The 72,089-nt window shown below is 41.5% G+C and overlaps 1 protein-coding gene across 1 annotated transcript; it reads left to right on the forward strand.

Moving 5' to 3' along the window:
* Positions 1-4,553: 4,553 nt before the first annotated feature.
* On the forward strand, positions 4,554-57,488 carry col9a1b (collagen, type IX, alpha 1b; the record flags this gene model as incomplete). Its single annotated transcript, XM_080739997.1, has 34 exons — positions 4,554-4,647; positions 8,743-8,826; positions 8,913-9,045; positions 10,699-11,005; positions 12,616-12,642; positions 13,949-14,011; positions 18,058-18,111; positions 19,912-19,947; positions 20,846-20,869; positions 21,304-21,357; positions 23,142-23,195; positions 24,079-24,111; positions 25,520-25,576; positions 26,530-26,583; positions 34,732-34,785; positions 36,173-36,226; positions 38,438-38,491; positions 38,607-38,660; positions 40,801-40,854; positions 40,954-41,007; positions 41,276-41,329; positions 45,184-45,228; positions 45,640-45,693; positions 46,409-46,462; positions 46,588-46,641; positions 48,368-48,439; positions 49,258-49,293; positions 49,498-49,542; positions 51,356-51,388; positions 51,942-52,088; positions 52,798-52,852; positions 56,064-56,252; positions 56,893-56,970; positions 57,298-57,488. 34 exons carry the CDS (start codon positions 4,554-4,556, stop codon positions 57,486-57,488), a joined length of 2,505 nt encoding a protein of 834 aa, XP_080596123.1.
* Between the last annotated feature and the right edge of the window lie 14,601 nt (positions 57,489-72,089).

A 72,089-nucleotide genomic window follows, 5' to 3' on the forward strand; every position in this document is an offset into this window, starting at 1 on the left:
TTTTTACTCACTTTCGTTTTATGGAAATAACAAAAACAAATGTCACCCACATGTTTGAGGGCTGATTGTGTGAAAGTGAAAGGGAGAAACGAGAGTGAGTGAGAGACGGGTTGTTTCTCTTTTCCTTTGCCAATTACCATAGTTAGAATAAAATCTAATAATAACATCACTTTTCACTGTGAACTATGGTTGTGTAAACCTGTGATGTGACAAGTTAATACTGATTCTGAAGCTCTGTTTTATATTGCATATTATTCGAAAATAGCCGATCTAGAAGCTTGTGAGATCAGCTTTTGACCCTAGTGCCCACCTCTTTTTTAGAGCATTTGAGTACTTTTACTTTGACACTCTGTATAATACCTTTTTTTACTATTATTCAAGTAACATTTGTAATACAGGCCTTATCTTTGTAATAGAGTAGTTTTATATTGTGGAATTGCTGCTTTTACTTACATTTGTGTACTTCCTCCACCAGTGGGCAGGATAATGGGTTGTTTTAAACATGCCACTGTGTGTGTGTAGGCAGCAGTACGTAGGCAAAGACAGATCTTTGCTCGCCTTTGATTTTTGCTGGCAAAACTGACTTCTACCAGCTGTTTGAAAACTAAAACCTAGAATTCTACATGTTTTCTCTATCTGGAAAATGTGCATAACCTTAACCATTATCTCTGGGTTTATTTCTGGCTTATAAATAAACAAACAAACAAATGAACTAGAAGCAGTGCTCTTCCGAGCACAGGTCTCCGCCAGGTCAGGAAGGTTATTGTGACCTCTTGGTGGCGCTATAATAGCCAATGTGAAAAGGTTGCCATGTCTTCTTCTGCCTTTTACAGCAATCAGACGCTGCATGCATGATTTTGTTCCAAAAATGTGTTTTGCAAAAGTCAACCTGCTGGTGGCCCTATAACAGGCCAATGTGAAAAGGGTGGCATTTGTTCGTTGACCTAGTGGGAATGTGCGTGCAAAGTTGTCGAGCGTCTGCCCGCGTCTGCTCAGGTTCAGGTGTAAAGACGGGTAAGCTTGGTTATCCGAAGCCTGGGATACGTGCTGCTAGCTGCCTCCCCCACCCTAGTCCCCAGACTCCACCTTTTTTGATCAGTCTGCTGGCATAAGCTCAAATACTTATGATTACGTCTGTTGATTTAAGTTGTCGTGTCTATGTATTGCTATTGTTCTGCTAATGTATCCCTGTGGGGGTCTTGCATTACCTGATTTCACTTAGCAACATTCAGGGAACATCTCCGAACGCGGAGCCCTTTAAAGGACAACTTTAGTTTTTTACAACAAGGGTTCATATTTTAGATTGTAATTAAAGAATATAAAAGATGAGTGTTAAAATTATTTAATTTACTTCTTTCTATTGTTTTAGAGATTCTTATTTCAGTGGTTGGGGCATGCGTACACGTGGCTAAATATGTCATTTTCCACACAATAAGCCCATTCCCAAGATACAACGCAACCTTTCATGGTTGGATGTGACTTATGGGGGCTAGAAGTGTTACTGTAAATAGTAATAAAGAAACTGCTGGCTTATTGTGTCTAAAAAGACATATTTAGCCACTTGTACACATGCCCCAATGCGTACGCATGCCCCACATTTTAGCACGGTAAACGCGATAAAACAATAGAACGAAGCAAATGAAAACATTTTAACACTCACTTTTTCTTTTCTCTAATTACAATCTAAAATATGAACCCTTGTTGTAAAAAAACAAAGTTGTCCTTTAACGCCAAGATTAACTGTATTCCATTTAGGCCATGGCTACACGGAGCTGGATATTTCTGAATCTAGACATTTTTTTGTGCTGTTGGGGCTTGCAGCCACACGAAGCTGGATATTTCGGCCACAAAGCTGGATATTTTTTAAACCGGATAAATAAGTGGAGAGATTGAAAAATATCCGATTCACTGGATCTGTGTAGACAGGGAACCCGGATATCTCTGAAGACTTTACTGTGTGTGTGCTTGTTAGACCGTGTGGACCTACATATTTTTCTTTGTGGATATCAGAAAAAACGGGATATATGAAATATCCAGCTCCGTGTGGACCTAGATATTTTTCTATGTGGATATCTGAAGAACCGGGATATATGAAAAATCCAGCTCCGTGTAGCCATGGCCTTAAGCAATACATGGTTAACTTAAATCTACTTTGACGGGAGTGTTCCTGACGAACATGCATCCTACGGGCTGCGATGGCACCTGTCAGTGGTGAGTGTTGGCCAGAAGGGTTAGATGAAGAAAGATGAAGGTTCTACGGCTCCTCATTGGCCAGTCAGTCAGTAGGATATAGCAGCAGTGCCAGTGACATCACCCAAATGTGTGGTGAGGAATCAATTGGCGTAAGGGACTATATTAGAGAGAAAGGGTGGTAGAAATCAACACAAATATGTATTTGGCTGTGTAGCGGACCCTCATATGAAAATGTTTTTTCTTTTTGCCAGAGACCCCCAGAAGAGAAAACAAATCTAAATTATTGAAAATGTTAACATGTTTGATATTTTTCAAGAACTAAACTTGCATGTCACAAAGTGACGCACTGTGAGCTTGTAGATCTGCTATTTTTGAATAGCCAACATATACATGGATAAAGTTATTAGAATGATTGTGATGCTATGTCCAACCACTTTTATACTGGGGGATGCCCTGCAACCCCTCAAGGACCCCTGGGGGTCCCCAGACCCCACTTCCAGAACCACTGCTCTATATGAAGATGCATTTTTGGCTTGCACTGCTGTACCTTGGAATCTTCAATCTAGAAGTTACTGTAATGTGTGGTTGTTGTTTGGCACAAGGCACTTCTCAGTAGTAACATGTGATGATGCAACATAATTCATGTTCTATGGCCTATACGTGCTAAATTACATTGATTCTGCTCCTTGAATGAGTGAACATGAACTTTCCATTAGTTCAGTGTGACCTCCTGGCTACTTGAGGGGGTTCAAAATGTACATTTTTTACACTCTGAGTGTACAAAAAGTGACACAGGCCATGTGTCACAAGCTGGACGTGTTTCAGACAAGATGTCTTAGGAGAATACTTCAGATATTGTGGCCATGACAGTCTCCTATGAAGATATTTACAGGAGAACAGGCCTGGCCCCACTGCAGGGACGTGCTGGCCATTGGGAAAAGCGGGACAACTCCCGAACGGCCGTTTCATTCCCAGCCGCTCCAGGCCGGCCATTAGGAAAAAAAATTCGGGCATAAACCTCGTATCTCCATCTAACATATAATTTTCCGAATGTCTGTCTGTCTGTCTGTCTGAGTGTCTGTCTGTCTGAAACCGCATTTCTCCTCAGTGGCTGGAGCAATTGATCTGAAATCGCATCACCATCAGCATATGAACACACCTGACATAACTGTGAAGCCCGTTTGTCACTTTCACAAATCGTATGCTGTATAATTGCATTTTTATGGTGTATCTATATCTATTTAGCCTACAGTACCTTTTGTGACCACACATGTTAAGGGAGGGGCGCTGTTGTTCAGGCCATGCACAATCACACACAAACCCACACACACACACACACACACACACACACACACGGGGGGGGGGGGGGGGAGTGTGTGTGTGTGTGTGCAGGCGGGCAGGCGGGCGGGCGGGCGGGGGGGGGTGGTTCTGGCCCTGTTACAGATGTTGTCCAAAATCATGCAGATCGGTACACAGTATCTCTGTAGCCGTTAAATGGAACGGGTATTTCTTACATTGATGCTCCTACATATTAGCATGCAAGCACCAGTTAAAGTTACTTTCCATCCCTCATATACTGTGTGCACAGTGCACATCCCATAATCCACACACTGCACATCATTTCGGAGCTCATATCTTTGAACGGGTATGGGCTAGTGTTTCAAATTTGTACATTTTTTCGCAAAGCAAAGCCCTGCTTCATCATACAAGGTCGTCGCACAAAAGTAGTGAAAACAGCAGATCTAGATCAGCTGTTTTCACTAGTTTAAATCATTTTAAAAATGATAAATACAAAACAAACAGTTTTGGACATACAAGGTTTCCACCCGACAACGACGAAATATAACTCATGTACAGTAATTGGCCCACTGGCTTGTCACTTGTCATGATCTGAAATGGCAAATCTTTAAGTAGCAGCAACGCTAGAGAGAGCGATCTCTCTCTATAGCGCGCAATGAGGGCCTCTCCAACTCTTTTCCCCGGCTGAATCAGGGGCCCAGCACGTCCCTGCCCCACTGTCAAGTGTCATAATGGATTGGCCACGTGTGCAGAATACGGTCGCAGTTACTATCAAAACCTCCACCAGCTGTCCGTCAGTCAGTCAGTCAGTCCATCAGTCCGTCCCTCCGTCTGTCCGTCGCGTCGCATCACACTTTTGGCCCTACTGTTTCTCTGGCACCGTTGCCCCTATCCATGCCAAACTTTGCACACACACACACACACACACACACACACACACACACTCCTTGGCTGGCAAACCACAACCTCTGCCCCTGATTTCTCACAAGCCCCTCTTCTAGAGCCACGATGAGGTTGCCTTTAATGCCACTTACAGGGCAATTTGTGGTAAAGTACAGAAGATGGATGTGGATTGGCCACGTTCTCGTAGCAATGAGATGGACACCACCGGGGAAGAGAAAAAGAGGCAGACCCAAAAAGACCTGGAGAAGATCTGTGAAGAAGGAAATGAAATAAGTTGGATGGACTTGGGGCGCAGGGTGCAGCATCGGCCAGTCGACAGACAGCATTGGCGTCCATTGGTGAAGACCTTATGTGCTACCCAGCACCAAGAGGATTAAGTAAGTAAGTAAGTAAGAGTGTACAAATGGAACCAAATGGACCCACATACACTCTCAGAGTTAGGGGGTGGAGGGATGGGGGTCCTTGAAATAAAAAAAAAGAAAACGATTGAGAACCACTGCATTAATTGGATGGAGGATAGTTGCTGTGGAATGCAAAGTTGACACAAAAGCTGTTGACTCAACCCCCCCCCCCATCTGGGTAACAACAGTCCAGAGTATAAAGAGCCCTGATGGGTGCAGTAAACCTTAGGCTGGCACTCTGCTTAGAGGAGCAACTTATAGCTATACGGTCTCCTTCTTAACCCGAGGCCCGTCTGAAGAAACACTGAAAACTGCTCATTTATCCTGTTCCGGATCAGGCTGCAGTTCAATGGGGGGGATCAAAAGGTAACTCTTTTCTGCATGACGCTGACTGTATCTGTGAATAATGTTGACATGTGTGACTGATATTCTGCAATTGACATGCATGTTGTTTAGTTCTTGCAGAGAAGTTAATGCAAAAAAGAATGTGTTCCTAATTGATTGCAAATATCTGCTCGCATTCCAGACAAATCCTTCTCTACTATTGGTTCTGCTGCCATGTCATCCCACCATATCTCTGCACAGGACTCCTCGGTCACAGTAAGTTCAAACCGATATGTATTAGGCCTTCTGAAAAGATCTTGCACCAGGGGGAATCATAAGGCAACGGTTATGAGCTTGCAGATCTGCTATTGACTGCATGATGTTGATGCCATATTGCTGGGGACCCCTTGGAACACCTTCAATGACCCCTAGGGGTCCCCAGACCCTAACCCTGTGGTCTACACCAGTATTCTCTTTCAGACAGTTAAACTAACACTCCAGATATTACTGTGTGTATAGATCCACTCTGAAGTCTTTTCCACATTAGGTTAGATGGGTGGACAACATGGTACACTGTGTAGCATCTTAGCATTAGGTTAGATGGGTGGACAACATGGTACACTGTGTAGCATCTTAGCATTAGGTTAGATGGGTGGACAGCATGGTACACTGTGTAGCATCTTAGCATTAGGTTAGATGGGTGGACAACATGGTACACTGTGTAGCATCTTAGCATTAGGTTAGATGGGTGGACAACATGGTACACTGTGTAGCATCTTAGCATTAGGTTAGATGGGTGGACAACATGGTACACTGTGTAGCATCTTAGCATTAGGTTAGATGGGTGGACAACATGGTACACTGTGTAGCATCTTAGCATTAGGTTAGATGGGTGGACAACATGGTACACTGTGTAGCATCTTAGCATTAGCATTAACTTCAAGGACCCCCAGTTTGGTATGCATTAGGATGCCCATAAGCTCTGAGAGTGTACTGATGGTTGTACACACTCAGAGTTACAGACCTTAAAGGGGAAGACCACCCATTTTCAATATTGAAATATGTCATTAATATACCTTAGAGGAGTTGTGTGAAAATAGAAAAAAAGTCCCCCCCCCCCCCCCCTTCTGTGTTGCCTAGAACTGGAGGATTGATTTTGGGGTTTGTATTGTAAAGTACAATGTGTGATGTCATCAAGTTGTACTTTACAATACAAACCCCAAAATCAATCCTCCAGTTCTAGGCAACACAGAAGGGGGGGGGGGGGGGGGGGACTTTTTTTCTATTTCCACACAACTCCTCTAAGGTATATTAATGACATATTTCAATATTGAAAATGGGTGGTCTTCCCCTTTAAGCCCCCCCCCCCCCCCCTCCCCCCCTGAGGGTCCCCCAGACTGCACTTTGAAGACTGTAAATGGTTAAAAACAGCATCATCATATGATAGGGTTAGGGGTGTGTTTGCACATCCATAATAAGAACATAATGCACATTGCACTGTATTGAACCAAATGCTGCAGGCAATCAATGAGACATTGTGAAAATGAATAGGAATTATAGTCCTAGATATAGAAGAAAGAAAGAAAGGAGTGCTTTTGGCTGGAGTAGAAATCCAAGGTGCTCTTTGGGTGACAAAATTGATGCAAAAAATAAAAAAATAAAAAGGATGAGACCAAGGCACTAATAACACCTACGCGTTGCGGAAACAATGCCCTCATCAGGGTGACCTCATCCTGGATATAATTCAAGTTATATTGGAGAAATGGGGAGGGGAAAGATATAGGAAGTTATCTAAGCAGTCTATAAGTGGAACATTGTTGTTCAAACTTGATAAATAACTTTGACTTCTGCACAGATGCATAAGAAAAAAGCGTGTCTAGAGCTGGAGTGTTAAACAGGAAACCGCCCACAGCCTCTGACAGGCAGCCTAATATTTATTCAGGGGCAGCAACTGCAGCTTTTCAAACAACAACTAATTTTATCACTCACTCACTTGAGGGTGATGATGAGTTCAATGAGTAGCCTATACAAACACACACTCACTTAACACATACAGGCCGCATAACCGGTGACCTACTGACCTGTCTGTCTCTGTCTGTCTGTCTGTCTGTCTGTCTGTCTGTCTGTCTGTCAGCGGTGGACAGTAGGCTGCTTTGAGATATTTGTACTTTACTTGAGTAAGTAATGAAGTACAGTAGACTACTTTACTTGAGTATTTCCAATTTCCAATACTTACTTGTACTCAACTACATCTCGGAATCCAATTATTAATCCACTATACATTTATTTGGAAACTACTAGTTACTTTGCAGATTTTGATTACAACAAAACATACATGAACCACTTCAGCCATTTGAAAATAGCTGATCAACAAGCTCACAATGCGTTGCGATGTGATGCATTGCGTGTGAGCTTGTAGATCTGCTATTTTCAAATATATTTTTTATACAATTGAAAACCTGAAATGGGACACAAGGTCCCGGGATCGATTCCCGCCGGGGGCACTGTGTGCGCATGGAAGAACTATGCAATTACCTCCCAAGCACGACAACGGTAGGGCCGATACCCTAGTAGCTAGGTGGGGGCCTTTCTATGTGGGGTTTGCATGTTCTCACTGTGTCCCCTAGGGTATTGGTATACCCTCACAAAAACATGCAGTAATCCTGGTCTCTATCCTGCTGTCCTACCAGGGTAACTCACCCCTGTCAGGTGATACGAAGCGGCCTGCTCACTCCTCATGCATTGAAAGAAGCATGAGCTCAGTTCTGGGCTCTCCCCAGGTTGGTAGAGGGAGAGCAGAGCCCAGGATTACAGCTTAGGCATTGGCACTGGGTGAAAAATGGGCAAAAAAATCGTCACGCCATTTCTTGGCCATCTGGCCAGTGAAGTATATTGGACCAGTTACCCATAATTATATGGAGCCCCTGGTACCCAGATATGGAGATCCATGCATGAACTGTATATGGAGATATGCTGTGAGAGCCCAAACATGCTTACTCAGTTATTCATTATGTGAAAGTCCTTTGATGTCTATGACATCTGACATCATACCCTTTTATGCCCATACATGTAGATCCCTTTCTGTAGAACCAGCCGTTAGTGTGGTATGTGGCCGATGTGGCCTCCATATATGGGCATTCCCATATGAAGTCATGTTAGATATGGGCTTAATATTGATGACATCAGGGAACTCCATATATGGGCATAAAAGGGATTCTGTTAGTGTGACATCACAGTTTAGCCAGAGCGTGATGTCAGAGCAGCAAACCCAATCTTTTAAGAGTGGTTCCCCTGTCATCACAGTGACGTCAGAGCGACAAACCCATGGAACCACAGTGTCAGACGTTATAGACAAGAGATACATATACGAACAAGCTGTGACCGTTCACATACTAAACGTGCGACCTACGGTCATAACAACAATGGGATATGTCTGCATGATGAGTAACCTACTTTTACTTTTGGTACTTTAAGTAGGCTACATTTTGATGTCAATAATTTTGTAGGCCTACTTTACTCAATTTTACTTGCACAGTGTTTCTATATTGATAGTCTACTTGAGTATAGTCTACTGTTTCCACCATCTGTAATAGGCCTATATCATCTTCATCATTATTTACAGGGGTGCCATTTTCATCTGGCCTTGGTCTTCAAATCGAGCAATCGCTGTGCCCTCAGGTCAGCGTTGGAGAAGATCGTTTCCCTGGTAAATCAAGACGGCGAATGTGGCACATTTTCCTGTATTTGGTCTAAACGTAACCATGACTTTTTAACCACTTTTTCTGCCGACAGGATTTTATATCATGTCTCAGTTCCGCATCACCGAGCTGGCGAGAAGAGGAACTTTAAAAAAGATGGTTGGGTCAGCTCCCCAGCACGTAGCTTATGAAATAGGACCGACGTTCAACTTCAGGATCAACACAAAGTAAGTATTGGTGGCAGGGCAGGAATTTCATGGAGGCCGTTGGCATTCAGTTTGGCCTTGTGCCCCTCAAACCAATGGCATGACCTGAGGCCACAGTGGCCCCATGCAGCTGACTGAACCACTTCCTCCTCTGTCTCTTCCTTGTCAATACAGTATGTAGACAGTAGACACCGGTGTCTCTTTCTTGTCAATATGTAGACAGTAGACACCAGTGTCTCTTTCTGGTCAATATGTAGACAGTAGACACCAGTGTCTCTTTCTTGTCATGTAGACACAAGTGTCTTTTGTTGAGATTCTGAAATTACCCAGATTTAAACCAATCCAGTGACTTTTGATTGGTGCTGGGCATCTATTTCACTGCAGATTAGGTTATCATCCCTAACCCTTAAAGGAGTAGTTCACCACTTTTCAACCTGTCTTCATATAATAGGTCCTCACTAATGTTCATAATAAAATAGCACAATTTTTTTCTATTCAGTCTGGGTCTCATAGGAGAGCTGTCAAATCCTTCTACCGGTGACATCATCGTTTGACAAAAATGTTTTAAATAATATTTTTGAAAAAAAATATTTAGATTTTTATATACACGAGAACAATGGCTTCCACTTTAACATTGCAACTTTTTCAGGAATAGAAAGCCTGCAGTTTCTATATCTTGCATTTCCCATTGATGATGTCACCGGTAGAAGGATTTGACCCACCCACAGCTCTCCTATGAGACCCAAACTGAGTGGAAAACAATTGTGATATTTTATCATGAACATTAGTGAGGACCTATTATATGAAGATGGTGGAGTGCCCCTTTAAATTCAACAAATTATTTCAATAGACTAAAATCTCGTTTTATTTGATGGCCTTCCTGCCCTGGCATTAGGACTCAGTGCCCTCAAACAATGGACAACACCAAAGGCCAAGTGGTCTTGACTCTTGCCCCTAAAATTCCAGGCCTGATCGGTGGATATGGAAAATAATGCAGTCTTGTGAGTGAACACTGCCACCTTGTGGTCAATGTGTGGTACCTGTAGTTTACCTTGTCCATGGTGCTGAAAAGGAATGCTTCTCATGCAAATGAGCCATTCTTTCAGGTTAACTGAAGTAGGCCTACATGTACTTTAGAACAGAGGGTCCGGGACCCCTAGGGGGTCCTCAGAGTTACTACAGGGGGGTCTCCAAATCTTTGTATGATAGAAACTTTGTTTCTCCTTTTTTATATTAACCACTTGAATCCTAGTGTCCATTTTCTGAGAGATTTAGCCAAAAATAGAAGATCTACAAGCACTGCGAGGCGTTGTGAGCTTGTAGATCTTCTATTTTTGGCAAAGAGTTTTGGTGTATTGGGGGAAAACAGCAGACTAAGTACAGAGTAAAAGGTCAAGTTAAGTATTGACAGTTAAAGTGGTTAAATATCTGAAAACACAAACTGACATGAATCTAAAAAAATACACTGATGATTGTGCAGTCAAACAATGAAACTATATCTATTAACAGGTTGTGGGGGGTCCCTGCTTCATCTCTCTCTCAACTTAGGGGTCCTTGGCCTGAAAACTTTGAAGACCCTTGCTTTAGAACTGTAGGCTACTTATCTACTTCTCCCATCAGACCACTATACTGATGTTCAGGGCTTTTAAGTTTTGTTTTGTTTTTGTGTTGCAGATCATTATATCCTTTGGGACTACCAGAGGAGTTTGCATTTGTGTCAGTGTTTCGCATGAGTGGTAGCACCATCAATCAAAACTGGAATCTCTGGCAAATACAAGACACCAACGGCAAGGAGCAGCTTGCCGTCAGGCTCAACGGAGAGTCCCGGTCTCTGGAATTCACCTTCATTGGACGCGATAATAAGAAAATACAGACGGTCGTGTTCGCTTCACTCGATACGCTCCTCTTCAATTCTCTATGGCATAAAATCATCCTGAACGTCAATAAACGTTCCGTGCGTCTGTTCGTGGATTGCGTCACGGTCGGTTCTCAAAACATACCGCCCCGAGAAGCACTCAATCTGCAAGGCTTCACTTCCATTGGGAAACTGACACTTAAACCTGTGGTAGCAGTTCCGGTAAGATATTATTTTAGACCTGTTTACAAATGGAATCTCTGTTGGAAATCTCTGCAGTGGAAATTGTAGCAAGTGGCAGTGAAGAGCGCGCGCGCGCGCACACACACACACACACACACACACACACACACACACACACACACACACACACACACACACACACACACACACACACACACACACACACACACACACACACACACACACACACACACACACACACACACACACACACACACACACACACACACACACACACACACACACACACACACACACACACAGCTGCCACGGTTCAGGGATCAAATCAAGGCACTTTTCCCAGTGTTGTTACGCGCGATTACGCACGGATAAATCCAAACTCGAGTCCAAATTGTGCCAAAGCGCTTGCGTAATAACGTTGCCTACTATTAAGGCCAACTCCACAAAGTCAAGCTGCCGACATGGGTCATAGGCCTATACTGGTCACAAATAGGAAAACTGGAAAAGGTCCATTAAGCAGCTCAATGGGCTTCCAGTGGAGGTCACTATTGTATTGACATGGTTATAATGGCACTGTCTTCATTTTGTAACACATGGCCTACATTTTAACACAATGTATTTACTCAGGGAATGCTATTTGCTTATTCCTAAGTGAGATAAGCAGTAGGCCTATAGGAGTATAATATGCCTATGTTATTATTGTCCTAATGTCCTGTTTGTATGCAACAGTAACATTATGATTTAATGGCTCCATTTCAGTCTGTTTCTTCTGAGACTTATTTTGATAGCAGAATTATGTTAGTGGTCCTTATGGCCTATAAGCTACACATTTATTTGAGTTTTATTATTTTTCTCCCAGTTTGAGCTCCAAACGATGCTGGTTCACTGCGACATTATGCGACCCCTGGAAGAACTGTGCAATTACCTTCCAAGCACCACAACGGTAAGAAGGAAATAAAACCAAGATACAACAGCATGTTAATGATGACTAATATCAGATTTTTACTTGTAACAGAGTAGCCTATTACTACATTAGGCCTATTGATACTTTTAATCAAGTAGCCTATAACAAATGTGAGTAGATAGGGCTTACTTTTTCCACGACTGAAAAGTGAAAAACAGGCCATTTAAAAGTCCCGCAACCCCACATGCAACTCCTCCCCTTAGTACCCTGCAAGGTCTCTGTTTGACTTTGCCATCATCCAATCAATTCCCTACAAGCAAACTGTGTCATGAATATTCATGATGCTTTGATGGCCACGGTGCCTCTCGGCCGGGGTGAGGTTTGAAGAGGATTCAGTCGGGTGGGTTTTTGTGTCAGGGGGTCCGACTGTCTGTCAAGTCAACACAGCGATCAACCCAGGACAAAAAGGACTATTAAATAATCTAGCCTTTCCCTGACACCGGGGAGACCATGGCTCGGGCCCCGGGCTTTCGGGGGCCTCTTCTGGTGACCCTGCTTCAGATTGTCCTGCTTTGCTCCGCTCAAGTAAGACTCGATAAGAATACGCTTGTGTTTCTCTCCCTTTTAGATTGATGAAGCAGAGTTGCCACCGCAGGTGAGTAGGATTCCTATGGCAAAGAAAGATAATTCACCGTTGCAATTTTATCCTGACAGATTATTTGGCAGCTAACTGTGAGAAACGGGTAAAACAATCCGTGTTCTAATGCTTTAAAATAACTGATGAAATCGGTTATCAATTAGTTTGTCACTGTTTGTGCACTGTCTGTGTCTGTGTTAGCCTATAGTTTCATTATTTTCAAATACAATTAGCTCTATAGCTATAGATAGCCTACACCTGTTCGACTTTTTTCTATAGCCTACATCAGATGTAGATTGGGCCTAGTTTATGCTACGTCAGAGCAGCTAAACGAGGCAAAAAAGGAGGATAATTTTCATCAAGTGAAAGTGAAAAATAATTGATATTATTGTTTTTTTGATCATGTTGTTTACCCAGAGGGGGCAAGGACCAGCTGGTCCCCCGGGACCTGCAGGTGTTCCAGGGATTGACGGTGTCGCTGTAAGTGTTCATATTATATTATATTATATATAACTGTTCATATTATATTTACACTAAGCTGTAAGTGACTGTTCATATTATATTATATTATATTATATATAAGTGTTCATATTATACTGTATTTACACTAAGCTGTAAGTGTTCACATTAGGCCTACACAAAGCTGTAAGTGTTCACATTAGGCCTACACTAAGCCAGCTGGGTGGGCAATTAAGAGAGGAGTTGGCACCCCATATGTTGAAAACAAATAAAAATGCTGTAATTCTTTAGTGCTGGATTTGTGCTGAATTGTGCCGTAAATGTTATAATTTGTGCTGGTATAATTGTTTTGATATTCTACAAACAACCACTACTGCTCCTATCATGTTCTACAAGCAAATACTGTTGCCCTACACCACCCTCTGTAGGGCAACCACTATACTGCTGCTAAATGCTAAATCTGCGAATTCATAACCATATCAATATTTATGTATAAATATATATAAAAACACAATTGATGATTTCAACGGCACAAATTAGAGCCAAAAAATCCTGATTGCATGGAATTGGTATCTTGACCTGAAATGCATTTCTGCAATAGCCCTTGTCTGTTAGCCTCAACAAACACTCAGAAGTTTAGTCTACTATCAGAATACATTTTATTTGAACAAAACACATCAATTACTGTACATTTTTTAACCAATCCAACTTGTCTCGTTACAGGGAGAAAGGGGAGATGGTGGCGGGGAAGGCCTTCCTGTAATTATATTCTAAATTCCTTTCAAGTCCTTCATTTTGAGATCCATAGTCTGTATTATATTTCAAATGTTTGCATAATAACGTGGGTCTTCTGAATCATTTCCAGGGACCCGACGGCGACGGAGGCAGGCCGGGCTCCGCCGGGTTGCCGGGCGAACCTGGGGCTGACGTGAGTTTTGGTTTTTAAACACAACTTTTGAAACTAACTTGCGGTTTGGGCTCTGCTGCATTGTGGTTGATATTACACTGGCAACAGTAAGGTCTAGGACAGGTACTCAGGACTCACCCATGGCTGCGAGGGGCCGTGGAACCTTGCCAGGCCTCATGCCTTCCTCCCCACCATTAATGTGCTCTTATCGGCTTGCTACAGCAGGCCTGGGAAAAGGTCTGCTTCTTTAGCCCCCCAAGCTCTTGTTGCAAATTATACAAAAAGAGAGGAATTTAATAAACACAGTGAACAAAGTTCTAAATTCCTTTGCAAGAGGGTGTAGCGGTCATTTCTTACCCTGAAGTTATTATAAACATGCAGTAGCCTAGTATTGATTTTCACTAGAGAATATTAACAATTAATGGTTAATCTTATTTCAGAATTATAGATTTTTAATGCATTCATAATTTTTTTGTTTGGTCATTTAGAAATAATAACATTGGAGTCACGTGGGTTCTGGGGGACCCTCACTCAGGGGTTCCATTTGTACTCTCTCAGAGTCAAATGAACACTGAGGATTTTAAAGCGTAGATTGTGGGGTCCTTGAAATCACTGATTTAACCCATTATAACCGGGAAAGCATCTGTGTAATTTTTATTTTAGCGTTGGCCATTTAGAAATAGCAGACATACAAGCTCACAGCACGTCATTTCATGCTGCACTGTGAGCTTGTAGGTCTGCTATTTTTGAATGTTTTTAAATAATCTTGAAAGTGTGAGAACTACTGATTTAAGAAGGTATAGTAGAATTGGCCCTCAGGCTCCCTAATGGGTTGAAGTGTACCACTATAGTCCAGTGGTTCTCAAAGTGGATTCCAGGGACTCTGTGGGTTCCTTTAGAGGAGTCTAAATTGACCCATACAAGTCTGTAACTCTGACAGTGTACAAATGGAACCAATTGAACCCTAACGGGTCCATTTGTACACTGTCAGAGTTAAGGGGAGACCTAGATATTTTTAAAGTTTGAGAAACAGTGCACTTTGGTAAAACAATAGCGGTATTGTGTGGGTTTGCTTGTTGTTGGTTGGTGTGTGGGCTGGAGAATCCTCAGCATGGTGTGGAATGGTGTCTGTCAATGGGCCTTGTTTGAGGAGCACCAGAGGAATGTTTGGTCTCCAGCAGTGAGGCAGCTCTCACCTCCGCACCGCTTCTGCTCAGCTAACATCACATCCTTCTGCTCTGCTAACATCACATCCCTGGCTTTCTGCGTAATCCACTGCTTCCCAAGCTGGGGTCTGGGACCCTGGGGGAGGGCAAAGATCACAAGGGGGTGTGAGGCCTTGTTGCTGCAAAATCAACAGTAACTTGCCTTTTTTTGGGGTCATTATATTGGCCAGAATAGTCCAAAAATGTTCTGCATTTTAGCGTAAAATTGTGTTGTAGATCGTCTGTTTTTGATGTTCATTGCACGTGAAGTAGGCCTATACAGTATATAGGGCCAAAGTGGTTAATATGTCTGAAAATCACAAGTGTGTGTGTGTGTGTGTGTGTGTGTGTGTGTGTGTGTGTGTGTGTGTGTGTGTGTGTGTGTGTGTGTGTGTACATGTGGAGGGTTGTCAGCTTTTGTCAGAATGGAAAGACAGTTGGGAACCACTGAGTTAAAGCAGCTATAGTCAACTTTTTCTTTGTAAGGCCGACACTTTGTTTACATCCTAGTCTATAGACTAGAATGTAAACAAAGTGTCGGTCTGACAATGGCCAAAATGATTATTTTATCATTATTTTACGCTTTTTGTGGTCATTTTTGAATAGAAACACATATATGAAGCTTATCTTTTTTATAAAATATTTTCGAAACATTATTTTTATTTTAGCATCCGTTTTTCAAGAAAAAGTTGACTATAGCTCCTTTAATGCATTATTATCTATTTAACCGCCCATTCTACAAAAAAAAAAAAAAAAAGAAAAGAAAAGAAAAAGAAAAAATAATATGTTGCAAGGATCCTCAAAGTTATATGTATTTGGCCGTGGACCCCCATCTCAAAATGTTGTTCCAGGGTCCCCCAGAACCAAAGATTTGAGTTAAAAATGTAGCAGATCTACAAGCTTGTACTGTATATCTGCTACCTTTTTAATAGCAAGCAAGTATAAAATAATGGTTGACGTGGTTAAAATCTAAAACAACACAGATGAATCACTGTGAATAGCCCCAATGTATAAGAGTTCCTATTCATTACACTATTATTATTGTCACATATAGATTTATCAGAAGAAATGTGTTGTTTAGGTCACATTACTAGTGCAGCAATTAAGCAAACAAATCATTTTTAAAGGGCTGAGATTTATTGTGATTATGACGGCTACAGCCTCTGTTGCCTTATACAATACAGCCTTCAATGGTGAGCTCCACTTTGACTGTGTTGTAATTGAATTATAAGCACTGACCGACACAATGAGGCTTCAATTCCTCTTTGCATCAAGTATGACTTGATAAGATGCTCCAGTATTAGTAGGCCTTTATACTGTGAAGCACATTAGTATTAGTAGGCCTATATACTTTGTGCCCGGGTAGCTCAGTCGGTAGAGCTCTCGCCTTTGTACCGCAAGGTCATGGGTTCGATTCCGGGCACCGCCAACTCAGCGTATGAGTAGTACGGTTTGGCAAGTCGTGCGGCAAGTACTGGGAGCTGATGGTAGGTGTGGCGCTCCACCTCAGCAGTCCATCTCCCAGGGGTCTAGCGCATTGTAACGGGGACAGACTCCCGCGTGTTACCGGCTGATACCGACAATAAGCTACTCCCGACCTACTTGTATATACTGTGAAGCACATTAGTATTAGTAGGCCTATATACTGTGAAGCACATTAGGGGAGGGGTGATGGCTAGCGTATCTTTTCACTCGTGAATATACTGCTCCTCCCAAATACAGACACGTGACAATGATACAAGACACTGACATTTTGGCAATAGTATATTGTTAAGCATGAGCGTGGGAGTTAAATATCCAGAAACAGTTGTACAATACAATTTTAGGCATTTAGCAGACACTTTTAATCCAAATCTACTTACAATAAGCAGGTAATACATCAATATAATAAGCAAGATAATATGTCAGTACATCAACAACAATACAACAAATGGATAGGAATATCAATCTAGAAAAACAATAACATAGGTAGACCACGCACCTAATCAGTACAAAAACCTTTCTAAAACCTATAAAAATGCTATCTAGCTTCATGTTTGATCATCAAGGGAAGGGGAGTGTTACATGGAGATATTATACGGGAGCTATGGGAAAATAAACTGCAACAGGAAATGGGTATGCCACCTTCAGAAGGTGCCATAAAACCTTATGCACGGAGCCAATAGGTGTTTCATTGCCGTTTGAGGTAAAAGTAAGTCAACTTGACTTTAGCCCATGATTCTTTCAGCGTTCAAAGAGCACTACTCAGCCCCCTCTGACGCCTGGCCGACGTTGGCCTTTTCTTTTCTAACGACGTAATAATAATAATAATAATAAAACTTTATTTGTATAGCACCTTTCATGACATGAAATGCAGCTCAAAGTGCTTTACAGAGCATAAAATGAAGCACACGTGCTTAACAGAGAAAAAGTAAAATAGAAATAAAAAATACATAAAAAAGAGATAAGTAAAATGATTACAATAAAGCAAGAAAAAATAAAAGCATAGAACATTGAAGAACAATTTCAGAGCCGTGCGGACGTCAATAGCAGCATAGGGATTAAAAAATTTAGCTAAAAGCAAGAGTAAAGAAATAGGTCTTGAGCTGTGCTTTAAAGCTATCCACCGAGGCTGCCTGTCTTAGGTGTAGTGGTAGTTTATTCCAAGCTGTCGGTCCATAGAAGCAGAAAGCTGCTTCACCATATTTTTTATATGTCATTGTTGGCACCTCAAGTAGGTCTGCACTAGAGGACCTGAGTGGGCGGGTTGGAACATATCTATGCAGGCAGTTATAGAGGTACGAAGGTGCCAGACCATTTAGAGCTTTATAAACAAGTAAAAGAAACGTAGGAGTTAAGTCTACTCTGTCTTTGTGTGTGCAGGGTTTGACTGGCCCTGTTGGAGAGGCCGGGCCCGACGGTCCCCTCGGACAGAAGGTGAGTGACTAATGAGCCTTTCATCTTTTCAGCTGCGCCGCCCGTCTCCAAGGGAGAGCCGTGCCAAAGTGCCGTCCACTCCAGCAGGGGCGTCGCACCAAATTCTGGGCCCCGGGTACAAGGATTCACTGTGGGGCCCCTGTGCTTTAAACTATTGAAAAATAGCAGATATACAAGCTCACAGCGCGGCACCGAGTGCCGCACTGCGAGCTTGTAGATCTGCTATTTTTTGAAAAATCATGAAAATCTTTGAATATTTCAAATCCCTCTTTAAGGTTTTTTGAAAAACCTATGTTTCGATGTCAGTGGAGCTCAAACCTTTTCATGTGAAGGACCCCCAAAATGGTATGTATTTGGCCACGGACCCGCATCTCAAAAGATTTAGTTCCAGGGACCCCTCCGGAAGCAAAATTTGAGTTACAGATGTTCGCTTAAAAAATACATATATTCAAAGATTTGCACACATTCTCACGACTTTTCAAAAATAGCAGATCTACAAGCTCGCAGCGCGGCACTCGGTGCCGCGCTGTGAGCTTGTATATCTGCTATTTTTCAATAGCTAAAGTATAAAATAATTAAGGCCCCCTCCACCACCTTGGGGCCCTAGTAACTCAGTCCCACTTTCCTACCCCTTGTGACGCCCCTGCACTGCGCTGCCATGACAGAGGGAATCACTGTGGCGTAAAGCGCTTCCTCGTGATGATGAATGGCTCCTTAATCCTGCAAGTGTTCTGGTGGGAGTCTCTGTGGGGAATGGAAGTCAGAACATCGCTCCTCATTAAACTAAAACATTGCCGGGTCAAGTGTAGCCCCGGACCAGTCATGCGATAAGACCAGAGGAATGTGAACGTGAGGCTCTCTTGTTTTGGAGGTCTCAAGCCCTGCTTCTTTTGACATGAATACAATTATGTGGGTCAGTGTAGAAGTTAGCTGAAGTTATTATACAGTTTTTTTTTTCTTTTTTTTTATATACTTTATTGAATCAGTCGACATGCAACATATCAGTATACATGCAATTTTTTTTGTACATGTCATGTCCTGTAGACATCCTGACTCATCTTTTTTTTTGTGCAAAAACCCACCACCTACATAACAAAATAAAATACTACACAAAGACCAAATAAATACTACACAATCCATGTTCACATACAGACCCATATGTTTGCACAGAAAAGGAAAACAAAATAATTATGAAAAAAGGGGCTGGCTTTGATATGTAGTCTTTGCTATGTCATAATAAAAGAAAAAAATACATAAAATAAAATAAAGAGGCTTTTTTGTTTGATGTTTGTGTCTAAAATACTTTTGGTTGTATTATACAGTTTGTTATAACATACCGAATACATACATGTTTTATAGAGGAAACACTTTGTTGGATTAAAGTCAAAACTTTTTCAAGGATTTGTTTTAGGTTTTTCTGATAGTTTTCAGTGAAGACGGACAGGAAAGGGGGAGAGAGAGACAGGGAGAGACACGCAGCAAAGGTTTTCGGGAATGGGACTCGAACCCACAAGGCACTGTTAGGCTACATTGAGCCTAAGTGCCCGGACCGCTAGGCCAGCGATCGGGGCCCAACACATTTTATTATTGATATAATCTTTAACTGGTATAGTTTTCCACAATAACTGTTCCACATAAATGTTTTCTTGTTCTCCTACAACTGCTCACCATTGAACATACTGTAATTTGTATTCATGAGTGTCGGGCAGTCGGCTGTCGCTAAAACAATGTATCTGTTGGAATCAAATCTATATTTAATTGCAAAATGTCAACATTGTTTCTTTTCATTTTGCTCTGTAGGGAGAACCTGGGAAAGTTGGACCTCGTGGATTAGCTGTAAGTTACATTATTATCCTCTATGAACCCCTAAAACACAACATAATGTTCACTGCTTAAACAGAATGCAATGCACCTGCCACATAATGACATGTGTTTGTGATTGGCTTTATAGATTAATTCTCAAGCAGGTCGCAGTCGCACATTTGTTTGATTTTCATCTTAACTTTGTCTGCCACATTCTTTGTCTCTGTCGGGTGGAAACCTCACATTTTCAAAACCTTTACTTTTCACGATTCAAATTCAGAAACAAACACAGCAAAAGTAGCAGACCTACAAGCCTCAGAACACTTGTGGATCTGCTACTGTTGATGCTCTTGCGTGACGCCGTAGCAGGGACGGACTGGGACTAAAATACAGCCATGGCATCTTGGCCAGACCAGCCCCCACAACCAGCGCGCGCACAGATACTCTACCGACTCGTTGGGTCGAGGGCGGCACATATAAATACACAAGCTTTTAATATCACAACATTTACCGACAACATAAATGATAACTATACAACTACACAATCCATAAATTGTATAAGTTAGCGTACAGTTCTCACCACCAACAAGCAGAGTATGAACATGATTAGTGACAAAATGTGTCAGAACTTTGTCTAGTTAGCTAATGAATGGAAAAGAAGCATATTGATCTGAGAATTGGACAAACAAGTTGTATTTGATTGCTCAATATGCAGTAGACTATAGGCTACTGTATGTTACTCTTTTTTTTTTGTTGGCCACCAGCCCCCCAGCCCCCTAGCCCACCAGCCCACCGGGCAAATGCCCTGTATGCCAGAAGGCCAGACCGCCCCTGCGCCGTAGTATGATCAAGTAGGGCTAATTTATGGAGAAGAAGAAAAACACAAAACAACAATACAGTACTGACTTCTTCTCTTTGTCTCCCTCTGCAGGGCGTTGGGGAGGATGGACCTCCTGTAAGTAAATCAATGAGTGGTGCTATACAGTATTACATTTAATGTGACCATCTTTAAGCCATTTAGGCCTAGATATACAATTGTAGATCTGCTATTTTTGAATATTCAAGTCATAGAATACTTTTGACCCGATTCTATAAATGTCTTCAATTCTAAATCCTTCTTGTAAATCAATATGTTGTTCCAGGGACCACCCAGAAGCAAATATTTGAGTTACACATTTTCGCTTTTAAAAATATATATTCAAAGACTTGCAAAAAAAAATCTAGATAAGAAATAGCAGATCTACAAGCTCGCAGCGCGGCACTCGGTGCCATGCTGTGAGCTTGTATATCTGCTATTTTTCAATAGTTAAAGCATTAAATAATTCTAGGCGTTGACCATCTTTAACATTGTTTTTTCCAAACACAAACTAAACACTTGTCTTTGCACAGGGACCACCAGGGCCAGGAGGACTTCCAGGGGAATTGGGCAAAGGCGGACCCCCTGTGAGTACTGACAGATAATGATGTCAATTAATCCTTCCGTCTATATTTCAATTGATCAATCGAATTGATCCATAAGGGTACAACATGTACCAATAAGGGTGCATCTTTACTCATTCATTTTTAACCACACAGTCCTGGGTGTTTTGAAATGTGATTTGAATCTGATAAAAAAAAATATATAATAATAAAAAAAAGTCTCAGTCTGAGCCGAAGCCTTTGTCGTTTGCCAAAATAGCTGATCAACAAGCTCACAACACATTGGCATGCGACGTGTTCTGACCTTGTACATCAGCTATTACTGGGGATGCCTTTGAAAGTGTGAACACTCAAATCCAGTCTGATCACTTGCAAATAACAGTGTGGACGGTCCCGCCATTGAAATGGATACAGAAGCAACCACTTAGCTTCTAGAATGACTTTGTATTTTATCTGAGACTTTATCCTTCCAGAGACAGTTGACTTTAATCCACACAGTGATGAGCCTCTTGTAGCCAGGCTTACTCATCTGTGAAGAGAAAAGCCTGGTTACGACGTGAGGCTGATACAGCATAGAATTTCCCCGGATGTTATTGTTTTTTTCACAGTGTGGTGTATCCCCCCGCTGGTGAAAAGAAATGTTCTACTTCTACCGACCCTTTGGTTGCGCTTGTAATAAACAATATCCAAACAAAAACATGGATTCTGACAAAGTTACACCTGTTAAGAGTGAGTTACAATCTATTTAGGTTTGTTTCGTTGGTGGATCTAAACAGAACTGCACTGCGTGACGTAACTTCCCACAGCACTTCCGCCACTTCAGTTGGGTGTGGATGTTGTGGCCAGGGTGCACAGTGATGGAAGAAGCTTACTCACATGTTTTACTTAAGTAAAAGTATCAATGCTGCTACGTATGTACAGTAGCGCTTTGGAGGCCGGACGCGACCGGACGCCGTGTGGTCGAAAAATTACCACACGGACGCACGGATGGTACCGAACGGTGCACGACCGTGTAAATGCGTGCAGATGTGTGTGTGTCCTCATACATCGCTCCATTACTGTGGTATTATTATATATAGTGTTTGAAATTCGTTCAAGGCAAACTTTGTTTCTCTAGTCTACTGCAGCGCTGTATTTTCTAAATGAATTAAAAGAAAGTAGAACATATCTTAAGTGACAATGCAAATGTAATTAAGACTAGAAAACTATTGTTTTCCCACCATTAGATCTGCTGACATCCTTTCTATCTAAATAGCTTCTAGAGGCGTGTGCACGCGTGTGCACGTGACGTCAATAAATGACCGTCCGCCCGGAAAAGAAAATCCCAAAGCACCACTGCGTATGTAGCTATAAACTCTGTTACAGGTAGAAGTCCCGTATTCAGAACGTACCTTTGTACACATAGATATTGTTTTTGGCTTTGTCTGCCTTTATTTGGATTGTATTAGTGAAAAGAGACGGGATGCGGGCAATAAGGCCGCCATGATCGGGACTCGAACCGGCAACGCGCTGTCTGGCTACATTGAGCCTAAGTGCCCGGGCCGCTAGGCCAGCGGTCCGGGCCACCATTGCACAATGAAGTTTACTACAAGTAATCAGACTAATAAAAAAAGAATCCATTCCAAATATCCAATCCAAATAGCTTGTGTCGATAGTAAGAAAATAATCTGGGTTATTTGATTAACCTGCATGAGCAAGACGACGTGGGTAACTAACTACGTAGTTCTAAATATGGGTTTTTGGACATATTCTCTGGTTAATTGCCCTGCACTAATGATGTCTCTCTCTCTCTCTCTCTCTCCCTACAGGGTGCCATGGGCGTGCGAGGACCACAGGGACCTCAGGGACCCGCTGGGGCCAGAGTAAGCATCAAAAGTTCCTCTTTTAAAAAGGAGTAGTTCACCCCAGAAACAGGGTGTGCAATCAATAGAGGGGTGAACTACTCCTTTAAACTCCCAGCGGGACTTTTTAATCATAAATGATAATGTGGGGATTTGAACATTTCAGAACACAATATGAGGATGAACAGGATATGGGTATGAAAACGATATGGGTATGAACAGGATAAGGGTATGACCTGAACAGGATATGGGTACAAAAAGGATATGGGTATGAAACTATGAATACGATAGATATGAACAGGATATTGGTGTGAGCAGGATATGGGTATGAATCATAGACTGTAAAAAATATAGACCGTGGGTACCCATTGGTTTCTATGCTGCGAAAATGAAGCTTTTTTTTTTACCCTTGTATGGGTGTCGCCATCATTGTTTTAATGGGCACCATTAAATGCTATTGGCTGCCAACGGTCACGTGCAACCGCAGGGATACTTGGGTAAATGTGTCGAGCCTAAAATAATGCACACAAAGAATCATCATCACAAGCCTATGATCACAAGCCCCCTCCTACAGCATACCCTGCTATAACATCAAATATAACATAAATTGGACCATATTTTCACAAAACGCATATCATGGTGATTGAAACAAGGCTTTAAACTAGCGACAGGAAAGTATTTATGACTATGTTTATTAAGGTAAGAAAATCAAATGTAAAAGTTTGGGTGAAATGAATGGAATCCTATGGAGAACATGTTGCTTCTGGTACCAGAACAGCGCAACTAGCGGTCAATCATAGGAACCTTTAGGAAATGGGTCTCAATGTAATGTAATGAAACCTTTACTTTTACATTTGAATCAAACGTCTTTTCTCTTCTTTTTCTGGTTTCGTGTCAATTCTAGGGTGCATCCGGAATGCTGGGCAGTGCTGAACTGGTAAGGCTCAATTCTTTCTGAAATGTAATTTCATTGCTGTACAGCGGGGGGTAGGCAACCTTGGCACAGAGTCTAACGAACATTATGACAATTATGACATGTATGTTGACATGGCACACTGACTATTTAGAAAATAAAAACATGGCACTTCATTTCAAAACGGTTGCTGATCCCTGCTGTACGATAGGGCATTCACGAATAGTGATTTTTAGTATTCGAATTATTTTACCTCAAAGAATTCGAATAGTCGAATATTCGACAGGACTGACCAAACTGTCAAATATTAAGTAAGCAAGAGGCGAACATTGTGAAAATAGCAGATCTACATGCTCACAACGCCTTGTGAATATTCGACTTCGGTGAACAACGTCGAATAGCGACTTTGATATACGAATATTTGCATATTTGGTGAATGCCCTACTTTACAGTATAGTGTGTTTAGTATGAGTGGCAGGTGTCCCCTCGTCTCTCCACCTCATTAATAATCAGAAAATACACTTTCAGGTGCGTCATCCAATCAGGAGAGAGATCCCATTTATGAGCTTCAGTTTGGTAGTGGTCCTGTTTTAGTTGTGTCTGCTCATTTCTTTATGTCTCCAGTCTTCACTTCCAATTTCACTTGTTTATCCTGTATAAGTTCTCTTTCCTGGTTGGATGAAATTGGTATCCTGATCTTAAAGGACTTTGTTTTTTTTTACAACAAGGGTTCATATTTTAGATTGTAATTAGAGAAAGAAAACATGTGTAAAAATGTTTTTGTTTACTTCTTTCTATTGTTTTAGTGATTTTAATGAATTTTGATTTCAGTGCATGGGTGATGGGGGCATGCGTGCAAGTGCCTAAGTGTGTCTTTTTAGACACAATAAGCGGGCGATTTCTTTATTGCTATTTACAGTAACTCTACTAGCCCCCATAAGTCACACCTGCCTCTTGGGAATGGGCTTGTTGTGTCTAAAAATACATATTTAGCCACTTGTATGCATGCCCCCTGCCACTGAAATCAATGTAATTAAGATCGCTAAAACAATAGAAAGAAGTAAATGAAAATGTTTTAACACCCATCTTGTCTTTTCTCTAATTACAATCTAAAATATGAATCTAAAATATGAAAAAAAAAACACCTTTAAAAGCGGGAAAGCATCTGTGTAATTTTAGATTTTCGCGTTGGCTATTCAAAAATAGCAGATCTACAAGCTCGCAGCACATCACTTTGTGCAGCGCTGCCAGCTTGTAGTGTTTGTATTTTTGAAAAATCTTGAAAGTGTGAGAACAACTGATTTTAGAGGGCATTCGTAGAATGGGCCTCACTGGGGGTTCTGTTTACTAAAGAGCTGCTCCTTCAAAATAAGATGTTTTCCCCCTTTAGCATGATATGACTGACTGTATGACTTGACCTTGTGCTCTCTAGTGTCCAAACTCCTGCCCTCCAGGGACCTCCGGTCATCCAGGCCTTCCAGGCATGAAGGTGAGTAGGATATGTTGGAACACCAGCACATTATGCTAGTACAGGGGGTCAGGGACCACTAGGGGGTCCTCAGAGTTACTATAGGGGGTCCACCAATTCTTTGTGTGACAGGATAATTGTTTTAAATGAATAACTTGAAACCTCACAGCCCTATTATGAGGAGAAATCCGAAAAATAGCCGATCTACAAGCTCTCAACGCCTCGCGCTGCGAGGCGTTGAGAGCTTGTAGATCGGCTATTTTTGGCAAATAGGTTTGAGTGAATGGTCAGGTGATGACAGTGCTGTCAAACAAAGCCTATGAACCTATCTATAAAATGTATGAAAATCTCCAACACAATTTTATACAATCTGTAGAGGGGGTCCCTGCTTCATCTCCCTCTCAACTAAGGGGTCCTTGGCCTGAAAACATTGAAGACCCTGGTGCTAGTAGGACGGTGGAACACAATCACATTATGCTAGAGCAGTGGTTCTCAACCTGTGGGTCAAAATAATCATATTTTATGGGGACCCCCGCACATTGACGAGCACTAAGAGTTGAGGCATTACATTTTGTATAACACGATTCTATTGTGAAAATAGCAGATCTACGTGCTTACAACGCGAGGCATTGTAAGCACGTAGACCAGTTATTTTCACAATGTCTGCCTTTAATATCTGACAATTTGGCCTATGTTTCATTTGTCATTAAAGGTATTAAAAAGTCCTTAAATTGTCACTTTAGAAACGTGCAGATACCCTCTATACACTTTATGCTTGTTTATTTGTTTACTGTTGAATGAGAATGTTGCACATCAAGTTAATCATCTGGGGACCCCCAGGTTGAGAACCACTGCATTAAACCAACAGTGTTAGTGTTGAGTTTCAGTGACGCCTCCTTCATTGTCTCTGTTCAATACTCTTCTATGTTCAATGTCTCTGTTCAATACTCTTCTATGTTCAATGTCTCTTCTAGGGCCACAAAGGAGTGAAAGGAGAAGCAGGAGAGCCAGGGAAACAAGGGCACAAGGTAAGGATGATCGATCGATCGATTGATTGATTGATTGATTAATTGATTGGTTAGTTGGTTGGTTGGTTGCTGGGTTGGTTAATCTAATGAAATCAATAGAAAAATTAAAATATACACAATCATATTGTGCATAACCACTTTCAATAAAGCATTCCTATTTTGGGCATTTTATTGTAGGTGAAATGGTGAAAGTGTTCAAGGTTTTATTTTTGTTATTCATTTTTTTTAACAGTGAAAATAGCCGATCTAAAATTCACAATGGTGCTGCATCACGACAGGTTGTGAGGTTGTAGATCAGTTGTGTGCGCGTGTGAGAAGTTCCTACGAAACAAGGCGGTTGTGTGGTTAATCCATCACATCGCAAAGCACGTTTTTACCACTCAGTTCCATTGCAATCCTGTTCATTTTAGAGAGAGAATCAGAGAGCCCTCTGGGAGACATGGATGCTCATACAGGAAACATTAAGCGGATTCAATTTACCTACAATTTTCTTTTACATACATCGTTGAATATATGACCACAAAAAAGAAATCTACAAAAAAGTACTACCACACACATACACACCACAACATTCCACGTCAGAAAGAAATCCACTGTCGCCGCCGGGCAGAAACCTCGTCTCTACAGTACATGTTTCAACAAACCTTTTTCGTGAATTGATGCCCTACTTTATCGTACAAAAGTGTTGCACAAAAGTAGTGAAAATATAAGGAGCTCTGCGAGCTATTTTCAGTATTTTAAATGATTTATTTTTAACCTATTCAGAATGGGTACACATTATTGTGTATCATTATTTTATGCTTTAACTATTGAAAAATAGCAGATATACAAGCTCACAGCGCGGCACCGAGTGCCGCGCTCGGTGCCGCGCTGCGAGCTTGTAGATCTGCTATTTTTGAAAAATTGTGAAAATTAGAATTTTGACCCGTTTCTATAAGTGTCTTTTGAATCCTTCTAAGATTTTTTGAAAAACCTATGTTTCTATGTCAGCAATCTGGCCAGCCATCGTCAAAGAAAAGGTCCTTTTCACTTAACTGGAGCTCAGTTGGTCTGTTCTTGAGAGACTACTATGTCAGTGGTTCTCAAACCTTTTCATGTGAAGGACCTCCGAAATTATATCTATTTGGCCACGGACCCCCCATCTCAAAATATTTCTTTCCAGGGACCACCCAGAAGCAAAATTTAGTTACAAACGTTCGCTTTGAAAATAGATATAGTCAAAGATTTGCACACATTTTCACAACTTTTTCAAAAATAGCAGATCTACAAGCTCGCAGCGCGGCACTCTGCTATTTCTCACTGGTTAAAGCATTCAATAATTCTAGGCCCTAAATGGGTTAAATAATAATATAAAAAGGAAAGGTTTTGGACATACAAGGTTTCCACCCATACAGCTGCAGCAGCAGCAATGACACATTCATACAACTTAAATGCAAACAAGGGATTCGCGGCACTGTCCTTATTATTATTATTCATGCCCCTATATTTATTTATGCTACCATGTTTATTTATGCCACTATATCTGTGCCACTATATTTCAATGAGGGGAAAATGTACCCTATGAGTAATGACCCTGTACCACCTTGTAACGCATGGAATGTGATTTATATGAAGCGGCGTTCAAACACAAGCACACGTTCCCCGCATAAGGGTGCCGTTAAACTTGGTCGCGCAGCCGGAAACAGCCGATCTGCAAGCTCACAACGCGGCGCGGCACGGCCGCGCTGTGAGCTTGCAGATCGGCTCTTTTCACTCCGCGACACTGGCACGTGACTTAGGTATAAATCAGGCCTAATGGTGCCCATGCAACCATATAAATGGAAATGAGCCAGGGTCTATCTGCCTTCATCACCCTCCTGCCTGGCCCCGTGATTTACTGCCAGGCCCAGCCAGCTCCATGCCCGGGAATCACTTTCTCCAGGGGCGTCACACCAAACTCTGGGCCCTGAGAGTACAAGGATTCACTGTGGGCCCCCCATGAATGTTAACTATTGAAAAATAGCAGATCTACAAGCTCACAGCGCGGCACCGAGTGCGCTGCGAGCTTGTAGAGCTCGTATTTGGCCACGGACCCTCATCTCAAAATATATAGTTCCAGGGACCCCCCCAGAGCCAAAATTTTAGTTATAAACGTTCACTTAAAAACTAAGTACATATATTCAAAGATTTGCACACATTTTCATGACTTTTCAAAAATAGCAGATCTACAAGCTCGCAGCGCGGCACTCGGTACCGCGCTGTGAGCTTGTATATCTGCTATTTTTCAATAGCTAAAGTATAAAATAATTAAGGCCCCTCCACCTTGGGCCCTGGTAACTCAGTCCCACTCCCCCCCCCTTGTGATGCCCCTGCGTTCCTCCCTCAATGAGACTTTTGATGGACCCTTTTTGCACTCGCACGTGCATGTTTTTTTCCCATCCCATTCACAAAATGTATAACGTTGTTTCCTCGCATACTGATTTACAACGCAGATAAATCAAACTGGTAGATGAAACCACATAAAAAAGGAGGTTCTTAAAAAAAAATGTTTTACAATTAAAATGTACAGTTTAAGCATTTATCCAGAGCGATCATCACATAAGTAGACGGCAGAGAGAAAAGTATAAGTGCTTCAAGAAACTAGGACACAATGAACCTCACCTCACATCTAAGTGTGTAGGGCTGTCGCCTCACAGCTAGAAGGTTGCGGGTTTGATTCCTGTTGTGGGCGCTGGGGACGTGTTCTCTCCTCCACGTCATCCGGCCAAAAGGCCTTTCTGTGTGGAGTTTGCATGTTCTCCCCGTGTCCCCTAGGTTTGGTACCCTCATAAAAACATGTACTGTAGGTCTGGTCTGGTCTCTATACTGCCTCCCCCTGGCCAGCTGGGGTGCCTGATGGAGGAGAAAGGAACTGGTTGGAATAACGTGTTCCTTCCACACGCTACATCCGACCAGGGAAACTCCCCCTGTCAGGTGAAAAAAAGTGGCTTGGACTCCTCGTGCATTGAAGGAAGCACAAGCTCAGTCCGTTGCTAGCGCCCAGGATTTGGCACTGGGTGAAAGAAATGGGTTACAAAGATCGTGGGATAATTTTGTATGCCCAAAACTGTTACTACTCAGGATTCAAATTCAAAAGCAGCAGATCTACAAGCTCGTTTCAAGTCGGATCTTACCCGAGTTTCCTTTTAGTTGACCTTGTACCAGTGAACTGTACTGTCATGAAACTGTACCTTTTCCTCTGCAAAAATTCTAATAAATACTCCGATCAACCAAAAGCGTAGGGCATTAATTTACCCCCCCCCCCCCAAAAAAAAACTGAAAAAAAAGAAGAAAAAAAAAATGTTTAAAGGACAACTTTGTTTTTTTTACAACAAGGGTTCAGATTTTAGAGGGTCATTAGAGAAAAGATGAGTGTTAAAATTACTTCATATTTTGATTTGCATGCATGCATGCCCCAGGTTGGGGGCATGCATGCAAGTGGCTAAATATATCCTTTTAGACACAATAAGCCCATTCCCAAGATGCACTGCAATCTTTCATGGGCAGATGTGACTTATGGGGGCTGGTGTAAATAAGAATAAGAACCCCCGAGTATGTATGCAATCACTCTAGTTTTAGTAAAAACACGTTTTAATCAAGATCGCACGGAGAAGAACTGCATTTCCCATACTGCTAAACATGTACATCCGGTGAAATCGACGTCTGTGATTGGTCTAGCTTCTTCTTCTTTCATGTATCTTGCGGTTACCGCGGAAGTAGCTACTGCCCCGTCTTCCCGGCGGATTATTGCACATCAGCAGAACTCCGTGAGCGATCGTCTTTCTTTTACAAATATGATGCACTGTGTTAAAGATGACGATAAGAGAGTCCACAGAGATGACAATCACTACATTTCAGGCCAAATGCTGGCCTGGATAACTAAACTGAGCGTGATTTAAGGGCTTTATTTCAGGAAACAACAACAACATTCGCAATGCATTCTGGGAGTGTAGTTTCCGCGATTTTAAAAATAATTATGTAAGCAGTCTTGTACCCTGCCCTTTTTTTCAGCTTTCTAATTAATCTTTGCATTCAAAAAAATGTGAATATTGACATGATCCCTCTCCAGCCGAGGTGGCTTTGTCCAAGGCTTAAAAACGTTTAAATAAATACTTTATGAAATGTCTATGGAAGAAATGAATGCGGAAAACGCTTCCGACACCAGAGTGAGGACGGGGTGGGGCTTCAACTGCGATGCTCTATACACAACAAGGAACAAAGAATCTAAGTGAGTTGATCCATGGACATACGAAATCCATGTGTATTCATTTGGATAGACAGACAGTTTAAAATAACATCATCCTTCTACTCAGGTAACGAACAAGGGGCAGCCAGATCTTATCAAATTGTGCCTCCCTGTCTCTATTAAGTGAATATCGTATTCTCTCAAGATTAAAGGACAACTTTAGTTTTTTACAACAAGGGTTCATATTTTAGATTGTAATTAAAGAATATAAAATATGAGTGTTCAAATTATTTCATTTACTTCTTTCTATTGTTTTAGAGATTCTTATTTCAGTGGTTGGGGGCATGCGTACAAGTGGCTAAATATGTAATTTTACACAGAATAAGCCCATTCCCAAGATACAACGCAACGTTTCATGGTTGGATGTGACTTATGTGGGCTAGAAGTGTTACTGTAAATAGCAATAAAGAAACTGCTGTCTTATTGTGTCTAAAAATACATATTTAGCCACTTGTACGCATGCCCCCATGCGTACGCATACCCCACATTTTAGCGCGGTAAACGCGATAAAACATTAGAACAAAGCAAATGAAAACATTTTAACACTCACTTTTTCTTTTCTCTAATTACAATCTAAAATATGAACCCTTGTTGTAAAAAAAAAAAAGTTGTCCTTTAAATAAGGAGATAAGAGGTTTCTGCCCGACAGTGAGGAATGAATGTACCGTATGTACGGATCACACCGCCTCCTCCCACCTCCCAGTGCGACCTGCGTGCTTGGTACATCACAACATAAAGTGCAGTGCCGACGCTGCGTTTTTTTGCATCTCCATTTTTCTCGAACCCCCACTGAAGTAACGGATGCAGCGCTAGGGCGATGATGAGACATTTTCCCTGAGTCGTTAATTTCATGATGACTCCAGGAGGACAAAGACCTTTGGATGGGATGCAGGCTTACATTTTTAACCATATTAATCTGATACCGTTTTATTGTTTGTTTGTCTTTTGTCTAGTTTTACCAACGTTTTCGGCCTGATCTCCGTATTTTTGGCATAGTAAAAAAACAAAACACTGATTTTTCCTAAATATCTCATTTCATGAACTATTTTGTGCTTGTACATGAGCTATTCTTGTTTCATTATAGCCTGAGTCTTATGACATGAGTACTTCAGATATACTCCAGATGATATCTGAAGTGTATCTGGAGTAACTTGCTCTACGGAAATCACCAAATGTTTTCAACGACATCTGACTGATATTAGGAGAGCAGAGCACATTCCCATTCTAAAGTTGATCTCCCACTGTTTAGTACGTCACCGTTTCATCATGTGTCATTGTAGCTTAACTTATTTTAACCAATAAGATGTGTTTTTAACCAGTCACAATGGTAGAGTATGTCAATAAAGCAGTAAGCCACTAGAGGTCATAGTGAAGTGAGTATTTTATAAAGGCTGAGGGGCGCACAGCACATCGTACCTCAGACCCGCTCAACCATTAGCCATCATAATCAAGGAATGGTTCTATGGACGTTTTAGAATGCAGTGTAACTAACACATCTGCAGTGGTTGGAGGTGCTCACCCTACTCTTCCATTGAGAACACTAGACCCCATGGTGACGGGTAGGGCACCTATTCGTTGACAATGTTAATAAAGTTATTTGAAGCAGACGGCACACCGGATTGGACACCAAATGGACCGGCATCTTTGCAATTACCTCCCTCCCGTTGGAAGATGTTAATGTTCAACAGACATAAAACCTTCGGACTGTAGTTTTATAAGAAGAGAACCTAACCTTTTCTGTCAAGACGATTGATTTTACACCAAGCCTGACAAAGTACAAGTCATTTGTCATTTGTAATTTATATCTCAATCTGCAATGAAATCCTCAGCTTTACACAAGCCCTGAAAGCACCACAGGCACGCGTCAAGAGATAAAAAGAGCTCTGCTCCAACTGTGCCACAGAACTCTGAGACTGAGAGACGTGACAACAGGTTTTGGTGCGTCTAAAGGCCTGTCCATACTTTGACCGAAAACACCCTTTTCTCCGGTTCAACTACGAAATGACGCCACTTGCGACTTCTGAAAAGCATTAGACCGAATGAGAGTTCGGAAATGTGCACGTCGGAAAGTCCAACTCACCGAACATTTCGGTCAAAGTATGGACAGGCCTTTAATTGGTGCCTCCAGTATGGCTGCAGTGCAGCCGTTGTAAACAATGGGTTTGTTTGACAGCGCACACTTGTAGGCTTTAACATAACTGCAACCTCTCTATTATTATTTTTTTAAAGCGGGATGTTAGTCACTGTACGTGTCACAGAATACTTACAGGTTAATTCGGGGGGTAAACATTATACCAGGTGAACATTCGTGGTTTTGTAACATTGTCCATCCATCTTCAACCGCTTATCCGGAATCGGGTCGCGGGGGTAACAGTTCCAACTGAGACCTCCAGATTTCCTTATCCTGCGCAACTTCCTCCACTCCCTCTGGGAGTATACCGAGACGTTCCCAGGCCAGTCTGGAGATATAATCCTTCCATCTGGTCTTAGGTCTGCCACGGGGTCTCCTCCCAGTGGGACGTGCATCGAGGACCTTCCTAGGAAGGCGCTCGGGGGGCATCCGTACTAGATGCCCGAACCACCTAAGCTGACTCCTTTCCAAGTGAAGGAGCAGCGGTTCTACTCCAAGTCTCTCTCGGGTGATTGAACTTCTCACCCTATCTCTAAGGGAGATACCAGCCACCCTTCTGAGAAAACTCATTTCGGCCGCTTGTACCCGAGACCTTATACTTTCGGTCATGACCCACACTTCATGACCATAGGTGAGAGTGGGAACGAAGATTGCTCGAAAGACAGAGAGCTTTGCCTTCCGGCTCAACTCTTTTTTCTTCACAACAGTGCGATTCAGCGACTGCAAAACCGCTCCTGCTGCTCCGATTCTCCGGCTGATCTCCTTCTCCGTCTTCCCCTTTCTCTCACTTGTGAACAAGACCCCGAGATACTTAAACTCCTTCACCTGGGGTAATGTCTCATTCCCTACTTGGACTGCACAATCCATCGGTTCCCTGCTGAGAACCATGGCCTCAGACTTAGAGATGCTGATCCTCATTCCGGCCGCTGTACACTCGGCTGCGAACCGATCCAGTGAGAGCTGAAGATCTTGGACCGATGGTGCCATCAGGACCAAGTCATCCGCAAAAAGCAGTGACTCAACCTTTAGCTCACCAAGCCTTATACCTTCTCCACCACCACTTCGCCTCGAGATCCTGTCCATGAAAATCACAAACAGGATAGGTGACAAGGCGCAGCCCTGGCGGAGGCCAACCCCCACGGGAAAAGAATCCGACTTATTACCGAGCACACGGACACAGCTCTCGCTTTGGGCATACAGAGATTGGATGGCCCTCAACAAGGTCCCCCTCACTCCATATTCCCGCAACACCTCCCACAGAACCTCCCGGGGGACCCGGTCATATGCCTTCTCCAAATCTACAAAGCACATGTAGACCGGATATGCATACTCCCAGGCCTTCTCCAGGATCCCTGCCAGAGTGAAGAGCTGGTCAGTTGTTCCACGCCCAGGACGGAATCCACATTGTTCCTCTTGTATCTGAGGTTCGACTATTGGCCGGACCCTCCTTTCCAGTACCTTGGCGTAGACTTTCCCGGGGAGGCTGAGCAATGTGATACCTCTGTAATTGGCACACACCCTCTGGTCCCCCTTTTTGAAAAGTGGAACCACCACCCCGGTCTGCCACTCCCTCGGCACTGTCCCAGACTTCCATGCGATGTTGAACAGACGTATCAGCCACGATAGCCCCTCAACACCCAGAGCCTTCAGCATTTCTGGACGAATCTCATCAACCCCCGGGGCTTTGCCACTGTGGAGTTGTTTTGTCTTGTAACATTGTATTAACATTATATTATTTCTCTCATAACTTCAGGGTGAGGAAGGAGAACAGGGAGGAGATGGAGACCTTGGAGCTCAAGGAACAAGAGTGAGTTGTTTTTAGATATTAATTACAGGCTCATTGTTCTATAGTTTGTCCTGTCTAGTGTTAGCATGTCCTTTCTGAGTCACTGAAACGTCATTGTTCTATAGTTTGTACTGTCTAGTGCTAGCATGTCCTTTCTGACTCACTGAAACAACATTGTTCTAGTTTGTTCTGTCTAGTACTAGCATGTCCTTTCTGAGTCACTGAAACATTATTGTTCTAGTTTGTTCTGTCTAGTGTTAGCATGTTCTTTCTGACTCACTGAAACAACATTGTTCTAGTTTGTCCTGTCTAGTTCTAGCATGTCCTTTCTGACTCACTGATACAACATTGTTCTATAGTTTGTACTGTCTAGTGCTAGCATGTCCTTTCTGACTCACTGAAACAACATTGTTCTAGTTTGTTCTGTCTAGTACTAGCATGTCCTTTCTGAGTCACTGAAACATTATTGTTCTAGTTTGTTCTGTCTAGTGTTAGCATGTTCTTTCTGACTCACTGAAACAACATTGTTCTAGTTTGTTCTGTCTAGTGTTAGCATGTTCTTTCTGACTCACTGAAACAACATTGTTCTAGTTTGTTCTGTCTAGTGTTAGCATGTCCTTTCTGACTCACTGAAACAACATTGTTCTAGTTTGTACTGTCTAGTGTTAGCATGTCCTTTCTGACTCACTGAAACAACATTGTTCTAGTTTGTTCTGTCTAGTGTTAGCATGTTCTTTCTGACTCACTGAAACAACATTGTTCTAGTTTGTTCTGTCTAGTGTTAGCATGTCCTTTCTGACTCACTGAAACAACATTGTTCTAGTTTGTCCTGTCTAGTACTAGCATGTCCTTTCTGAGTCACTGAAACATTATTGTTCTAGTTTGTCCTGTCTAGTGTTAGCATGTCCTTTCTGAGTCACTGAAACAACATTGTTCTAGTTTGTTCTGTCTAGTACTAGCATGTCCTTTCTGAGTCACTGAAACATTATTGTTCTAGTTTGTCCTGTCTAGTGTTAGCATGTCCTTTCTGAGTCACTGAAACAACATTGTTCTAGTTTGTTCTGTCTAGTGTTAGCGTGTCCTTTCTGAGTCACTGAAACATCATTGTTCTAGTTTGTCCTGTCTAGTGTTAGCATGTCCTTTCAGACTCACTGAAACAACATTGTTCTAGTTTGTTCTGTCTAGTACTAGCATGTCCTTTCTGAGTCACTGAAACATTATTGTTCTAGTTTGTTCTGTCTAGTGCTAGCATGTCCTTTCAGACTCACTGAAACATTATTGTTCTATAGTTTGTCCTGTCTAGTGCTAGCATGTCCTTTCTGACTCACTGAAACAACATTGTTCTAGTTTGTTCTGTCTAGTACTAGCGTGTCCTTTCTGAGTCACTGAAAGTGTCATGTGATTGCAGGGTGCCCAAGGAATCCGAGGAGCCATGGGGATGCAGGGCTCCAAAGGAGAGACGGTGAGAGACTTAAAAACAAGGAAAAGATGAGCTATTCCACAGTCTATAAACATTAGTGGTGTAAACGATACATTTTTAACGATAGGATACACATGACGATACATGGTTGACGATACGATACATGGACGATATTGGTTCATTCATGGCGATACGATTCGATTAAATGATTTAAAAATCGTAAGTAACTATTTTGCAAAGAAATTTTATCTGTGTGAAATGTGTCAATCGTGCAGTTTTTTTTCTCTAGCAAATACATTGACATTATATTGCATCACATATGGACAAACCTACACCTTGACATGAAAACAGAGATTTATCGATAGACCAAGAATGCAAAGGTAATTAGACCCCTCTTTTCAATTTTTCTTCTTAAAATGTATATATACAAGGCACAAGTACTTAGAATCCATACAATGATTATTTGCATTGCAAAACGATTCGATACCGATTATTTGCATTGTAAAACGATACGCTACAACGCCAATTTAGCTGTTTGCATATCGATATAGTAGATCGTTGCAAATTAAAATCAATTTTTCAATTCAGTTACTATATCGTTACACCTCTAATAAACATGCATAAAGGAGCACTTCACCCATTTTCAACCGTATCTTCATATAACCGGTCCTCACTATTTCTTTATAAGATGGAACTATTTCCGTCTACTCATTCTGTGTGTCATTGGTGGGCTATATATGGACAGTTCAGAAGGCTGCCTACCAATGACATCATCGATGGGGATTCCAAGCTAATAGAAACTGCAGCCTTTCTCTTCCTGCATGGATAGTTAGCTGAAATAGAAGCCATTGTTTTTTTGGAGCTGTGTGAAGCACAGGCTCCCTATACGTGGCTGTGTGGGTCTGTCTGTGTGTGTGTGTGTGTGTGTGTGTGTGTGTGTGTGTGTGTATGTAGCCTGAACTTCCTAAACTTCGGCACGCCACTAGTCCCACAGTTTTGCCACCACACACTCGCGCCATATGTCAAATCGACCGGCTTACTCGGGAATCGTGGGCTATTACTTTTCTAAGAGAAAGGTTCTATAGTTTAATTGATATTAATTTATTAGTGAATTAATTTTCCCCATTGACTTATAATGGGAATCGCAAAAACTCACATTCAATTATTTGTCTCTCGCAAGCCATAGGGGCTAGAGTTTCAAGACTTGGAGAGGAGGTTCATAATGATTTCAAGGATTAAATAAAAAATAATTGTGTCATTTGGCCGCATGGTGGCGCCATAACACCCCACTTTACGTTTTGGCCTGTAACTCTTGAACCGTAGGTCGGAAAATTAAAAATATTTTTTCCCTGGATTCCTTGGGTCATGACGCATCTCCCCATATAGGCCACGCCCATTTGCGCCATGATAGATTTTCCGCCATCTTGAATTTTCTCCAAAACACACTTTTTGCTCCTTTTCCTACATATTTTCTTCAAATGTCACAAAAATCGGTACACATGATCCACACACACACACACACACACACACACACACACACACACACACACACACACACACACACACACACACACACACACACACACACACACACACACACACACACACACACACACACACACACACACACACACACACACACACACACACACACACACACACACACACACACACACACACAGCTCCACTTCACACGGGTGTGATTTTGTTTGAAACAAAGAAGTTTGAAATCTTGTTTGAAATGACAAAACATGTCTACTGGTGTTGTTACTAGTAGACAGGTTTCAGAGCCGTAGTCTCTCAGTCACAAAACCAAGAAGGCAAAAAGACGCCAAGTAAGAAGAATAAGGCCAGATAATAACAGTTAGTTGGAAACAATGTCCCCAGTGTAGAGATGTACCTAAGATAATTGTCTTTCCTTCCGAGACCGATTCAGATAACACATAACTTGCGTATCGGTCGATAGCGAGTACTGATCCGTTACCGGTGTGTAATTTAAACAAATCTGGTTCTCAAAGTGGAGTATAAAGATATGACTGTAAATGCAATATCATCATGTGATAAATTACATAGATTAGATACATAGAATTTCATAATTGGAATGGCATAGACTGGCATACTCAGCAATAGCAGCATTTTAGGCAGTGTCGGCAGCTTTTCCGGTATCGGTATCGGAACTACTCTACAGTGCACACGTTGCGATGAGGACCGATAAACGTTCATCGTTGATCTGTATTATGCTTGTTGTTGCAGGGTGCCAGAGGTCACGATGGAGATCCAGGAACGCAAGGCATTATGGGGGCCACTGTAAGCCTTTTATATTATTGTTGCTGTGCTGTAAATCGTTTTGCCATCATCATCATCGCTGAGGTCCCTGTGCTGTGGAGGTGGTCCTATAATAACATCCTGTCTGTTTTAACAGGGAGACATGGGGCAGAGAGGAGTGATGGGCGAACCGGGGCCTAAAGGTGGAACGGTCAGTATCATCATAAAACACCCTGTCTGTCCTTCGTGTATCTCAAGAACCGGTTTGACTTCAAACTAGCCGTGTGTGTATTGCCAAGGATCCAGGAGAGTGTGTGAAGTTGGTTGGATCGGCGGTTCTCAAAAAAATATCGATGATGATCTTTTAAATAATTGTGGGCTCGCTGAAAGGCGAGACCAGTATGTTATATCAGTATGTTATGCCAAAACTTTAAGGTTATTCTCCTAAAAAAAATGACAGACAGTACAAAGGCAGGGCCCTTAGCCAATGAGGAAGGTAGATCTTTGTGCCCATACATGGTGTTCCATACGAGCCCACGCTGTTTCGTAGGAACAGTATTTCTATTTCTATAGTTTATTCTGTTATACTGTGTATGTACAAATTAATGAATACGTTCAATTAAATTAATTATTAAAATCAGTGTTTTATTTGATAGCCTTCCTGCCCTGGCATTTGCCCTTTGTGAATTTGTGTAAAGAAATTATTACACCATAGGCCATGTGGCCTTGCCCCCAAAATTATGCCTGGTTCCAGATATAGAGCACCGAAATATGACGAAATGTACGCATCCTACCCAGGTTCACGTTTTCTTTCCCCCATTATGAATTCCCATAGGCGTGATTAATATTGCGTGCTATTAAGAACTGTGTTCCAAAAATAAACAAAAGAGCATGGCGGTTTGACTCGTATGGATTATGAAACATCAATTGGCAGTGAGATAACTTTAATGTTACCGCCGCCGAAGAAAGAGAATGTATCAAATATGAGTGACTGACTATCGTACACGACACAGAGACACCTCCCTGACAACAGCGCTGGGACGATTTGTACATTTTTGGACCACAATTCGTATATGAGACGATTCTAGAGATGATCCAATGTTATTATTCTACACAGAGACATTACTTTCAGGGGATGAGCGGACTTCGGTACTTTATTCTGTAAAGCATACATGGGCAACAGGCGGCCCGGGGGCCACATGCGGCCCCCACCTTCACTTAATGCAGCCCACAGGTTGGAGTACTGATATAGGCTAGTATTGATTTCAGCTGTTACAATTCCATTTCCAACCATACAAACATGACTCGCTTTAATTACTTCAGTCTATATTAGTAGACATAGCAGCACTCGTTTTTTTAATGTCCAATATATTCGTATTTAGGTTCACAAAGTTAACATAAGAACATATAAGTGCATTTGACATTAAATAAAATTGTTACTTTTCAGGATTCCAATTCAAAAATATCTAAAATGTATTTCGGATCCCAATTCAAAAATGGCAAAAATAGCAGATGTACAAGCTCAAAACGCGTCGCAGTGCAACGCGTTTTGAGCTTGTAGATCTACTATTTTTGCTATTTCATACTGTATATGCATTGCGGCCCTCTGGAGTGAATGGGAAAATATAGTGGCCCTCTCTATAATCAAAGTTGCTCACCCCTGCTGTAAAGAGTGCTGCGTTGTATAGACCGTTTTAACAAGCGCTCCCCTGTAGAGAGCACCGCCACCATTCCTTGGGAGCGCTCAGGAAAACGGTCTATACTTTAGCTGTGCAGAAACCCGCAAATAAACAACACGTTTTGCCCTTTTATGGGTGTCGCCATCATTGTATTAATGGAACCCAGGGAATGCTATTGGCTGCCAACGGTCACATGCAACCGCAGGGACACTTGGGAGAATGTCTTGAGCTTTCCAAAAATAAATCACACAAAGAAGAAGCGTTGGATCAGAATCATCACAAGATAGCCACGCCCCTCCTACAGCATACCCTGCTATAACATCAATTATACAATTAATGGGAACATATTTTCACAAAACGCATATCATGTTGATTGAAACGAGGCTTTAAACTAGCGACAGGAACCTTACAGTATTTATGACAATGTTTATTAAGGCAAGAAAATCTAATGTAAATTTCTGGTTAAAATGAATGGAGTCCTATGGAGAACATGTTGCTTCTGCTACCAGAACAGCACAACTAGCAGCCAATCATAGGAACACTTAGTTCTGTGTTTGCTTCATGTTAAATCTGGAGAACTGGCCCCCTGGGATGGACTGACATTGTTGTCAATTTAACTGTAATACTTCTATAAATACAATAAACTAAATATCTTTTTCTTTTCTTTACAAGGGTCCTAAAGGACTGAGAGGAATCACAGGACTTCCAGGTCCCAAGGGAGAGGGTGTAAGTGTCCTATCAATAATAATAACAATAGATAGTTTTTATGTACTGTACATATTATGTCTTCTATTATTCATGTGTTGCTGCTTTGGTCACAAACAGGGTTTGCCAGGAGTGGAGGCTCGCGAGGGCATTCCTGGGATGCCAGGGGCAAAGGTAGGACAGTTTGCCACAAGAATATTTATTTATTTATTTATAAAAATAAAAATAAAATCCATCTGACATCTGTTTTCTCTCATCGTTTTACAGTTTGTAAAATAAAAATTACTGTAGGATCATGTATGTCGTTAGGGTTCACGTCGCTATGTCTTTCCCTGCAGTGGAGCACGGGGAAGTACAGTATAATAAATATGTGTGTGCATAATGTTGTACTTTTATTTGACAGTAAAGATGTCAATCAATCAAATAATGTTTTCCTCTGCAGGGGTCCCAAGGGAAGGCAGGCGTTCCTGGGGAGGTGGGGCTTCAGGGACTTCCTGTAAGTATGACCTCTGACCCTGAATTCATATTCTGATCAGATGCGGTTCCTTATAGTGTTTGTTCAGTCTCAATGTTTGTGCATAAATACTTGGTCTATGGGAAGACGTACACACTGACAGTCAGTCCCAGTCAGAGATCAGCTTTGTGGGCACAGAACCTCTAAGAAACAGATAAATCAATGCCACTGGTATTATAAGTTCTCCTTATAAGATAAGGAGAACCTTTATTGATCCCACAAGGGAAATTCAATCGCCAAAGTCAACATAGCAGTTAAGATACCTTAAATCTTCATTTCCCCGACTTTTGTCAACCCACTGAATGACCTACTGCCATCAACACATTGAATGGTGACAATGTAGCTCATTATCTCAGCCACTGTAACTGCACCATTCAATGGACTGAAAAGAAGTGACAAATTCCCATTCAGTGCGTTGATAGCATTCAAAGCTGCTAGGCTAAAAGCCCCCAACGCTTAAAAAGAAAAAAGCTTTCGAGTCTAGTGGTTGTCCTCATGGATAGGATGATTCTATCCTTATCCTGTTAAACCTTCCCACAATCTCCAAGTAAATGGGGTTTGGGTGGCTGTGAATGATATTTTCTGACCACCAAGCAATATCTGATTCTTAAAAAAAAAAAAAAAAAAAAAATCCGGGTTAAAAGTTTAAGAAAACATTTTTCATCCACTACTAAAACACAGTCTTTGTTGAGAATTAGATTGAAGATGTGCATTTTATTTGGAACGAGGCTTTTCCAGTTTATGTTGAAGGCTTTGCGTGCACGGAAATACTTAATCTTTAGAGACCATAAAATAACAATAGAATAGAATAGAATAGAATTCTTACTTGGAGTTGTTTTATCTGATGGCACAGACAATCAGGACACAGGTGAATGCAACACACGATCATCACAGGTGTAACACATGACACAGACGAGGGGCAGACCAAGATAGGATGTCACATGGTGTTAAAGGAGTAGTTCACCCCAAAATGTCATTTTTTCTATTGACCAGTAAGACTCCCTAATCGGGAGATAAGCGACCGTTGGTCGCTTATCTCCACAAATAGGCCAAAAGTTTGTTTTACCAATTATCAAGACATACGGGCAGTTGACAGTTTGCCATGGTTACTCATTGAAGTTGAATCTCCATATATGGAGATAACCTACGCATCACACTAAGTCTGACCTCACCAGCCCATATTTGGGCATGAGCAACTTATGTCTCCATATATGGAGATATGATGACATCACACAGTCCTCAGCCGATGATGTGGCGTGATGTCATACAATACACAAACGAGCCCTACAGTATAAAGGGGCAATTCTTGCCAGGAAAGAAGCATTTCTTCGACTCAGACCTTATCGCCAGGGTTGGCTTATAGCAGCTGTCGGTAGATAATGCCGGTCTTATATAAGGGTCATTTGTGTACGGTGTGATTTGCCATGGTTACTCATTGAAGTTGAATCTCCATATATGGAGATAACCTACGCATCACACTAAGTCTGACCTCACCAGCCCATATTTGGGCATGAGCAACTTATGTCTCCATATATGGAGATATGATGACATCACACAGTCCTCAGCCGATGATGTGGCGTGATGTCATACAATACACAAACGAGCCCTACAGTATAAAGGGGCAATTCTTGCCAGGAAAGAAGCATTTCTTCGACTCAGACTTTATCGCCAGGGTTGGCTTATAGCAGCTGTCGGTAGATAATGCCGGTCTTATATAAGGGTCATTTGTGTACGGTGTGATTTGCCATGGTAACTCATTGAAGTTGAATCTCCATATATGGAGATAACCTACTCATCACACTAAGTCTGACCTCACCAGCCCATATTTGGGCATGAGCAACTTATGTCTCCATATATGGAGATATGATGACATCACACAGTCCTCAGCCGATGATGTGGCGTGATGTACAATACACAAACGAGCCCAGATATGAGCAGGGCAAAGGTGTGACGTGTGACGTGTGACGTGTGACGTGACGGACGTGACGGACGGCCGGTGGAGGTTTTGATACTAAACTGCGACCTTACGGTCGCAATTACTCATGCCATGGAGACTTGAGTTCAATAATATGTTTTTGTATTTGTCGCATTCCTGTATTCCTTTGTATTTTCCACAAGACAAAAAGTATTTTTTTTGCCCCCATTGATTCCGGATGGGGACTCAAAAGCATTTGGGTCCTCATCCAGAATCAATGGTGGTCAATTTATTGTAATCAAAGTATTGTCTTAGGAATGCGACAAAAAACAAAAAATAATATTGAACTCTGAATATTGAAGTCTCCATGGCATGAGTAATCAATAGAACATTTTTCATTTTGGGGGTGAACTACTCCTTTAACAAAAGCACATGGTAAAGGGCCAATATACTGTTGTCCTTATAGTTAGGGATGTTAACAATTAATCTAAAATCGATTAATTGCTGTTAAGAAATTATTCGATTAATTTAAACAATTATCGTTTTTATTAGCGGGGGCTAGTGAATGTTACAGGTATGGTGTGTGTGATATCAAATGTGAGCTTACCATAATCACAGTAATCATATTCCATCATTTTCAAAGGCTTTTGGAGAGAAATGAGACAGACTCCATAGAGCACTGTAGAGGGGAGGTGTGTGTGTCTGGGTCCAGCTGAACCTCCTTGACACTCGTTAATGTTATATACATCAAGGCAATTATGTTTCGGCACAAATTTTTGGTCTTGGACAACAATTTTCCTTTTGCTCCTAAAAAAACAGCTTATCAATTAAACGGTTATCAACTTTCAATTGATGAATTAATCGATAATTTGCATCCCTTGTGTGGACCTTGCCATGCACATAACTTACAACGTTTTTTTTAAATAGATAGCACTACAACTATAAATAAATGTATAGTTGTAGTGCTTGATGTGAATAGCACTTACATGGTGAATTATTATTGTGCCTTTCTCCAAAACACTTGACAATGTGCTTTGGAGAAACTGAACACATGGTGTGTAAACAGTGGTCTCTCAACGTGGTGTCTGGGGACCCCCAAGGCCCCCATGTCCCCAGCTAAATTATGGTTAGGAACCAAATTGACCCCTTACAGGTCTGTAACTCTCAGAGTTATGCACACCTACCCCGGGGGTCCTTAAAATGAAAAGGTTTGAGAACCACTGGTGTAAACCAAACAATGGAGACAGGAAACAACCGAAGGCCAAATGAAATGAACAGTGAAATAACAAAATAACAACACAAGGACATAATGAAATGAACAGTGAAATAACAAAATGACAACACAAGGACATACTGTCAGGGGCGTCACAAGGGGTAGGAAAGTGGGACTGAGTTACCGGGGCCCAAGGTGGAGGGGCCCTAGTAACTTTAGCTATTGAAAAATAGCAGATATACTGCATACATGCGAGCTTGTAGATCTGCTATTTTTGAAAAGTCGTGAAAATGTGTGCAAATCTTTGAATATGTATTTTTTAAGCGAACATTTGTAACTCAAATGTTGCTTCCGGGGTAGTCCCTGGAACTAAATATTTTGAGATGGGGTCCGTGGCCAAATTCATATCATTTTGGGGGTCCTTCACATGAAAAAGTTTGAGCACCACTGACATAGAAACATAGGTTTCTTGGCACACATTTTCACGATTTTTCAAAAATAGCAGATCTACAAGCTTGCAGCGCGGCACTCGGTGCCGCGCTGTGAGCTTGTATATCTGCTATTTTTCAATAGTTAACATTCATGGGGGGCCCACAGTGAATCCTTGTACCCAGGGCCCAGAATTTGGTGTGACGCCCCTGCATACTGTAATCAAGGTCTCAGCAGGTGCATTGTCATCGCTTTAATGTGTTTCTTTGTTTTCTGTAGGGTTTGACTGGTGTGCCTGGACCAAAAGGAACAAGTGGACCAAAGGTTGGACGACATTTTAGATTTTGCTACTTTACTCTTTACTGACATATACAACTTTGTTGTCCGTGTTGCTCAATGAAAATAACATTTTCTAGTAGTGCAAACGCACTGCGAAGCAAGTTGCATATGTTGTTGTTGTCTGCCTTGTGTGTAAATACGGTATTGCAGGTTTTTCTGTAAATTAATGCTACTAATTGGTTAAGTCTATCTGTGGGCTTTATAAGCACTTAACCAATCGTATTAACAAGCACTTGTGACTAAATAACTACATTGGATACACTGCAACACAGGTTATTTTTTCCTGATTTCTTTCCCCCTGACATTCAAGGTTTCCGGCTTTAGTCTATAATGTCCCCCCCCCTCTATAAAACAGTTATTAGTCACACTAACGAGGATGTGGTTGTTTGCACGCAGGGAGATGCAGGTGATGCAGGTCTTCTGGGAACGATGGGGCCTGCAGGCAAAACGGTGAGTCTGAGTCTGAAAGGCACAAATCCCGATTTATACTTTGGTCGCGTGCAGCCAGGGTGTCGCGCTCAGTAAATAGCAGATCTACAAGTAGTTCTGCTTTTTACCGCAGGCAACACCATTGTGCAGTGGTGGAAAAAAGTTGTAAAGTGTTTTACTTAAGTAAAAGTATCAATACTGCAATGAATAATTACTCCGTTAGAAGTACATAATTCAAAATGTACTTGAGGAAGTATGAAAGTGTTGGCATCAATAAGTACTTAAAATACCAAAAGTAAAAGTACAAAACTGTTTGAAAATAGCAGATCTACAACGCGTTGTGAGATTGTGATCTGCTATTTTCAAATAGCCATGGTATAAAATAAGGCTAAAGTGGTTTATGTATGTTTTATAACATTATCATTTATATCTGCAAAGTAACTAGTAACTAAAGTTTTCAAATAATTGTAGCGGAGTAAAAGTACAATGTTTGGATCTAAAATGTTGTGGAGTAGAAGCAAAAGTATTGGAAACTGGAAATACTTAAGTACAAATACCTAAAAATTGTACTAAGTAAATGTACTTCGTTACTGTACACCACTGCCAGTGTGCAACTAAGTATAAATCAGGCTGATTATAGCGACATTATTTCTTACGTTATTTCCTGACATTATTTTGTGTGTGATGTGACGTCGTTGCCATTGTTTATTTATTTATTTTTATTGTCACACAATAGGGAGAGCGAGGAGAACAGGGAGAGCTGGGACCTGTTGGACCTATCGGAGGGCCTGTGAGTATCGCTCTGTTTTGTCATAAATTATACATTCGTTTGTTTTCATTTCACGTTGATGTTCTTGTTGGTTTTGTTTTTTAATTAACCGTCTAATGTTCTTCCGTTTTTTTTGCGTTTCACAGGGCGATGTGGGAGAACGAGGTCCCGACGGGCCTACTGGTAAACTAGGTGCCAGGGTAAGTTGTTAGCGCCACACACTGGTGCACGACGCATAGAACACTTTCACCCTGGTGTAACCACTGTATTTTGGCCATGTCATTATAAGCAATCTAATGATGCAACATATGCGAAAATCTGGAAATCTGAAAAAAAAACACATGACTATGCGAGTATGTTGACTTACTATTTTTGCTATTAGTCATATGAATAAGTTAACACTATTATAAAAGTAAGTAAGAAGCAGCCTTTGGGAACCGGGCCATGTGGCCCATAGGGGGCAGTGTCTTCTGTTTCCTTAGCAGAGGTGCTAGTATGTCACAGGGACATAGGCTACCCCCAATCTAGCCCTTGATGCTGAGTGCCAAGCAGGGAGGCTTTGGGTACCGTTTTTATAGTTGTTTGGTATGACCTAACCACAACGCCACAGAGCTGGTTCATCACTGTTAGGGGCCTTTTCCACTGGCAAAGAACCGGTTCTGGTTCTTTCTCCCGCCTATGGGATGAACCAGGGGTGAGCTTTTCCACAGAGAACTGAAATGGTTCTGAACTGTAAAAGTTGGTTCGGAACGGGAACCACAAAATCCTTGATTCCTCTGGTTCAATCTGGTGGAAACGCAAGCCGGTTCGCGGCAGGTTCGCAAAACCAAGGTTCCAAAAAAGTTGAACGGCACTGGTTCTTGAACCAAGGTTCTTTTGGTTGAAAAGGCCCCTTAGTGATTTACCCCAAATAAAGACAACTGCATAACAACCATATCTTGAAATGGTAAATGGTGCATTCTATATTTCAATGTGCATTACATTCACACATACACACTCTGACAACATGCGAGGCACCAAACTGCTCATCGGGAGTCTCAGTGTCTTGCTCAAGAACACTTGGACACAGCCGGGAATGGGACCGGGAACCTTAATCGTCCGCTCTACCTCCTGAGCCATTCTTAACTGTACACACGTGCTGGAAACACTCGATTCTGACTGTTATAAAGTTAATGGAATGTTTTGTATTTAATGGAATAATGAGCGGAACGGACTGTTGTTTAGACTGGAATGTTCCAGAGAATAGGCCAAGGTAGAATCTCTCATCATGAAGGCTATTTTCACAGTAAGGGGAGACTGTGGTTTACTGACCACCAGGCTGAAAGAGCTCTCTGTTCCTCCAGCATTCCTCTGGCTCACAGACGCTGATCAAAGAGGAAAGACACACACAAACACACCCATGACAGAAAAAACTAAAATTGTGGAAATAGCCAATCTACAAGCTCACAACATGTTCCAAGCTTGTAGATAGGCAATTTTTGCTATTCATTCCACATCAAAGTATGTAGGGCTTAAGTGGTGGACTAAGTGGATGACTGTGTCATCTTTTCCTTTTATTATTGCAGTAATAGTTTTGATATTACTGTATGATAAAAGTTGATGGCGAAACGGCACATTTGAAACCCACAAACAAACAGCACATGTGATCTAAAAACAGGTCCCCTGTTCCAAAGCTTCAAACTATTACCACTACCCTGTTGCCCAGGCCGATAAGAGACTTTTAAAGCTAGTTGACCATAGTTTACTGCTGGGAGATTTGAGTCTAGCTTGGAAGTTTAACACGTTCCATTTTTATTTTATGTGACTGTGGGTTGATCTCCAAGTGATGCTGCAGCTTTGAAGGCTTCATAGATTTGTTTGACAGCACCGTCACAGCAGTGTTGTGTAAATGACAACATGTTTGTTTGTTTGTTTGTGTTTTTTTAGGGACCCAAAGGGGATCTGGGGCTCCCAGGGCTCCCAGGACCCCCAGGTTTGCCCGGGGTGAAAGGAGACAGGGTAAGCAAACACTGCAGTCTCCTCCTCACAAACCTGTCATGATGTTCTGTCTGTGGAACAATGCAACACTGAAATGATGAAGACACAGTGGTGGAAGAATGAACTCAGATAATCTTTTTACTAAATAGTAAATGTAGCAATACCACAACATTAACATTCTCTGTTACAAGTAAAAGAAGGCTTGTGTTTTGACAAATCTGTATTCAGATTTGTCAAAATATGTCTTAACCTTTTCAAGCTCGTTGTGAGCTTGTAGATCAGTGTAAGTGTAATAGGGCTTCAGTGGTTAATGTACAGTATGTTTTACATTAACAATCTAAATCTGCAAAGCAACTAAAGGTGTCAAATGATTGCAGCAGAGTTAAAAAATAACAACATTTGAGATGTAGTGGAGTAGAAGTATTGAAAAACTTAGAAGAAAAGTAAAAGTACAATACAGTATGTATACATGTACAGTAGAATAAATGTACCTAACCAGTGTTAAGACATAAAGCTATAGATGCTGCTCAAGCTATAACTGGATCAAAATCATCCCTGAGAAGAGTTTTAATTGAGTAGAGGATGAACATGATAGAAAACGATTGTGACTCAGTACACTAATGAGCATTGTTTGCCAATGCAATTTAATGCCTTAAGTAGCTCTTCGGTGCCCTCTAGTGTGGTAAATCAAAAGCATTATTGGGTCCTTTGGAGAGAGGCACACTGTAAAATGTTGTAATTGATGAATAACATTACATGAATGATATCCACTTACACACACTCCACTTTGAATCCACGTTTAATTCCAACTGAGATAAGTTTGTTTTTGACTGTTCCAGGGAGAGGCTGGCGATGCGGGACCCAAAGGAGAGCAGGTATGAAATGCAAATCCATTTGTCTGCAAAAAAACACAGCTATTGATCTCTGGTCTTGTTTGTATTACCTTACATTATCACAGCTATTGATCTCTGGCCTTGTTTGTATTACCTTACATTATCACATTATTATTGTTTGTATTACCTTACGTTATCACAAGTACCAAGAATACATCAATAATTTACACACTTCTTTACTTATAGGGAGTACAAGGTGATGAGGGGAATCCTGGAGACAAAGGAGATCTTGTAAGTTGTGCACGCACGCACTCACTCACACACAATTCACCATTTACACCCCGCTAAGGATGGCGATGTCTGTCTGCTTGTCTGTCTGTGTGTCTGTGTGAGTGTCAGTCAGTCAGTCAGTCAGTCAGTCAGTCAGTCAGTCAGTCAGTCTCATAAACTATGTACACAATGAATTCCATGACAACAAGTCATAGAATCTGTATGCAGTGGACCCTCATGCTTCAGAGTGGATGAACTCTAATCATTTCCATGGTCTTTCCTCTGGCGCCATACTCGGGCCAAAATGTCAACTTTGCACACAAGACGTCGTGTCTGACACTTGCTGAGCTAATAAATGTTCCTTGAAGGATGAATCCTACTCATTTTGGTGAGCTTTCATCTACAGCGCCACTGTCCCAAAATTCCTGTCCACTTGTATGTATGACGTCTCAAAATCAAATGGGCAGATTGCAAAGAAACATGGTCCTAGATGGATGGAAGGACTGTTCGAGCGACCTCATGACCTCATGAGGTCGCTCGAACAGTGGCCCCCCTCAGCCCAAAATGTACCCTGTCTTGACCATCTGTCTTGGCCATATAAGGATTCTGTTAGTGTGGTATGTGGCCAATGTGGCCTCCATATATGGGCATTCCCATATGAAGTCCTGTTAGATATGGGCTTAATATTGATGACATTAGGGAACTCCATATATGGGCATAAAAGGGATTCTGTTAGTATGACATCACAGTGAAGCCAGAGTGTGATATCAGAGCGGCAAACCCATTCTGTTTGAGTGGTTCCCCTGACATCACAGTGATGTCAGAGCATGATGTCAGCGGCAAACCCATAGACCGTAAAAAAAGTGTACACGTCCGGACGGACGGACGGACGGACGTATACAGACAAGCTGTGACGGTTCTGATAGTAAACTGCGACCTACGGTCGCAATTAAACAATGCACCTCACACTACACCTATTAGTTCAAAAATGTTCTTAGATTTTATGGAATTATGAAATACTACGTATGTTTGACACCAGTCTACTCGAGGACCACGGAAGTCAGAAACAATGTAAACGGGGAACGATGCACATTGGGGAAGGCATGCAATCAGACCAGCTACATGATCATACCAGCATACTGCTGGTCTGACCCAAACAGTTGCCACTTGACACTGCACAGTGCACACTCTGGGTCATCTGGGACACACACCAACTTTGAAGTGAACCGCTCGGATTGCCCGGGACAGACACACACAGAATTCATTGTATAGATTGATTGATTGATTGATTGATTGTACCAACTGTAATTATGCCATGGACCACTAGAAGTCCACAGATTTGTTAACAGGTAAGGTAACAGGTCAAGGACCCCTTAGTTGAGAGAGAGATGAAGCAGGGACCCCCACAACCTGTTCATAGATTCCATATCGTTTCATCATGTATCATCCGTGTATTTTGGATTCATGTCAATTTGTGTTTTCAGATATTTAACCACTTGAACCGTTATTACCTAATAAACTTGACCTTTCACTCTGTACTTAGTCAGCTCTTTTTCCCCTCTACAACAAACCTCTTTGCCGAAAATAGCCGATCTACAAGCTCACAGCGCCTCGCAGCGTGAGGCGTTGTGAGCTTGTAGATCTGCTATTTTTGGCTACAGTTCTCAGAATATGGACACTAGGGTTGTTAATATATGAAAAGGATTGGAAGATTTGGAGGACCCCCTGTAGTTACTCTGATGAGACCCTGTTGAAGACCCCTGCCCTAAATAACCACCACACCACCACACTGACGTGTTTGTGCCTCCTTTGTGTTTTGTCTCTGGTCTTATAGGGTGACCTGGGAGAGCCTGGACCCAAAGGAGCAGTGAGTCATAACTCCTTTACTATCTCAATAAGTCCTACAGCTTGGAATGGGACCATAAGCCATATCGTTTACAGTGATAAAAAAACACTCACGACAATCATTTCGTAGAGATTTAATTTATCGTGATATCGTCCTCCGTCATGCACCGGGATCAATTCACCTTTTATTTGCAGAGCTGCAAATTATGCTGTACCATTTAAGCCCTCTATTGGTAAAACGTACTTATAATATACGTACTTGATACAGTCTTTTTTTCCCACTCTCTACCAAATCTCCTTGCCAAAGAATAGCCCATCTACAAGCTCACAAGGCGTCGCAATACAACGCGTTGTGAGCTTGTAGATTTGCTTTTTCTTTGGCAAATGTTCCGCCCCAGGATAATGGGTTTTGATTATCGCGATAATATCGTAAATCGTGATTTCTTTGGTCACAATAATCGTGACATGAAATGTTCATGGTCCCATCCCTATAGCTACAGCAGATCTGCCTTTGTACAGCCAAGGTCTCAGTAAACCCTCTTCTAACGGAGGCTTTTATCTCCTGCTCCGCTAAGGTTGGCAACCCCGGGGAGCCTGGCAACAGAGGCCCCGAGGGCCCAAGAGGACAGCCTGGCATTGAGGGCCCCGCCGGCTCAGCCGGCCCCCGTGGCATGCAAGGAAACAGAGGGGCCCCCGGAGTGAGGGGGACTCAGGGTCCGGCGGTAGGTGGCGCTATGTTATGTTTGAAAATTGCATGCCTAAAACAGTGTTTCTCAACCTTTTTTCTGCATGGGCACACTTTTCATGTCCCAAGAATCCATGGGCACACCAACATAATACGGGGGTGTAAATATCGTCACTGTCGGGAAGAAACCTTGTATCTCCAAGTTTCAAATGTGTACGTTTCTTCGGAAAGTAAAGCCCTGCTTCATCATACAAGGCTGTCGCACAACCGTAGTGAAAACAGCAGATCTACAAGCACACAACGCCTCGCGGTGCGAGGCGTTGTGTGCTTGTAGATCGGCTGTTTTCACTAGTTTAAATCATTTTTAAAATGATAAATACAATACTGGCTTTCAAGCAGTTTCAAGGGGCACACTTGACCCTTCTCAGGGGCACACCAAAGGTCCCCAGGACCAGTGGTTGAGAAACACTGGCCTAAAACATAGGAACAGCAGGGTTATTATAGCGGATAGACTTGAATCAAGATACATGTCATAATTCAACCAATGATTCTGCCCAATGATCCACGATGTAGAAGTGACTGCACAACGCTATATACAGTATTATGTTAATGCCTTATGATGATGATGATGACGTCAATGATGAGATGGCGATGATGATGATAATGATGATGATAATGATGGCGATAAAGATGATGATAAGGAAGCTACTGCTTATTAAAATGTGTTACGCTATCTTTGTTCCCAGGGTAAAGAGCCAAGCGATCAGCACGTCAGACAAGTGTGCATGAGAGTTATGCAAGGTAAGGAGAGAGAACGCTTTGATCCCTCGTACTGTATACCTCCTTTATCTTCAACCTGTTATGTCTTCTTACACGGTCAGTCTGCATTTAACCCAGGGGTTCTCACAGTGGGGCCCGGGGACCCCCAGGGGTCCTCATCTGTTTGCTTTAACCCTATACTTTGGCCACTAAAAAGTAATGCGATTGTAGATCTGCATTTCTTTATAAACAATCGGTTGGGGTCACTACTCACACCGGCAATCCAACCAATATGCCCAATATATATATATATATATATATATATATATATATATATATTTATTTATATGGAGATTTCTGATGTCATCAGTATAATTATGCCCATATATGGGCATGGGCATGGCCCCTTATATGGAGCTGACTGATTTGTTTGTGCATGATGCCGTGACGACACATTGAGGTTAGACAACACACTCCATATTTGGGCGTACTGTAGCTACATTGGGAACTACTTGTCTTAAATGGTTAAAAAAAATCCCATTGAAAAAATACGCTTCCATCGCTGAGCTCCCTCTACTACTGTTTACATGAAAGCTACCGCGTATCCGGAAACCTGATCAAACAGGATACGGAAATGCAACCTGGAAGCACTTTTTCGCGGGTAAACAGCGATTATACTTTTAAATGTTTTATAGCGATTAAAGCATATGAAATTCTCAGGTTTATCGGGCCCAGCGGAGAGGAACATAGGGATTTTCTCAGGACTGTCGGGTGAGGCGGTAAATTTGTTAAAAACTAAATGTAGGAAACACAAATAAAGGGATCCATAAAAGTGTGTCCGCGACCCACAAATGGGTCCTGATCCAGTGCTTGGGAACCAGTGGTTTAGACATTTTGTAGTCTCGCGTAGCCAGACAACTATTCCACAATCTCGGAATGCAATATAGAGTCTGGAACGGCAGCTCCCGAACGGCGAGTATCGGAAGTAGCCGCTGCTGCACTGAACTGTAGTCCCATTGGAAACATAACAGAAACACAATAGCTCAGACAAAGTCATTCGAGCGGCCTATTCTTGTTATGGGTGTAGGCCTATAGTTTAAGAAAACATTTGAAAACATCATGGAGGTAACACCAATAACATCAGAGAAAGACGAAATAACACCCCCAGAAATATTGAAAGGAGACTTAACGCTTCCAGTAGGACATGTTATTGCTACTGCACCAAGGGAGCGGTTGCGTCACATCCGCTTTATCTCGCAATCATCGCTTCTATTTCCGTTTGCCGGACTGTGTGCCGGGAGCATTTGCCCAAATCGCGGAGGCAACAGTCTGGCCTCGCGAGAATAGACATTTTGTAACACAGATCTTCTCTACTGGAGGTCCCTGGCACAACGTCTTTTCAAAAGGGGCGTCCGCGGTTTGAAAACTGCGGTTTGACAACCGCTGTATTAACCTGCCATTTTTAACATTCACCATAATCCCAGGTTCAGGAGGGACGTCCAAATCTTGACATCTTCCAACAAGTTCAAACGGTTTCATTTAAGTCACATCCCCTCCTGTTCTCTCAATAATCCTCGCTCCTTTACTTCTCCGCAACTCATCTCCCAAACTCATGACTTTTTTATATCCGACGTGTTGAAAAATTAATTTCACCTCCAGCAGACGTGTTCTGCAAAGAGTCTGCCTGGATGAAAAAAAAGAGAGGAAAAAGCAGCCGTTGCATGAATGTTGAAATCCAGAGTGAAAAAATAAGAGATCCTTTATGCAGTGAACATATTGAACATAATGTTTCTTTCTCTCATTTAGAACGGGTACACATTATAGTGTATTATTATTTTATGCTTTAACTTTTGAAAATTAGCAGATATACAAGCTCACAGCGCGGCACTTGCGAGCTTGTAGATCTGCTATTTTAGAAAAATCATGACATTTTGAATTTTGACCTGATTCTATAAGTGTCTTTTGAATCCTTCTTAAGGTTTTTGGAAAAACCTATGTTTCTATGTCAGCAATCTGGCCAGCCATCGTCAAAGAAAAGGTCCTTTTCACTTAACTGGAGCTCACTTAGTCTGTTCTTGAGAGACTACTATGTCGGTGGTTCTCAAACCTTTTTATGTGAAGGACCCCCAAAATGATATGTATTTGGCCACGGACCCCCATCTCAAAATATCTAGTTCCAGGGACCACCCCAGAAGCAAAATTTGAGTTACAAACTTTGAAACGCTTTGAAAATACATATATTCAAAGATTTGCACACATTTTCATGACTTTTTCAAAAATAGTAGATCTACAAGCTCGCAGCGCTGCACTCGATGCCGCGCTGTGAGCTTGTATATCTGCTATATCTGGAATGTTTTTCGTGCAAAACAATGCTTGCAATGGATTCAGCATCATGAAAAAACCCTAGTTTGACCCCTCACATGTTACTTAAAGCATATTTATTTTTTGTATTTTTTTCCTGTATAGTAAAGTTAATGGGACACAAACACAAATCATTTTTTATGAGGTTTCCCCCGGGAGTTGAATTTCAACCTTTTAGTACATATTATTACACACCTTTAGAAACACATTGGTGAAGATATTTCTTGGTAACGATTTACTTTGCAGATTTTCTTATGTTCCCCTTACTAAACTGTTACTTTCAGGATTCAAATTCAAAAGTATCAAAGCTACTGTAGCAGATTGGGCTTGTAGTAGCTGTAGTAGCCTATGATCACGTATAGGGCAGGGGTGGGCAACTTTGATGATGGAGAGGGCCACAATATTTTCACACTCACTCTAGAGGGCCACAATGCATACTGTATACAGTCAAAGCTGAAAACGTGTTGCAATGCAACATGTTTTATGAGCTTGTAGATCTGCTGTTTTTGAATTGGAATCCTGAATTATTTTTAGCTATTTTTGAATTGGAATCATGAAAAGTAACATTTGTAATTTAATTTCAAATGCATTTATATGGTCCTATGTTACCTTAAATACAAATACATTGGATATAAAAAAAGACTAGTACTAGTCATTAAGCTACTAATAGACTGAAGTAATTAAAGCAGGTCATTTGCCGGGGGTCAAACCGGGGGTCCTGGGTCTAATGCATATCAGACTGGGGGTCCTTGGTCTAATGCATATCAGACTGGGGGTCCTTGGTCTAATGCATATCAGACTGGGGGTCCTTGGTCTAATGCATATCAGACTGGGGGTCCTTGAGATGAAAACGTTTGAAACCCACGGCTCCATTTCCCTACCGCTCCAACAGAACAGCTGGCCCAGTTGGCTGCTAGTCTCAGGAGGCCAGAGTCGGGCGCCGCCGGCCTACCTGGCAAACCTGGCCCTCCAGGGCCTCCCGGGACCCCCGGAGACAACGGCTTCCCCGGACAGGCTGGCGCCAGAGGACTTCCAGGGCTCAAGGGCCCGGCGGGACTCATGGGTCTGAAAGGACCCAAAGGTAAATATGTCCTGCCAAAATACCTGAAATAAAACCTGACTCATTTTCTGTTTGTTAGGTATCTTTGTTTGTCATCATGGCATGTAAAATGTGTGTGATTGTCACAGGTGAGATGGGTGACATGTAGGGCATTCCTCAAATATTCGAATATCAAAGTCACTATTCGACGTTGTTCACCGAAGTCGAATATTCGCCCTTTTCTTTTCTTTTTTTTTAATATATAGTTTATAAAGCTTGGCTAGATAGGAAGTCATAAGAATAAGCTGTCAATGCCCCTGGTGGATGAATTTGTTAATGCTCTATAGACGGGTTTCTGGTCCACGTTACACTGATAAAACTAGATGTGTGCGCAGGGTCCGTACCAAAATTAGCCAATGAAACCAGCGCTCCCCAAAACAACAGGTTTGGGGATTGGACGGAATTGATTACGCCTCTTGCTCACAACGCGAGGCGTTGTGAGCATGTAGATCGGCTATTTTCACAATGTTCGCCTCTTGCTTACTTAATATTTGACAGTTTGGCCAGTCCTGTCAAATATTCGACTATTCGAATACTTTGAGGTCGAATAATTCGAATATTAAAAAATCACTATTCGTGAATGCCCTAGTTGACAAGTAAAATGTGTGTATGATTGTCACAGGTGAGATGGGTGACAGAGGGAGCAGAGGTCCTACCGTACGGGGTGCCAAGGGTCAGCCCGGCCCACCTGGTCTTCCCGGTGAGTAATATTCAAAGTTTTGTAATTTGCATTACAAAACAATTCCATACCGATTATTTGCATTGTGAAACGATACGATACAAAGCCACTTTTGCTGTTTGCATATCGATATAGTAGATCGTTCCAAATTAAAATGGATTTTTCGATTCAGTTACAATATCGTTACACCCCTAGTAATTATGCAGCCGATGTGTCCCGACTTATTTTACTTTAAAATCTTGCAATGTGTAGCTCCTCTTCCAAACTGCCAAAGTAGCAAATTCTCGATCCCCAAAATGGGACTTCGGCCGTATAGCTAAATATCTACTAATCTTCCTGCACACACAGGCGAGCCAGGGAAACCCGGCTACGGCACGGACGGACGGGACGGCGAGAGAGGACCTCCGGGCGTCCCGGGACAGCTGGGCGTCCCCGGGCCTCCGGGCACGGCCGGTCCCAACGGGTACTGCGACCCCTCGGCGTGCAACCTATCAGCGGGCCTCCAGGTTATAGATACGAAGGGCCCCACTGGGAACTGAGGGGCCCCCACAACACTGAGAGACACAGAGACTGACACAGGACAGCTCCGTTTACCCCAGAGCAGTGGTTCTCAAAAGTGGGGTCTATGGAGGGGTCCTTGGGGGGGAGGGGTACCATGCTAAAATTGGAACGATACATCGTATCATTCCAATTTTAGCCAAAGACAGCGCCCCGTTCCTTACAGGTCTGTAAAGCCCTTAAAGGAGTAGTTCACCCCCTAAATGACTTTTTCTATTGATTAGTCACGCCATGGAGATGTGAGTTCAATAATATTATTTTGTATTTGTTCCATTCCTAAGACAAAAAAGTGATTATAGTAAATTTACCCCCATTGATTCAGGATGGGGATCCAAATAAGGCCGTGGATATGGCTACCAAAATGCATTAGTGTGAGAATCAATGGGGCTACATTTACTTGATCCTTGACCCTAAATATACCCCCATTGATTCTTCTGACCCCAATGCATTTGGGTCCCCATCCAGGGCCTTATTTGGGTCCCCATACAGAATCAATGGGGGTAAATGTACTGTAATCATTATTATTATTTTGTCTTAGGAATGTAACGAATTCAAACACATATTATTGAACTCAAGTCTCCATGGCGTGAATAATCAATAGGAAAAAATACATTTTGGGGGTGAACTACTCAACTCTGAGAGAGTACAAATGGACAACTTTGTACGCTGTCAGCGTTATGAGGGTCCTTGAAAAATCTTTTTTAACAAAAAGTTTGAGAACCGCTACCCAAGAGCATACAATGTAGTTTCTTTCTCTGCAGACTTTGTCCTCTTGGCGTTTTCCTTCAACTCCGTTAAACCTGCAAAGTCTTGTGAGAATGTCTTGTTCCGAGCAAATCTCCCTCTGGAAAGAAAGAGTCCCTCCTCTTCAAACTGCGAAAAAAAAGGGTTGGAAAAGTTGGAACAACAAAAAACACAAGTAGCACATTCTCTTTTGTTGTGCCATCCATTCTGTTCCTTTCAAAAGTGGTCGTACACATTTTTGAAAAGTTAAAACGGTTTTGTTTTTAAAGGTATTTTTTCATTCCACTCTCCTTGTACACATTCTGCTTCGCTTTCTCCGTCCACGCTCCTAACATAAATAAAACCTGCTCCAGTTTGCTGTATAGATTCACACAAATGCTTCAGGATCTGAATACCCTTTAGCTTTAAGTGCCTTTTGAATAGTTTTGTTTTGTTTTGTGTGTGTGTGCTATACTGTGTGCCAAAGATAAACCGCCTGAAACCTCAATGTGACCAAGTTGTTTAAGCTTCGCCAGCCAAACTAAAAAAGGAGAGAGGATGAAATTGTACATCAAGTCACACTGACTTCAACCTATGCTGTAAATCTCTGTAAATTGTTTGAATTGTGGTTAATTATATTTCCTACAAAACACCATTAATGTGAGATTTTGCCTCTTTGTACAGAAATAGAACTAACGGGTTAGTTTTGAATATCATGGTTAACGTACTTTAGTTTAATTAATTAAATGAATTGATTATTAAGTCATGTTTTCCTTCCTATCATCACATTTTATTTATTTATTCTGTATCATTAATTAATTCTGTGTCATTTTAGGGCTGTGATGTCTTTGTGAAAAATATGAGTTGCGCAAAGGAGAAAACTTCTTGTTTTTCTACTATTTGTTTACTTAAAATAAAGTCAAGTGGAGGTGGATTTTAACAGTTCTTTCCTACAAGGGAATGGCATTTCTTCATCTACTACTCCATTCTCACTCTACTGTAAATGTATAATCCTAGTCAAAGGTGTGTCACTTACTTTCTAGTGTTCAAGTTAAATCAATCGGCTATGCAGACATGTAACATCTTTGCACATTTTACAGCACATTTCATTCCAAAGAACTGCAATCAACACGATAATTAGTGCTCTATCTTATAGTAAAATAGGTGAACATACCACAGGAATGCCATTAACGAAACACTTTATTGCACAGGTGTAAAGGCAGGTTCCATTAATCAGTGCAAATAAAGGATGTTGTGAAGAAAGCGTTGTAACATTTTTAGAATACAAGCCCTGGTAGAACCACAGAACACAAGTCTTATTAGAACAACACCTCATTTAATTATGTCGCATTGATTGAGCAAACATGAGCCTCTTTCTTTTAATTTAACTCATATGTCAACAATTCAGAAGACTAACTTATTTTGATATTAATGTATACACGACAACAAGTACATTATTATTTTTTGCAAAGATGAGGTTTACAAGTTTAGCTTTTGCAGTGGAAGGTTATTATGGTTAAGTGTCGTGATGGCAGCAATCACAAAGACACGTGGTAACCAAAGATTGAGGTACTTATTTAACAGAACAAGCACTTTCAGATATATACTACTTACTGTATACTATACGCAATCATCTGAGTTAAATGCTATGATCCACCACCACTAAGCAACCCAGGCATTGAGTTGCACATATTCTTACATTCAATTCATTTGAGAGAGAGAGAGAGGGGGGGGGGGGGGGGGGGGCGGCACCATGCTGAGATAGTGAGCCATCTTACTCCTCATTACAAACTTATTTACAAGGAACATTAAGCACAGATTAGATTACGCCGAACAGCAGTGAACTTGAGTTAATGTAAAAGAATTTAACGCTGGGGATGGAAGAGGAGAGACTGTATTTTATGGTGAATCATTTTCTTGGCTTTCCCTGATTTTCCTGTTTGTGTCCCAAAAACGTTTTTGAAAAGGTTTGAGGCTAAATTACCACTCCTGAATGTCATTTCTGCCTGGCTTTCAGAGCATTTTCAGCTGCAGTACCACCTTGTCCTGAGTGGGAGGACTGCGCTATTGAGCCAGTTTTGGCCCCACACTCCTCCCCACCTCCTGCTCAGCAGGCCTGCCCACCCCTCCCCAACCCTCTCCCAGCTCCTCATGCCTCCTTCTCAGGCCTGCCCACCCCTCCCCAACCCTCTCCCAGCTCCTCCTGCGTCCTTCTCAGGCCTTGTGACATCACAAATCTGACCTTTCACAATCAGGACCGTTCTGAGACATGCTAACATAGATCTGCCCATAAACTGAGAAAGACACAATGGTCAGAAATAGGACGTTGTGAGGATAGAAGTTGCTGGTGGGACACCAAGAAAATACATACAAATTGGAAAAATGTAAATTCATGGTGTAGTCCCTTAATGGACAACTTTTTACAACAAGGGTTCATATTTTAGATTGTAATTAGATAAAAGAAAAGATGTGTTAAAATGTTTTCATTTACTGCTTTATATCGATTTGGCGATTTTAACAATTTCAGTGGTCAGGGGCATGTGTACAAGTGGCTAAATATGTATTTTTAGACACAATAAGCCCATTCCCAAGATGCACCGCAATCTTTCATGGGCAGATGTGACTTATGGAGGCTAGTAGTGTTATTGTAAATACTAATAAAGATATCACTGGCTTATTGTGTCTAAAAAGACACATTTTCACTAATTACAATCTTTTCTCTAATTACAATCTAAAATCTGAACCCTTGTTGTAAAAAAAACAAAGTTGTCCTTTAAAACATGCTATAACTTTAAACAGACATTGATACTTGCGGTAGATAGTGGAACCTGAACAACAGGGTTCCATGTTTCTACAACTGCAGTTCAGTATACTGTTGTAGGCCTATTAATGTTTCTATTATTTCATAGTATGTGCTATTTTACACATGGTTCACACGTGTTGGTCAAATGGTCAGTGTCCACTGATGTGATGTGTGCAGGGGACCAGGGGTCATCGCATGGCCATGCCGGCTTGTGGTGGATATTCTTGTCAGAATTCCATTTCCACCACGTAGGGCTGTCACGATGTGACATTTTACATGACGATTAATTGTCACTCAAATAATTGCCGATTAACGATTTAATTGTGTTTTTGAGTTGATAATTACTTTTTTGTTTGGCTTTTAGGCTTTGAAGTTACACATGGTAGATATGACACATAAGCTAAATATACAAAGACATTTCTGACATATTTGACAACTTTATACTTAAAAAAGAACATTGATAGTGGAAATAGCCGATCTACAAGCTCACAACGCGTCGACGCGTTGTGAGCTTGTAGATCTGCTATTTCCACTATTTTTGACATGGAAACGATTATGACGATTATGAAAAATAATCATGATTATGTAAAATAATCATGATTAGACGATTATGTAATAATTGTGACAGCCCTACCACCACGGACATACAACATGAGTGGACAATAATATTACCAACAAACACATAAAGAGATGGCCCTGAATGACCAAAACAGGTCTGTAACTTTGACAGTGTACAAAATGGAATCAATGGTCCATTTGATTCCATTTGTACACTTAACTGTCAAGGTTACAGTATAGACTTGGTCAATAAGGCCATGGCTACATGGAGCTGGATATTTCATATATCCCGGTTTTTCAGATATCCACATAGAAAAATATCTAGGTCCACAAGACAAAGATATCTAGGTCTAACAAGCACACACACAGTAAAGTCTTCAGAGATATCCGGGTTCCATGTCTACACGGATCCAGTGAATCGGATGTTTTTCAATGTCTTCACTTTTATTTATCCGGTTTAAAAAATATCCAGCTTCGCGGCCGAAATATCCAGCTTCATGTGGCTGCAAGCCCCAACAGCACAAAAAAATGTCTAGCTTCAGAAATATCCAGCTCCGTGTAGCCGAGTCCCTGAAATCCACTTTGAGAACCACTGCACTAGTGGACTCCTTTTGCCACAGTGCCAGAGTAAATCAGTGTCATACATATTCTGACGAAAACCTGGAGACTTGAAATTCAGAAATTGGGTCTTATGGTGAAAATAATTGTTATTTGTGTGTAAAAAATACAATCTAGAATTTTCCCACAGACAATTAACAGAGTCTTGCCACGGACACATTTGTCTGTACGGACATGTTGACCCCTGGATGTGTGACCTGACTACCATAGTAGTCATTATTTAAATCAGTCTAAAAGGAGGAAGTGATCATCTTATGTCATTTAAGTAACATCACAGCACAATGAATTCTTCAACAATAAAACGGTTGCTCTTTAGGCTATAAATCAAAATCAAAACCTCGCTTGTCCAATCTCATTCATTTGGTCAAGGTCCAAGAGTCCTTTATTTGGATGAACGATAGCCCTGCAACGGCCCTGGGTTGGAACAAGACACAGGCCTACACGTAGCCTACAGCAGTGGTTCTCAACAAGACACATGCCTACACGTAGCCTACAGCAGTGGTTCTCAACCTTTTCAGGCCACGACCCCCAAAATAATCATATTTGAACTGGGGACCCCCCCACCCTGGCGAGCACTAAGAGTTGCATGACTTGAGGCATTACATTTTGTATAACATGGTTCTATTGTGAGAATAGCCGATCTACAATCTACGAGGCATTGTGAGCATGTAGATCGGCTATTTTCAAAATGTCTGCCTTTTATGTGTTTTACAATATGGCCAATGCTATTTTAGAGTTATTAAAAGAGTCTTAAAAGTCCTTAAATTGTCACTTTAGAAATGTGCAGATACCCTTAGACACTTATACTGTATGTTGGTTTGTTGACTGTGAGAAAACAACGTTTCACATTAAACTATAATCACCTGGGGACCCTGCCCAAACTAATTTGGGGGGTCCCGACCCATAGGTTGAGAACCACTGGCCGACATCAATCAAGCTGGACATAAAAGATAGTTTCAAGGCACGTTTCTTTCACGTAGCCTCCTACCACTGCATGTACTAATGCCTGGGATTCGAACCCAGGTATCCCGTGTGAAAGTCCAATGTCTTAACCACTGATCCGAAGGGATATCCCTGTGGACTGAGGGAGATACTAGAGTTTTGAGGCCATCAGACTGAGGCGGTGACAGTGAGTCATTCTGCTACACATGAAGGGCTTGTACTTACAAGAAATGACCTTCAAGAATAATCGCCACTAGGGGGCTCTGGAGACCCACAAATGGAGCCAGACAGTGGTGGACTAATATTGCAGGTACATTACTTGCATGAATAACACCATGAACCTAACATCTATATTACATATAAAACCACCCTATAGCATGCTCGTAAAATGTTAAATAATTAGAAACTTAGAAGATGAAATTAATTAGAAGCAAGCGAGTTCATTTTTCTTTTCACCAAGAAGAGAAACATAATTGCTAAATGATTGAATTGAAAATGTGTTGGTGTAGTGGAGAGAGAGAGCTGGACATTAAAAAGAATAGAAGAAATATAAAGGATGAATGTTTTTGATAGTCTTAACATTATATAAATGTATAGATAGATACACCCACGTATACTTTTTCAAACTTTAATCACAGCAGAACAGAATATACTAATAATAAATAATAAAAAATTATAATAAAAAGTAGCCTAATGTCGTCTCTGAAAGCACGCAGTCAAACCCTCTGAAAACAGCATTGTGATTGAGGTCACCAGCTTAAACCTTTATTATACTTATACTGTATTATTATACTTATACTGTACATCCTATTACCGGTATGTCGTTTTTTTCCCCTTCTCCATGTTTAGGTACCTTTATTATTTAGCGGAGCCAACATTCTTTGGCTTTTTGTCTGTTAAGGGGTAGCTAAAGATTACCCAATGAATATGTTATACCCATTTATTTTAGCTATGACTTGATTGAGGGCCCGTATCTCACGTAACATTCAACATCTTCAGAGACTAATAATAATAATAATAATAATAAAACAAATAAATAACCCCAAATCCAGTCTTAAGACACCCCAAAACAAATGTATACACTACAGTGACACAGTGCTGGTCAGTGAGTCAAAAACAGAGCAGGCTGTATGAGCAGTATTGTAAAAAAAAAAAAAAAAAAGTTTCAAGTACATTTTGCAAAGAAGAACTGTGTGGTTTAACAGTGTAGTATTAACAGTTTAACAGTGTAGTTTTTTCCGATACCCTTTTGTGGCTGAGAAATCACAAATATACAGATAAATAAACCAGAGGAGGAATCATCATACACAACACTATGTAAACAATAAATCATCTCTGGGTTGGAGACCTCATTATGTCAAAGATTTTAACTTTCCAGGATTAAAAAATAGCAGATTTGCAAGCTTCTAGATCAGGGGTGGGCAACTTCGGTGATGGAGAGGAGAGGGCCACTATATTTCCACGCTCACTCCAGAGGGCCACATTGCATATACCTTTTCATAATTAATGCCCTATACTTCGTAATTCTATGTCACACAAGTAGCAAAAATAGACAATCTACAAGCTCAAAATGCATCGCAGTGCGACGCGTTTTGAGCTTGTAAATCTATTTGTTGCTATTTGTTTTAACTGGAATTCTGAAAAGTACAATTTTAAAAGCTACTAATATAGACTGTTAGCGGGTTGTGTTTGCATGTTTGGAATTGTAACAGCAGAAATCAATAACATATCAGTATTCCGATATTAACCTGCGGGCCGCATTAAATGAAGGTGAGGGCCGCCAGTTGCCCATGTATGTTCTAGAATCTAGATCATCTATTATTGATGTCAAAGTACTCGTAAGGCTTAACGAAGAAAAAAAAAAGTTAAAATATAGACATAAGAGGTTCAGCCCGACAGCAGCTAAATTAAAAACAGCGATACAAAATCATTACCACAGTGAAAAAAAAAAAAAAAGAAAAAAAAAAGAAAAAACAGTCATGAAGTGCGATTGGAAATACAGTATGAACCAGAAGCTTATTGCTAACATGCTTTTGTAAAAACACCATCAGGTCCCATTAGATTCCCCATGAGACAAGAAAGACACACCATCGCATAATTACATTCCAAAGAGTCATAATATACCGTATGTTCCGTATTACCACAGTGTTGCTTGTCTAACACACAGCGGTTCTCAAACGTTCATGTAAAAGGACCCGTGCGCAAACAAGACAATGTAATTTAATTGGCTGCGGAGCCCCATCTGAAAGGATTTTGTTCCAGGGACCCCCATGAGAGAAGATTTGTGCTGTTCAAAAAACGTTTGAAAAAGATATTCCAACGTTTCCACAATATTCCAAGTTTCAAAAATAGTAGATCTACAAGCTCACAGCGGGTCACATAATGGCGTGTTGTGAACTTATAGATTAGTACTTGCTGATGATGTATGCAATCGGGGTTCAAGTGGTTAAAAGGATTTCTGATACCATATTAACACCTTTGCCATGAGAACCCCTGGAACCGCCTCTACGGGGCCTTCTCCACCTAAAGAACCGTGGTTCAAGAACCAGTGCCGTTCAACTTTCTTGGAACCTTGGTTCGTTCTTGCGAACCGGCTTGCGTTTCCACCAGATTGAACCAGATTGAACCAGAGGAACCAAGGATTTTGTGGTTCCCGTTCCGAACCAACTTTTACGGTTCAGAACCAACTGGGTTCTCGGTGGAAAAGCTCACCTCTGGTTCACCCCATAGGCGGGAGAAAGAACCAGAACCGGTTCTTTGCCGGTCGAAAAGTGCCTTTGAAAGGGCTAGTTGAGAACCGCTGGCCCTAAAAGCGTTGTCGAGCAAGCGACATCGTGGTGCAACGGAGTATAAATTAGACCGATTTAGACCGCTCCAAAGATAAAGGGATTCAGTGTGACTGTGAGATCACATCACCATCCATAAAGCACACACACCTTAGAAAGTACATTCTGTTCACACGGAAGAACTTTGGCCTTGACTTGTATCGTACCTTTTGTTTTGTTGCATGATATAACAGCATCATGGCTGGTGAGCACTAACTAAGTAGACTAACAAACGATTTGAGGTGCATGTTGTGTTTTATAAAAAGAGACCTCATAAGGCCTTGTTCGCACTGCAGGCCAATCTGATTTGTTTCTCCAATCTGTCCACACGCTGTTATTAGCAAGTGATCGGATTTGTGTATTCAGACAGCGCCAAAGAATAGCTTGCAGATCGTCACTTTTTGGCAAGCGACGCCATCACGCAATAAAGCACAAACAGGCTTCAGTGTCCAGATGGGACGTTCATTTTGAAATCAGATTTGAATCGAATGATAGAACCACCTTGTCCTATAGGAATGTGGTTAAAATCTGATACACAAAAATCAGTTTCCATGTTGGTTTTGTGCTGTTCAGAATAAATGACAAAACTAATCTGATTCCAATCTGAATAGGCCCCAACGTCAGATTTGGGCAACCAGTTTGAACAAAGCCTTGAGTGTGACTTAACGGTACACACACACACACACACACACACACACACACACACACACACACACACACACACACACACACACACACACACACACACACACACACACACACACACACACACACACACACACACACACACACACACACACACACACACACACACACAGTAGCATATCGTTGTTGTCGGGTGAAAACCTTGTATGTCCAAAACCGTTCGTTTTGCATTTTTCATTTTAAAAATGATTTAAACTAGTGAAAACAGCCGATCTACAAGCACACAACGCCTCGCGGTGCGAGGCGTTTTGTGCTTGTAGATCTGCTGTTTTCGCTACTTTTGTGCGACGGCCTTGTATGATGAAGCAGGGCTTTACTTTGCGAAAGAACATACAAATTTGAAACTTGGACATACGAGGTTTCCACCCGACAACGACGATATACAATATGGTAAATTGGTTCAAGGCTGATTATACCACTCTTTTAAAAACAGATTATCATGCACAACGCAAATCAGCAGCAACATGTTTTAGTAATCGTAAAAAAAAGTCAAATCTAATAACAGTGTTAGAGGATATTTGTCATGCTACAATAACGCCAAGGACTATAATTGCGTGTTAATACATTCTATAAGAGGAAGCCAGTTCAAATAAATATACATAAACACCTGCTATACTTTGGTTTGCATCAAAGACTATTATGCTCACACCTCAGATGCACGTACACACACACACACACGCGCGCACACGCACACGCACACACACACACACACACACACACACACACACGCACACGTAGAAAAAAAACACACTTCAGATGAATTTTCTGCCAATAACCTTTCATATCTGAACAAGACCAGACATGTGCAAAGCTATATGCCCATGGAGTAGGCATAAAAAAAAAGAGAAAAAAAAAATCTTAATTTTTTTTTCTTCTTTTTTTTCAGGCAGGATTGAATTCATTTCATGGACATGAAAGGCATGGTAAGAATCAAACATGGAATGCATTAGGTCACAGTGGGGGATACAGTGTGAGAAATGAGAAGTCATTTAAAGGTATACAGCATAGCAACAAAACAACGAAAGGAGTTTTTCTTTTAGAAGCTATTTTGCATTTCGTCGCTGTCAGGTTTGGACACCTTGTACGTCCAAAACCGTTACTTCTGAGGACATGGGGAGAAAAGAACCAGCGTTCCAATGGATCCAATGTAATTGTTATTTAGACATACACTCCTATGAATAGTAATATTTGTCATTGGTTCAATATCTGTTTCAATATCTGTTTCAACTGCAGACACACCATTTCCCTTACAAAATATTTCCCAAATAGCTAAAATAGCCAAATCAACATGTCACATCGACGTGTTGTCAGCTTGTTTCACTGCTTTTTGCATTATAATTTCGTATGACAAGTATTAGGACATAAAGAAATACGGGGCGCCTGCTGGCCTAGCGGTTCTGGTGCATAGCACATAGGCTCTGATGCCTGACAGCGTGTCATGTGTTCGAATCCCGATCTCGACGACCTTTGCTGCGTGTCACTACCCATCTAGTATCGCGTAGCCAGACAACTATTCCACAATCTCTGAATGCTATATAGAGTCTGGAACTACAGCTCCTGAACGGCGAGTAATGGAAACTGGCATTTCCGTTCATGAAAATATATTTTAAAATGTCATTTCTGCTAAGCAGCAAGCTAAATATGCTTAGATGATTTTTATTTATATAATGATAAATGTGCGCGATGTGAGACGGAAACGGAAGTGAGGATGAGGCTTCACTTCCGCTTTAACCGGTTACTCATCGTTCTTCTTACGTTATTCCAGACTGTATGATGGGAGTGTTTGCAAATCGTGTCTGGCCACGCAAGACTACTCCCCATTTCCTGTCAGTCTACTGTCATAAACTGGCATAAAATACCCAAAAGTAATATTCACAAAAAGTTGAAAAAACGGAGATACAAGGTTTCTGGCTGACAGCGATGACTTAAAACAAACCCGTTAATAGAACCCACCAAAGAAAACAAACAACCAACTGCATCCAGCTGCTACAACGCATCACGTCATTTATGTGTGACTCTGTCCCCACAGAGAAGAAGAAGCCATATCTGTGGATGCTGCCAGACATGATGTCCCCACAGTGGACCTGTGGACGTTATGGAGGTCTCTATCCCATCCTCCGGCCCTGTAAGGCCGGGGGACGACAGTCACTGGGGTCACAGCGCCCCGACATCCCCTGGGGCCCCGGGGGGCCCGTCGGCCCTTCGATAGCGACTCCAGGCGATCCTTTTGATAAGATAGATAAAAGTGAAATGTTTGCTATTATTAATTCTTCACGGTGCATTTCCAGTTTGTCCAGGATTCACAGGAGTGTTTCAGTTACCTTTATAGACCTTGCAGATACGTATACAGTATCAGTGCTATTGTTATACAGTACCTCAAGTGCTGTCATACAGTATATCCAGTATCTGGCTTGAGAAGCAGACTGACCTTCATTTCACCACATAGCTGTTAGCTATCCACACTTCATGCCTTCATTTCAACACCTACTTCAGTCTAAATATCCTAGACTCACAGAAAAGTCCAGAGAACTCAGAGGGTTCTTAACCCCATTAGTATCTGTGTCATTTTAGCGTTGGCTTTAAAAAAATCAAACCTCGGTTCGAAGTGGAGCGGTGAATTTGAGCAGCTGTACCCTATGTGAGTGAGTGAGTGAGTGTAAACTGTGCCTGTGAGTGAGTGGTGAGTGTGCCTGGCCTGCACAAAACAGCGCCCCTCCTTTAACTAGTGTGTTGTGTGTGGCCACTCAAGGTATTGCCAGGCTACGGACAGGGCCAGCCAGCCACCCAGCCAGCCACCCACATACCCACGGACATACCTGTTTATTGGGAGCGCTTTCACCGCTCCAAAAAATGGAAGATATACAAAGAAAATTTACTTATTTTTGTACAAAGATCTTGAAAAATGCTGAATAATTTTGAAAGTTTTAGAACTACTGATTTAAGCGCCATTCCCACTGCACACGATAACTATAAAGATAAATATGTGAACACAGCCATTCACTTGGTTTGAAACGATTTTAGCAATATTATTTTTATAGTTGTTGTTATAGTTATAGAGCTCAGTGTGATTGGCCCTTAAGAAGGCATTTGTAAAATCGGCCTCAGGTCTTAATGAGTTAAATTTGACACCTTCACCCATCAGGTCCACATCCACAAACTCCTTCCTTCCTTCCAGATCCAGACAAACCTGCCTTTTATGGCCCAGAGTTAAATGAAAAACAGAGGAGGTTTACTGTGTAAAACGTATAATGCAGGTGTTCTTCTTACCTGAGGCTCCTGGTGGTCCTGGGTCTCCAGGCAGTCCGTATCCCAGCTGACCTCGCTCCCCCTTCATGCCTCGGTATCCTGAGGGAACAACAGACACACCAACGCTGCGATTGGACCCACGGTAACAAGAGCAAAGGCTGCACAATGTTTGCCTGGTTGTTTGTTAGTTTGCAGTATAAGTAGGATTAGTGCAAAAAACGCTGATGCTGTTAGAATGTAATCAGACAGACAAAAAGTGCCAAAACAACTTCAGCGAAACATCTTGTCAGGTGTGGGTAGAGATTATTCCCTCAGAGCATCAACAATTAACGTAAAAAAAACAGCCACAACTTTGCGTTTGTGTTTACACAATGCGGAGACGACTTTGGTGGTTGTTGGTGGTAGAAAGAAGAGGCTGCTCTGAACTGGTGGTTTATTTCAGACTCAGGCTTGTGAATAAAGAATAATACAAAGCTCAACTGACATCCTGTCAAAACAAGACCCTTTAACAATCCATCCTGTGTGCTTAGTGTCTGGCAGTGAGAGGCAGGTGGTCCATGTGGCCGTTCTGTCCGCTACAGGGAAACAAACAGCAAGCACACGGCTTTGAAGATTCTCCTCAGACTGAGAAATAGAGGCTTTTACAATCAAAAGGTCGGTACACAGGGGTCAGAGTGAGAGAGATCTAAGATTGGCTTAATCAAAGACTGATTCCATCGGAAAGCAATATCTGTTTATTCTACAAGGCCGCCTTATTCTACAAGGACGCATGGCCTTCCAGTAATGAATTACTGTAGGAGTACCCCTTGTATCCATCTGTCCTTGTATCTATCTGTCTGTCTGTCTGTCAGTGGTGGATAAAGTACTCAGTTTTTACTTAAGTAAAAGTATCAATACTGCAATGTAGAAACACACAAAAGTATAGGTATCGAAATATACCCTAATTGCCGGACTATAAGCTGCGGCTTTTTTCCCATGTTTTGAACCCTGCGGCATATACAAGGGTGCGGCTTATATATAGATTTTTACAGCTAACGGCCAGTTAGTTTTAAAATGGTCTTTAACAAGGATTTATATATAGATTTCTTAGATTTATAGCTCTAGCAGGAAACAGGAAGGACACCTGCATTCTTCTCTAAATTTAGCTGGTGCGGCTTATATTCAGGTGCGGCTTATAGTCCAGCAATTACGGTACTTAAAGGAGTAGTTCACCCCCCAAATGATTATTTTTCTATCGATTAATCACCCCAATGAGACTTGAGTTCAATAATATGTTTTAGTTTTTGTCGCATTCCTAAGCCAATAATCTGATTATAATGCATCAATGGGCCTACAAAGAGTTTCCTCACATTATTGTCTCAAGTCTCCATGGGGTGAGTAATCAATCGAAAAAAGTCATTGTGGGGGTGAACTACTCCTTTGTGCCCTGGGCCAAAATGGCCCCAAGGTAGATGTGCCAGGATTTTGTATGTTTTTCTTTACTATGCAATGAAAAGAAATGTTTTTTTATATAATTTTAACCCTAACCCTAACCCTGAATCAGAAAAAGTGTCCATCCACTAGAATGAACACACATTTTCTCAATCAGCTAAACGAGGGAGCCAACACACAAACAGAGAAAAGCATCTCTCTGATCTCAGGTCATTTTGACATATTTAAAAAAAAAAATAATAATAATCCATACAAAAAACACAAAAGACGTCAAAGACGGCACCCAGGGCCTTTGAAAATTGGCACTGAATGATTTAAAGTATAAAAAAAGTAAAAGTACTCATTATGCATGGTCCAATTCATAAGTTTTGAAATGTATACAAATCTTTTGAAAAAAGCAGTTCTACAGGCTCACGAGTCACAGCTATTTTCAAATGGCCGAATGTATGTACGGCTAAAGTGGTTACTGTACAGTACGTTTTGAATGTATGTACGGCTAAAGTGGTTACTGTACAGTACGTTTTGAATGTATGTACGGCTAAAGTGGTTACTGTACAGTACGTTTTGAATGTATGTACGGCTAAAGTGGTTACTGTACAGTACGTTTTGAATGTATGTACGGCTAAAGTGGTTACTGTACAGTACGTTTTGAATGTATGTACGGCTAAAGTGGTTACTGTACAGTACGTTTTGAATGTATGTACGGATAAAGTGGTTACTGTACAGTACGT

The sequence above is a fragment of the Nannobrachium achirus genome (genome assembly GCF_963921795.1).
Source record: "Nannobrachium achirus genome assembly, chromosome: 13".
NCBI classification, from domain to species: Eukaryota; Metazoa; Chordata; class Actinopteri; order Myctophiformes; family Myctophidae; genus Nannobrachium; species Nannobrachium achirus.